General features: G+C 55.7%; 1 protein-coding gene across 3 annotated transcripts; it reads left to right on the forward strand.

The window, feature by feature from the left end:
* Nucleotides 1-19,009: 19,009 nt before the first annotated feature.
* On the forward strand, nucleotides 19,010-57,938 carry Aox4 (aldehyde oxidase 4). Of its 3 annotated transcripts, NM_001278780.1 has the most exon segments (35): nucleotides 19,017-19,107; nucleotides 21,449-21,506; nucleotides 25,187-25,283; nucleotides 27,649-27,757; nucleotides 29,943-30,069; nucleotides 30,762-30,823; nucleotides 32,392-32,481; nucleotides 32,925-33,005; nucleotides 33,482-33,626; nucleotides 33,836-33,928; nucleotides 34,306-34,457; nucleotides 35,343-35,436; nucleotides 36,347-36,456; nucleotides 37,694-37,878; nucleotides 39,079-39,241; nucleotides 41,005-41,097; nucleotides 41,730-41,899; nucleotides 42,265-42,379; nucleotides 42,782-42,904; nucleotides 43,605-43,701; nucleotides 44,617-44,741; nucleotides 45,697-45,830; nucleotides 46,407-46,494; nucleotides 46,741-46,827; nucleotides 47,000-47,191; nucleotides 47,894-48,121; nucleotides 50,975-51,070; nucleotides 52,183-52,311; nucleotides 53,213-53,287; nucleotides 53,861-53,913; nucleotides 54,123-54,237; nucleotides 54,324-54,389; nucleotides 55,391-55,576; nucleotides 56,738-56,917; nucleotides 57,708-57,938. In NM_001278780.1, coding segments are annotated over 35 exon segments (4,026 nt in total). In that variant the 5' UTR covers nucleotides 19,017-19,053; the 3' UTR covers nucleotides 57,762-57,938.
* The last annotated feature ends 5,029 nt before the right edge of the window (nucleotides 57,939-62,967 follow it).

Genomic DNA, 62,967 nt, shown 5'->3' on the forward strand with positions numbered 1-62,967 from the left:
TACTCTTTTGATGGGTGATAGGGAATTATTTTAAAAGTGTAAAGGATGTTTTCATGGCCAACAAATACAAAATATATGTTACAGAATTATCCTTTTAAATTTTAAGTTTTAAATCTCTTTGTGTTTATTTTGGTATTAGGTCCTAGACAAGCGCCTTGAGCACACTAAGCAATACGGTACCACCGAGCTACAGCCCACAAAAATACAGATGTGTGTGTGTCAACACATGTAGCTTAAAATTAAACAGAAGGTCGCTTGGGTAGGCAGCCAGGGACAGGCAACACTACTGTCCAGGTAGCACCAGAGCTCCACCTCGGGAGGGCTGGCCTTGCCCCTGTCTGGATGTGGAACTTAAACCCATGCGCCAAGGTGAAACCCGTCCATATCAGGCACTTCCCCTTCTCCCGCTGGCATCGAGGGCAGGCACAGAACACGGTTTCCTCACCCAGTTTCAGGTCTGAGATCCCCGCCATACGACCAAGGCCGAGCCTGCAGGACCCAGAGGTCAGCATGACTGATGCCATCAGAGAGGGTGACAGGAGCTGGAGACCAGACAAGCGTCACTGAACGGTAGCAGCACCACCTCTCCGTCCTCATACACACGCTGTCTCCGCGCCTGCGTTCGGCGTTTCTTCCGTGCCAGACCCTAACCCTGAGCCGATCTCCGTCAGGGACTCACTCTCTGAGGGCCCCGCTGTGGAGCCCGGGATGTTGGCCCACTAGGGTGGAGCCAAACACATGCAGAACACCTGGCCTGCAACTCGAGAGCAAGCTTGAGCCAGAGAACCTGCAGAGACCCTGGGAGACATGTGCGGGAATCCCTCACACGACACAGCGGGCCCGACTCTGACCAGCGGAGGTGTGGAAGGAGGCAGGAATGGCCCTTGTCCCCGTGCGGTTCCAGATTGGATACCAAAGATGTTTTATTATCACGTAATTTCCAGAAATGCCTGAATCTGAAAAAAAAATCCCAAGAACTTATAACAAGAAATCTGTCGATGCTGGTTTTAGAAAATCTGTTAGCTTAGTGTCACTAAAGTTGGTATACCACCCCCCCCCCACTGCTAAATTTGACTGGCTTAAAAAAAAAAAAAAAAATCTGTTAGCAACTCCAGATTGGGTAGATGTGTTTGTTTTCCCCAGGGAGCCAGGGTGCTGGGTTCATAATTGCTGATACCAAAAGTCCTCCGAGGAAAATAGCACCACCCTAACTTTCCTGGAGTACTGCTCATCTCATCACACTTTGTGCAACCCGTAAGCACCCCTTCAAAGCACCCCTGCCCTGCACACCTGTGTTTGACCCTTTGATCTATAGTTGCTCTGTGCAAAAAGGGTTGATTTCCCTTCAGGGCTCCGCCCAGGGCTTTGGGACAGGCCCTGGTCCCTGTCCTGTCCATGGCTCTGCCTGGCAGGAGGCTTTGAGTCTGCACGGAAGGACAACAGCTGCAGGTTCAGACATGAGTGGACGCACTGCTGCATGAACCAGAAAGAGAAGGGGGCTGCCGGGGTCTTGGGTCCTCCTTGGTGCTGTCCTTGAAATGGCTCTCCTCTTTCTTGGAGGAAAAGCTGGCCCTGTGGGACCTTCCGACGGGTACAGTAGAATTGCTGGGTGGTGCAGTCCCAAGTAGTGGCCAGTGATTGTTATTACTGTCTTTGAATTCCCCAAAGAGTGGACTTTACCTTGGGAGTGTAGAACAGCTGGAAGCTGCAGTGAGTGTTTTAAATCAGTGTCACTAAAATCAGGCAAGAACAGAGCCTCAAGAGGTATTGTTAGTAGGACCTAAGAATGGAGTTTTAGGACTGAGCGGAGTTTTGTAGGACTGAATCAGAAGAAAAAGCACGTGGAAATCTCTCTGCTGGGAGCACCGGGCTCCTGGGCTAAGGGCAGAGCCCTGCCCATGCCTCTCGGTCCTCACCCCCTCCATGGGTGGCCAAGGGCCCTGAGGCCAAGCCGGGAGTCTGCTGCGTGGTCTGTTGTTGGCACCACTCGCTAGCGGGTGACCTGGGAACGGCACGGGGCTGCACTGAAAGCAACCACTGCTCTGGAGACCTGAGCTAGTCTGGCTCATGTAACCACTCACCAGTCCAGGACAGGGCGACCAAGTATTGCATTTTTAAATTTACTTTGTAAGACAATATAACAGGAAGTATAAAAATGACAATTTTATCAAGTTTTTCAATACAAGAATGAACTGTTTGAAATGACCCCTGCCAAGCAGCGCTCAGGTGGCACTGGGGAAGGCTGTAAGTGGGTAACATTCAAGTTGACATCTGCTCGTTTACTCACCACGTGCACAGCTGCTGAGCTCCCTCCACCCAGGCTCTTAGAGTACTGTCCGCACCCCCAGAACCCACCCAACCGGATCTCTGGCTCAGCCCCACCTGCGCTCACCCCAGGGGAGGCAGCTGAGGCCTCAAGCTTGGGAAGCCTGTGCCAAGGCAGGGTTCTACAGGGGACGCCGATCTCGCCATCCCATCCCGTCCTATCCCATCCAAGCACAGTCTGGGATGCCCAGAGTGGGAGCGTCTCCTTCACGCTCCGCCCAGCGCCCTAGTTTAGAGAGATTATCAAAATGCACCAGTCAGTAGGGCTTCCCAGTGGAGACACCTTTGTTGCTTTGCTTGTCTTTATTTAAATAATATATGCTTGCTTTTATAATAATACTCTAATGATATAAAAAGCTTTAAGAAGAATGTTAGCCCCTAGAACCCCAATGAAGGAAACTGCTGTCCAGGCTTGCTGGCACCTGGCCCCTCTGCCTGTGCTGTGTGACAGTCTGTGATTTTCCACAGCTGGGGTCACAGATGCAGGTGGCTGGGAAGGGTTTTCTCTTTTGTTCTTCTCATTAAGCAGGCAAGGGGCCGTCACCTCATCCTGCTCCCATCATCCAGCTGCAGCCCAGCGGCCAGGTGACCTCATGCAGGGCCTGGGGTCCTCCTTCCACGTCTTTCTGTGTGACAGCAGCATCCCTCTCGTCTCTGCTTCCTGTCTTCCTCTCTTGCCCCCAAACAAGTCAGGGAAATGACTTAAACTGAGCCAAGTGACGCTGTGGCTGCTCCAGGAGCGTGGTTGGAAGAAACCTCCCTGCTTCCCTGGAACCCCGCCTGCTGGGTCCCCTGAGGGTCCCCTCAGCCACCAGGTGCCTGCTCTGAATCAGGAAATCGAAGACCCAGGGGCTTCCACCGGTGCCGGCAGGTTGCTCCTGCATCCAAGAGTCAACGAGGCAGGGACCTGCGTCTCCAGTTCCCACCGTGGGTCCCTCGCCCAGTGCGGGCACAGCGTGGCCCGCCCCATGGGGTGGTGGTGAGTTAATGAGGTGATTCACGTGCAGATGTTCTCCAGGTCCACAGAGTTAGCAGGGTGTTGTGCAGGGGTCCTTCCTTGGGGGCAGGGGCCCTCGCTCATTTCCCCAGGGTAATGAGGGACAGAGAAGGGGCGGGGCTTATTCCTCCATTACAGGGACCCATCTCAGGCTCTGTCTACCAGAGGGTAGCTGGGGGAACCGTGGGGTGCTTCCTTCTGGACTTGTCACACTCTGCTACAGGAACAGAGACCACGGAAGGGTTGGGGCCTGGCTCTAGTGGGACCTCCCAGCACTCTCAGTGACACAAACAGCCCATCTGTCCCCTTCTCACGCTCTCCCTACAGGAAAGGGGGCTGGGGAAGGGTTGGGGGTTCATCTAGAACGTGACCCAGGCTGCAAGCCCTGCAGCCCTCTCTGGGTGATGGGAGGACAGGGCTCTGTGCTATGTCTTTGCAAGGCTTCCCTCTCCCCACTACAGTTCCTTTGGCCCCTTCCATGTGACTGTAGGGGGCTTCCTGTCCCTTGGCACTGGTCAGGTTGGGGGTAGAGAGACACATTCACCACTTTAAAGATTTCTTTAAACAAGCGTTGATCTGCAGATATCAATTCAGCCATGGTTACAAAATCTCCTCCTCACTTTTACAACACAGCCAGCTCCTAGGAGCAGGCTCCCTCCTCCTGGCCAGGTCCATCCTGCCACTCTGCAGTGCACTGAGGTGTCCCTGCCTCACAGACTCCTTGCAAGCTGCCTCCCAAGATGGCGCCCAACACAGCGCCCTCTGTGACCACTGCCACGGAGAGGTTAGCGGAGGGGCGACATGGCCACCTCCCACTGCCTCCCCAAGGCCTCCTCCAGCCTGGAGAGTTTGTCAGAACCTCTCCCCTGTGAGCACCAGAGGAGAGGCACAGCACCCACTGGTGTCTATGCCGCCCAGGGCAGGGCCAGCAGAGCCTTGTGGGTGGCACAGGGTGGATCCCCCCTCAGTACATCTGAGAACACCCAAGGGTGGCGGCAGGGCCTCTTCCCAGAGCAGCAGCAGCACACAGGTGAGGACCCTGAAGCCTGGACTCCATGTCTGCCTGGACAGCTGTGACAGCCTCCTCTGCAGGGCACTGCTGCCACAGACACCCTCTCTGCGAGACAGACAGACACCTTCTCTTGAGGGACAGACAGATGCCCTCTCTGCAGGACAGACACCCTCTCTGCGGGACAGACACCCGCTCTGCGGGACAGAGCCCGACATCTGTGGAGCCCAGAGGCCTGGTGTCCGGTGGTGGGTGGATGGGCTGAAGCTGATGCCAAGGCCAGTCGCTTTCACAGTGCTGCTGATTCTGTTCACGGCATAAAGGCCGAGAGGTTCTGCTGGACTCAGTCCTGGGCAGCTGGCTCCGAAACGGAGGCGGCCAGAAGGGTGTGTGGCACGAAGTGGAAAGCAGAGCAGGGACAGCATCTGAGAGGACCCTGGTCCCCCAAGGCCCTGCCTCCACAGGCCACCCGGACACGTGGAGCACACTCTCCAGGACCCCAGGAGGACGCCACTTAGCCGGCATCGCATTACCAGTCAGTGTGAGGATGGTGTCCATGCCAAGACATCAGAGTACAGGGCACTATTGATAACAATGTAGACATGGCATGTGAAGGGGTGGGGTCACCAAGAGATGGCAGCTTCCCATCACCCAGGGGGTCCCCAGGCCACTTGAACATGAGAAGCAGCAGAGCCCTGGATCCAGGCCTCGGACTCCAAACTGCTGCTACCATCCCCGAGCCACGCCACCTGGCTCTGCGCTGGCCACACTCACCAGGCCAATCGGTGGTGGCTTTGGGAAAATCCAGAACAACACTGGCATGGGCAAGAGGGCAGCACAGCACAGCTGGGCGAGGCAGCAGTGTCTGCCTCCCGCCCGGCCTCCCTCTGCCTCCTCTCTCACTCCACATCACGGGCTGACCGCAGTTCCGACACCAGGTGTCTTGTGGGGCCCTGCCGGGCACATGGTGGCACTGGGAAGCCCCGGCTCCTGACCTTGGTACTACATGCTCCTTCCACGCGTGCAGAAGCCTCGCCAGGCCCTTGTGGACACCTGTGCCCATCAGCCCTGCAGAGTGCCCGGGGAGCCTGGTGGAGGCACCTGCCCTGGATGCACTACGGGCTTTAGGGGGCTCCAGCCTGCATTTCAAGTTCCCAGAGGACACCTGTGCCCCTGGGCTGCCCCCTAACGAGCAAGAGAGCAGAAGACAAACTGCCCAGCAATGCGCCTGGCCACCAGCTCCTCCTGGGCATCAGCTCCTCCTGGGCACCAGCTCCTCCTGGCCACCAGCTCCTCCTGGGCATCAGCTCCTCCTGGGCACCAGCTCCTCCTGGCCACCAGGTCCTCCTGGCCACCAGCTCCTCCTGGCCACCAGCTCCTCCTGGGCATCAGCTCCTCCTGGGCACCAGCTCCTCCTGGCCACCAGCTCCTCCTGGACATCAGCTCCTCCTGGCCACCAGCTCCTCCTGGGCATCAGCTCCTCCTGGGCATCAGCTCCTCCTGGCCACCAGCTCCTCCTGGGCATCAGCTCCTCCCGGGCATCAGCTCCTCCTGGCCACCAGCTCCTCCTGGGCATCAGCTCCTCCCGGGCATCAGCTCCTCCCGGGCATCAGCTCCTCCCGGGCATCAGCTCCTCCTGGCCACCAGCTCCTCCTGGGCATCAGCTCCTCCTGGGCATCAGCTCCTCCTGACCTCAGCTCCTCCTGGGCATCAGCTCCTCCTGGGCATCAGCTCCTCCTGGCCACCAGCTCCTCCTGGGCATCAGCTCCTCCTGACCACAGCTCCTCCTGGCCACCAGCTCCTCCTGGGCATCAGCTCCTCCTGGCCATCGGCTCATGGTGTACTTATTTTACAATGTCTACTTAAATTTCTGATTGTAAATTACCTTTAAAGACCAGAGCTGGGTGAATGATTTGGGGATGACAATGCACAATCTATGTACCATTGTTACCCCCTGATAGACGTCTTTAATATTTGTTAAATTTTTTCTCCTCCTCCTCTTCTTCCTCCTCCTTCTCCTTCTTCTTATTCTTCCTCTTTCTTTTTATTTATTAATAAAATGGATTTGAAAAAAAGATCAGAGCTATGAAAAATTTCATTCTCTAAAGGTCTGCTATTTTTTAACTATTTTATAAGAAGCACTAAGTAATCTCTTATTTCTTTGCCATGGCCAGCAGGAAACACAAAGTTAATGTTTCTGCTTCATTTCACTCTTATTTTATGGAAATCCCTACCCTTTTACTGATTTTATTTCATTCCTTGGTTCTCGTCTGTCATTCTTATAATGATGTGATTATTACACTTGTACCTGCTGTGAACCGTTTGTGCAAATGACCTCATTAAATGTCCTCTTAAGTGAAACTGAAATATTTATGTACAGCACAGACCTCTGTGAGTTACGTTCGCAGCAGGTGAAAGAGACCCTCCTTGTGAGGAGCCCTGCCACTCTCGAGAATGACCACTGCTCAACCAGTTCTGGGTCCCCGAGGAAATTTTAAAACTCTTTTTTAGATTTTGAAATAATCCTAGATTTACAGAAAAGTTGGCAACACAGAACAAGAATTTCATTTTCACCAATGGGTGATAACTTATGAACATCAATATGTATTTCCTAGTGTAAGTTATCTACTTTGATGCTTGATCATACAGACAGCCGACGAGGACCAGGACAGAGAAAGAGCCAGAGAAGCCTGGAACAGTGACTTGAGCCAGACAGGCGGAGAACAGGAGGCTCCACTGGCCGCATCTGGTCACCACATGTTGCTTTTTGCTCTGAGACTGGTTCGCCTGCAGTGAGATCTTGATTACTCTTCCTAGGACATTTGTATTTGGCTGTATTTCAAGCCCTCTGCAACGCTGACTGAGATGTGAAGTCAAGATGTCACCAGAAAGCCCTCTCTACCCTTGCAGTCCTGCCAGATGCAGAGCGAAAACCCTAACAACTGAAGAGGGAATGTGACCCAGAGCTTCCCTGGCCCTCAGTCCCTGCGGCCAGCCGAGTCTCCATGGTCATCAGAGCCCACGTGGCCATCCCACTCATCCAACAGACAGGTCAGAACCAGGACTTTCTCTAAAAGGACCAAGATTCTGGGCATGGGGTGAGGACCTGGTCCTGCACTGCAGCCATCCCCGCCCCACGCGCCCATCTCAGGTCAGTCCCCCCCACCCCAACCTGGGAGAGGTGGGCGGAGCACCCGCCACTCAGCTGACCTCTGACCTTCGACCTTCCTGTCTGCTTTCTCCAGAGCTCGCCAGGCCCCCACACTCCTCCTCTGCCTGACTGCTAACAGAGGTACTCGGCAAAACACCGCGCATCTTTTCAAATGTGTTGTCAGAATTGGCTTCTGAATGCGAGAGAAGTTGTTATACTCAGAAGATATTGCAGTGTGTGCACATGGTCCACGTAGAGCACCAACACCTTAGGGTTTTACGTGCATGGACCCATGTGTGCAGGTGTGTGTAACTTCATGGATGAAGCGCGTGGCCGGAGGAGGGCTGCGGGGGGGGGGGGGGGAGACGAGGGAAGGAAGGCGGGAGGACGTGGAGTTTACAGAGAAAGGAAGTCTTGCTTGTTGGACACGACAGGTCAGCAACCTCACTGTGACCGATTGTTTCTCAGGAGCAGCTGTGTCCAGGCATCTAGGCTTACAATTTTAAGGAATAAACAACTAGAGTTTTGTAACTGATAAAATCCTTGACTATGAGGAGCCGCACAATGCAAGAACGCTGTTCCAAAGTGAGGGTGATTTCAAAATCATGCAGAAAGTGACTGCCATGGGCAGGGAGGCTTGATGGTGCCTGCTGACAGGAGGACACCTACGCCATGTCACTGAGAAACAGAGTCCCCTGGGAGAGTGCCTGGGGCAGTGCCTGACCGCACTGCAGATACCACGCTAATCTCAGCACAGAGCACCGGGGAGCAGAGGTCACCGTCCGCCTGGCATGCGTCACACACACAGGTTCCCCACCACCGATCTGTCATGGGGACGGGGAGGAAGAGGCAAAGAAGGACAAGAGGTTGGAGACAAAGGTGCACGCGTGGCTGGTCTTACTCGCAGTCACCTCGGCTGCTTGGAGGCCTCCCCAGGACTCAGTCAGGAGGCCTGGGTAGGAGCCAGCGTGCATCTTGTCTGGAGGACGGTCCTGGAGAGTCCTGGGGAGGGCATGTCTGGCTGACTTAGAAAGGAGCAGCAGGGCGTTGCACTCTTGGAAGCCAGGGATCAGGGACAAGCCAGGGAGACTGAGGCAGCACGAGCACCTTCCAGGCTCCATCACAGCTGGAAGATGTCACCATCACCCTGGAGGATCTGGGGGTAGCCAGCAGGTGGCAGGTTAAAAAAAATACTGGTTTGCTTTTGGACACTAGGACATCTGTTCCTGAGCCTCGTCCGGGAACGTTTGTTAACGCCTGCAATGCATAGGTTGCCGCGTTCCACAGCCTTGCTTTGGGTCCCTGTCCTCAAGTGCCAGCAAGCATACAGGATGAAGGAGTGACCCCTACATGACACAAAGGGGTGACCCCTATATGACAAAGGCTTGACCGGAGGCACTGCAGGGCCTTTCTGGGGATGATGGGCTGCAGTGACACCTGGACGCCTGGGTTTGTCCCACACAGAGAAGTCTGCTCGCCCTTCATCACTCTGAGATGTGTAAGGCGAGGAGCTGTCCCTTGCTGGTGCCCGACCTCACAAGTATTTAGATGCGGTGGCACTGGAGTGAAGGACGGCTGTCTATGGACACGGTCTCGCCGCCCCCCAGTGAGCAAGGGCAGCCCTTGGGGAAATGCTGAGGTGGGAGGAGGAGGCTGCCGGGCAATCTCCGCCCCAGGGCAAGTTTCATGGAGTTCAGCTTTCTGTTGAGCAAAGTAGTTTCACTGCCAGACACAAACTGGGTTTGAGCACCCACTGTGAGACAGGAGGGCTCCTTTCACAACCAGGAAATTAAAATTAACTGCCAATGCTCCGCTGGCACTGGCGAGGTTTTTGTATGGTGAAACCCGTTGCTGCTTTGTGTAACGCCCTAATCACAGGATGTGGGGTCACCTAGTCCAGGACTGTCACCTCTCCCACCAGGATGAGGAGAAGACCCTTCCCTGCCACTATCAACAGCAGTGCTGGCCTGCTGAGGTTGGTACCAAGGGCATCTCTCTTCCACGGGTCTCTAAGTTCAGCTCCCAACTGACCCATTGCTCACTGGGTCTGGTGTCCACTCTGGGTTGGTCTCCAAGGCCAGTTCAGCTTTGACATCCATGCTCCCGGACCCGGGCAGCTGTTGTAGACATCTGGCAGCCAGAAAATAAACAGCATCGCAAACAGGACGTTTGACGATGAGGACCTCCCACTCTGGACCCTCCCTGGGCAGATGCTCATATTCAGGGAGGGGTCTGGACTGAATGCACGTTGGCACAGGTGGGCTGGCCTGGGCTCGCTGGTGAGGACAAAAAGCTTGGAAGTCAATGCCGATTAGCTGGAGTCGGTGGCTCTGCTGAGCTGTGATGGGCAAGGTAGTCTTGAGGCCCTGTGGTTACCAAGCACCTGGTTTCCGGGGAGAAAGTCCGGAAGGTGCACAGGGCAGGGGCACCTCTGCAGTTGAGTTGCAGCCGGAACAGACTGTGGCCAGCGGGAGGGTGGCAAGGGCCTCCAAGTTCAAGGACCTGATGCCACCCAGCAGGCAGCTACCGGCCTCTGCTCCCCGCCACTTACCCGGGGTGCAGCGCAGTGCCGAGCAGCGCAACCTCCCTGCTCACTCCAGCCACTCTGCTGCCTTTCGAGGAAGGGAGAAGCGCTGGTGTGGCCAAGGCCACAGAGGGAGGGACGGGGCCACCTCACTGGGTTCCTGCCCTGGAGCGCTGGGCCGCATGGGAGGCCTGCCCCTGGCCCCATCACAGCCTGCAGTCACTGTCTAAGCAGCGCGCCCAGCCAGGGCTCGGGGTCAGCTCCCTGCAGCACACTGACCTCCCTGTGCCACGGCCCAGGCCTGTTACAGAGAGGCCTGGGAGTCCTGGAAACCTGCTCACAGTTTATTTCCCAGGCAGCAGGGCTCTGAAGGTCCCATAAGGCGACTCAGGACTTCTGAGCAAGGAGCAGCAGGGGCTGTGAGCGCTGATATGCTCCCAATACCAGCAGCCGGTGGGGAGTCAGAGACGGCACCAGCGCAGTCCAAATAGGCACTGGACGGCGGCACAGGGACCAGCCGCTGGCTGTGTCACCTGGTGACATCAGGGTGGCCTGCAGAGCTGCGCTTTTTGCCAATGTGTGATTTCTGTCAGAATTGGAGAACCCCAGAATCAACAGAACCCCAGGCTGACTGGCTCCACATGCAACCAGTAAGAGCGGAGCAAGAGAGAAAGACGCGCTTGAGGGAGGAGGCTTGGTGTGTCGGGGAGAGGGTCATGCTTTATGATTTGTGAGGTGTTAGCGAGCATCCTCACCCCGCAAAAATGCAGGGCCAGCGGCAGAGCCAGGCCCAGGTCCACCACAGCCACGGCCTACGCTTGGCTGCCAGCTGCTGGCTGCCTCGTGTTGGTCACCAGAGACCCTCACCCCACAGCGCTGACCACAGCCTGGCTGACAGGGGAGTACCAACCCTCGAAGCTCAGAAAAAGGAGCTTTGATGTTTACATTTTGAGTGGTTTGTAATAAAATGGAAAAAGCACTGAACTAGGTCTCTCCTGCATCAGTGTTGGTTTGGTCCTGTGCAAGATGGTTCTCAGCCTCAGGGTGACGTTTTCTTCCCAGAGAGGACTGAGGGGGCAGGGGAGGAGGGGAGAGAGAAGGACAGAGTGGGGAGGGGGAGACTGCGTCCCTGCAGCGCTTTCTTTCAGTACCAGGAGCCAGAGCATCAGGTGGACCAACCTCCGGCCTAGAGGCATCAGGGCGAGCACTCACCACCGTACTGGACACAGCCTGCTCGGCTTCCCCAGCAGGCCTCTTCAGGGTTCACTCATGCCGTATCTCTATTAAAAGCACAGCACAACTGGGGAGTCAAAGTGCAGACAGCTCCAAGCACAGGGCCGCAGCAGCCAGGAGTCAGCTTCTGCAGTGACAGGGCCACACGCCCACGACAAGCTCAGCACAGGGGGCAGCAAAGGGGAGCAATGGCCATTCTGCAGTCTGGACAGCAGAGCTGGCACCTGAGTCAGTCTGTCCTCTACCACTGCCCAAGGGTGGCCACGGGACAGTGTCGGGCTAACAGGGTGCATGCGGCTCCCCAGTTGCCCTGTGCTTTTAAAAGAGGTATGAGCTCACCCAGCACTGGGCAGGCAGGATCCTTGGATGTGGTGACAGCAGCACAGGAGGACGGGGCAACCCTGGGCCTAACCCTCCACTAGCTACCCGCCGGCTCCCCTGCCAGGCACCCCAACGGCGCTTGGCTCACTGCACTGGCTGCAGCACAGCTGATCTCAGGGTGCAGATGAGCTCAGAGTGCAGGACGGGGACAGTGCATGGCACAACAGAGGACACATGACGGTATCCAGGCTAATGTTGACACCCACTTCTTCAGGGGGCCCCTGAAGCCCCACCCACCCCCACTGGCTTCCTGCAGCACTGCACCATGGTTTTGGCACTCGGCCCCCCGCTGGCCCAGCTTGCCTCCCCCAGGGAACTGTCACATGTCCCCCACACCCTTTAGCACCCCTAGAGCAACAGAACCCTGGAGGTGTCTGTGTGCATATGGACTACATGTGTGCATGTTTGCCCAGCATGTGGGCAGCGCAGGTGTGCACCTCTGCACACACATGCTTTTGCTTCCATTCAGAGGGAATCCGAGGGAGCCGGCTCCTCAGGAAGTGGGCCATCGGTCTGGAGGCTCAGTGGGGCTCCTATCCCTTCCCCTGGGGAGTCTCAGCTCTTCGGGCTTCAGTGACCTGTATCACTGATTCGCTCCTCCACCAGTCGGCCTCAGCCACAGCTGGATGCCATTCAATGGCTGGTGCCATGGCCAGGCTGGGCTGGGGACATTTGGCATGTGGCCGCCCCTTGACCTGAGAGGCCCCTCTGCCCTCTATCCCCTGCTGCACCTTCTCGCCCCTCGGGGTCAGCACACGTCAGGTCCATGTGGCGCTGTCTTAGTCCTCCTGTGTGTCCGCCCCGTCTCTGAGTTCTCCCCACTCAGATGGGACTCCTTTGAAGGCCATGGCATCCTGGTCACTGACGGGGCTGTGCTGGCGGAGCAGTGTCTTCAGCACAGTGACCAGATGTGGCAGGGATCGCTAGCCTCTCAGGCTCTGAGGCACAGGGTGGGGTGCACCCAACACAGGAGACAGGCCAGGTACTGACAAGCTTGGATTTCACCTAGAGCCAACAGCAGCACCACCCACTGTGCTGTGAATTGTCCTCGGAACCTCAGCCGTGTGGCTCCACCCATGAGGCCTGTGAGGCTCCACACCCACCAGGCACCGAGGCCAAGTGCCAGGCAGCAGCCAACACTGTGTCCCCACCCCAGCCACGGTGCTCGCTAGGCCCAGGAAGGACAGACCCAGGCGGCACAGAGCGCACAGCCCCTTGGCCTGCTCTGCCATGCAAATAGCAGCGCCCACCTTCCTTCCCTCCCGTGGGCTGGGCTCCTCCTGCACTGCCCCACCCGCCTGTCCTGTGGCTGTCACTGCAGCCTGGGGTTGGGAGCAGCTCCAGGGGGGCACTGGGCCTCCAGCGCCTGATTAATCACCATGCTCTCCATTTTGGGAAAGCTATTAAAGCCTGTTTTGTTTTCTTTTCTTTTTTTTTTTTTTTTTTTTTTTTTTTTTTGGTACCGGGGATCGAACTCATGACTGCCTGCTTGCAAGGCAGACGCTTATGCCGCTGAGCTAAATCCCAATTCAGAGTAAGAAAGACAATTCCTGGCCGGGGCCACCTGGGTGTGTCCCACAGGGGCGGGTGAGGTGAGCAGAGGGATAAATAGATTAAATGTCTTTTTAAAAGGAACTATTTTGCTGCTAACTGTGTGAATAGTTTTAACTGTTTTTCTATTTTTAAACCACATTCTTTCATCAGTTTTCTGAGTCTCTGTTTGAGATCTGGAAAGTTGATTCAGAATGCTGCGCAACCTTGATCCACGCTGGCTGTCCAGTGTTTGGAGCTCAAGAACACAAGTGGATTTTCTGATGGATTTATCTGAAATATTTAGAAAGCCAAGGGCAATTCTAAAGTTTTCCTCTATCACAGTTACAAATTATCTTGTAACCCCCAACTATACATCCAAGTAGGGCTGTTTCTGGAACATGAACAATGGTATTTAATGCAATATGACTAACAGGGTTTTTGCAATTCCCGTGTGATTCCTCTGTGCTGATTAGACCATAACGCTCCAATTCTGAGGAAAAGTGAAAAAACAGGAAGGATTTTGTGGTTCTTTGTTGAAATTTGTAAAGTACATTACTTAAAATGCTATGTCTAAATATGTCTTTGCTGGGCTGTTACCATCACCTGCATTAAATATGCGGGGTGTGCTGCCACCTGTGAGCCCTGGCAACCCCGAAACAGACCCTCTCCCGCTCAGGGCGGGTGTGCTGGCCAATCACTCAGTGTGCGCTGCAAGCCCTCGTGCTCAACGAGAGGCGAGAGAAGCTGCCACTGCCTGATGCACGGTGGAAGCAGCGGAAACCCCACGCCAGCGTGGAGACGTTCGCACTGTAGTGTCCGTGAAGCTTCAGCCTCGTTCTGTTCTTGAATTTCTCCCGAGTCTGCTCAAAACCAAAATGGTTGTATTTAACCATTAACCTGTGTTAGGCAGGAACCAGCCACATAGCTGCGGTCCACATACAGGGTTCAGAAAGCGTGAACCCTCTCTGTGCTGGGTGTTGGACCCACACACAAGGTCCTCCGGTCTGCAGTGCCCTCGCATAGCCATGCAAACAGAGCAGTGCCCAGTCACACATCTCTGTCCACAGCGCCTCTCAGGACACTCAGTGCCCAAAACCCTTCTGGGACTCCTGGTTCCCTCTTGCCTCTCCTTTTGGGGCACCCCAGCCCCGACAGCTGTGAAATCCCATGCCAGAGGGAGGAGCATGTAGTGTTGGCCCTGTGGCAAGGCTCGCTTGGGGCTGCAGAGCAGGAGGGACAGTCTGTGACTGGCCTCTGCCTCCCCGCCAGCACCTGCATTCCCCAGGGCTGTGCGGCTTCAGGGACCCATTCGCTGGGGTGCAGGTCCCTGAAGGCAGGGATGGGCGCATGCAGCAGCCAGGCAGAGTGAGACCCTCGACCCGAGGTGAGGAGCCTCGGGCCCAAGAGTCTCTGGGCTTAGGATGAAGCACTGCTGAGGCCGCACGGGCACCAGGGACCCCACCAGAGCGGACAGCAGGCAGTGCCACAGGAGGCGGCGGGGCAGGGTGACCGCGAGCTTAGGCCCAGGGCTGCCCTCGGCGGGGGCTGCCCTGTCCCCTCGGTCCTCTGTGCCGGCTTTGGCTATTTTCCATGGACGTGCAGTTGTCCACTCCCTGTTCTTAGTCAAATTTTATTTGACTTCTCTCATTTTTTTCCAAGTCAGATATTTATATTATTAGACTTTCAAAGCAACGTGGGGTCTTGTTTATACTGCAGCCCTTGCCCATTTGCCAACCAGGCTTTATGTGATGCAGAGACACATGTTATTCATCTATCCATAATTTCTTTTCATTTTTTTTCTCCTAGATACCTTTAAGTTGAAAGCAGTTATTTTATTTGAAACCATTCTAGTTTTAAACATTAAAGGTATGAAATCTCACCCTGACTCTGGCTTCAGTCACATCGCATAGTCTTTTCACCATTGTTTATTTTCTTACAGTCTGTATTTTCCATTTTTATTCCTTTTTTTAAGCCTGAGCATCTAGAATTTTAAAACTTGCCTATGGTTGTATGTCTTTTGTTTGCTCATTATCATCAATTTCCAGCGTGATTGCACCGTGATCACAAAGGACTGTTTAAGGAAAAACAAAGAGAAGCTGATGTAAGGAAAGAAGCCTAAGCGTGAGACATGACACTGAAAAGTGAAGAAAAATAACAGAAGCAAGGCACAGATAGGAAAAAGTGAGACAAAAAGACCCAGTGGCTGCCCAGGGCCAAAGCCGGGCCCACAGCCCTGGCCGGCAGCTGACCTGGCCGGCTGCTGAGCACACCAAGAACACCCACTGCACCTGGTGGGGACAGCCAGAAATGCCCAAGTGTTCTGCCCTGATGGTTTAACTGTTGGGCAGATAGCTTAGTGGCTTCTCTCATGGCTGAGATACAGCCCTGATAGCCACCAGTTAAAGGAGGACAGGTTCGTTTTCACTCAGTCTGTGGAGGTCTCTGTCCACAGCTGGGTGATGTGGCAGAGGGAAACAGTCCATGGCAGGGCAGGCAGGAGGCAGCAAGCTGCCACCCTTTATTCCCCTCATATTCTGTCCAGGCTAACAGCCTATTGACTGGTGCCACCCACCCACAGTGGGGCTTCCCATTACCCACACCTAGAATAACGCAAAATCAATCAGAGGATTAATCCAATCGTCACACCCTTAATCCACATTCACACACCCTAGATCCAGCCACCTCCCAAAAGCTCTAGGTATGAGTGCATGGGGCCATGGGGGGACATCTGTATACGAGCCATAACGTCTAGAGCCCGAATCCTAATTCCCTGGGTCGTTCCTGGGTTTTTTATTTTCTTGGTGAATTTAATTATTTTCATCTCTTCTGTTAAGTTGGAGGAAGGTGTTTCAATGCAAAAACTGTGAGACGCTGCCTCCCTGGAATTGAGCTTTGTTCACACTCATTTCTGATTTCCCACAGTCACCAGTGCGGGGCCTACAATAACTCCAGTGTCCTCAGCCTGTCGCCTCCAGCCACTCACAGCCGTGTGCATCCTCACTGAGCGCCCCAGCCCGTCCCACTCACAGTCACTTCCTCACAGGAGGAAGTCCACATCCCCAGCCCACCACAGGCCCACCCTGCCCAGGTTGCTGGGACCAGGGGCTCCCTGAGGTCACAGCTCATGCCCAGAAGTGCTGGCAAAGGTCACAGCTTCCTGGAGAAGCATGGGGATGCTGGAGCCAGGCTGCCAGGCTGTGAGCCTCGTCTCTGTGATGACCTAAATGAGCCCCCTCAGCTCTCCACACTTGGGTTTTCTGATCTGCAAGTGGGGCTGTAACAGTGCCTGCCTTGGTGATTTGCTTCTAGATAAAACGAACCCACACCCAGACCGTGCCCAGCATGGAACAGCCCTCTGTGAGAGTTAACAGGCCTGTCCTGCCCAGCAGCAGGGACTCAGGCATGTGACATGTTGGGCATCCCCAAGATGGCGGCCGGGGTCTGTTTTCGCATCATGGATCATTACCCAGGCACCCGAGAGGCGCACACCTCAGAGAGCACAGACTCTAGGCTCTCACGCATTCCTGTCTCAAGGAGTGACGCAGGGATCTGGAGTGTGCCCAGCCGGTTCCCGGAAGCCCAGGCTGACAGCGCAGTGCTGGGGCAAAGAGGCAGGAAGTGGGTCCCTGGTGTGACCTGGGACACTCTCATCCCCTGGGATCTCCCCCCACATTCTCTCCTTCCTGCTGCCCTGGTGCCGGCACATCCCAGCCACCCCTCGACTTCCCGCAAACCACATGTCTGCCAACAGAGCCAGCCCAGGGCTGGACCCCGGATGGACCTGGAAACGTGGCGGATACCTGTCCCAGCCTTTCCCAGGCTGCAGTGACCCCCTGCAACAGGACCCTCTCAACTCTGCAAGGGCAGTGTCTTCCCCATCCAGGAAGAGAGGCCCGTACGTCCCGAGCCACACAAAGCACGGCGGAATCCCTCGGGGAGGACAGGTCCCGCCTCTCCTCCAGCGCCTGGGCTCTCATCCCCACCCCAAAGGTACATGCACGCACTGTTCCCCGGCCTGTCCTGCCCGGCAGCGGGGATTCAGCCGTGTACATGTCAGGCACCCCTAAGACGACGGCCGGGGTCATTACCCAGCATCTGCTTTCTTGCGGTCAGGTTGCTCCTTAGTGGATCAGACCAGAGCCTGACTTCCTCACCTGCTTTCAGAGACAAATCATTTGCAGGTGCTTGGCATCTAGAGATGTGGAGCCCGACTAACAGTGCTGCTTGGGAGTGGGGATCTCCAGGATTCGTGGATTTGTCTATTGGACAAAAGTCCAGGCCGAGTGTGAGGGCTCGCAGCACATTCTTAAGCCTCCTGGGAATGTAAGATTGAGGAGACACAAGGAATGCAAAGCAGTGGGGTCTCAGGCGACATCAACTGTCTAGAAGCTGCAAGTGTTTTTAAACACACAGTGGCTTCAGAATCACTCTCTCTCAAGGTCACAGTTTCCTTGTATCCTTTCTTCTGTCCTCATTTCTTCTAACTTACCAGTCCTACTACTAAAAATTCCTTTCCTTGTTTTTCTGGTGAACTCCTATTCATCCTTCAAAACGCTGTTCAGCGCTCAGAAGAGACGAGGCTGGGAACTACCCAGACAGAGGAAGGAGAGTGCTACCCACTGGCTATGGGGAAGGGGGGGCTAAAGGAAGGTGGACCTGGAACCTCTGAGGTGGCACCTGCCCCAATCCTAGGCCCTCAAGTGTCTCAGATAGCAAGGAGCACCACTGGATAGCTGCACTGCATGGTCCTCCTCGGTGTCTCAGACATCTGCACTTTAGGACCCCAGCGCTGGTCCTCTCCTTCTCTCCTCTCTCCCCATCTCTGTCCCTCCCTCTCCTCCCCCTCCTTCTGCTGCTCCCCCTCTGCACCTGCAGAATACTTCCCCACCTCCCCAGCCCCTTCTGAGTGCCCCTTCTCACGGCCTGTCCCGCCCTCCTCCCTTCTCCCAATCCCTGGGACCCCTTTCTGGCCCACTGACTCCTCCCTGGCCCTGGGCAGCACAGGAAGGAGCTGTCTGCTCTGGGACAGGGCATCTCTCAGCAGGCACCCAAGGCTTCATGAGCCCAGCCCCGCCCCGGCTCGAGCAGCAGGTGTCTGAGGCAGAACCCACAGACGGCGTCTCTGTTCTGAGTCACCATCTCTGGCAGCCACCTTGGGCTTTGGGAAGAACAGATCTGATCAGCAAGATCGGGGCTGCCCGGCACTACCAAATGGCCGCCTGGCCAGCCCTGTGGCCCAGCTGTCCAAGCCTGCCTGGCCGTGCATGCTCTGACCATCTGCACTGCCCTGAGCACGCACTGGGGCCTCCTGATGGGCTGGGGCGCCTGCTCCCCATGCAGCCTCCTTGGGCCCCCCTCCACCCACTCTGCCACAGACACATCGGGAAAGCGCAGACCTCAGCTGAGGGGACCCCATTGCTGAATGTTTTGCCTCCAAATACTAGGGACAATCTTGAGTAAGTGGCACAAATCTCTCTGTGCCTCAGTTTCCCTCCCGTACAGGAGGCTGAATGAGGCTTGTGTGGACCTACGGATCAATACAATTTGGAGTCTCTGGACCTTATCAGAAAATTAACAAGTGAGTGCAAAGGTGAAGGAAACTGCCTGGCAGGTTGTCACGCCAGCCATGAGCCCTGGTTACACGGGACCTCCCTGTGCCCTGAACACAGAGTACCCTGGCCACGGAGGGAGTGACAGCCCAATGGGGGCCGAGTTCCCAGTCCTGACAGTTTGCTTTGCTTCCTGGTCTGGGCTTCAAAGGGCACAGCCAGAGGTGATTGGCCGCGTCGGGAGAGAGGGCGGAGCTCGGCTAGGAGCTGCTATAAACCCTGCTTCGCCGCTGGGGCTCCACTCGATCTGACCTGCCCAGGACACAGTCTCCCGTGAGGTTCTCTGCCAAGATGCCATCCCTCTCCGGTTCTGACGAGCTGATATTTTTTGTGAATGGGAAAAAGGTAAGTTTATGATGTGATTCGTGGGATTTTCATACAGTCATTACATGAATTTTCCTAAAAGCCAACCTATCCCTCACCATGATGCCACTTCTTATCTTATTCTCTCTCTCTCTCTCTCTCTGTCTCTCTCTGTCTCTGTCTCTCTGTCTCTGTCTCTCTGTCTCTGTCTCTGTCTCTCTGTCTCTGTCTCTGTCTCTCTCTCTCTCTCTCTCTGTCATATGTAAGGATATGAACTTGACCGTGAATCTTTAGTTCAAGTTTGGTGCCACATTATCAAAACAGGGGACCTCTGCTTGCTTAATTTTGTTTTTGAATCTGTAGGGGAAATTCTCTTCTCTCTTGTGGTTTCCTTGTAGACCGCACTGTGCTGGTGTAGATGCAGGATTCTCTGAAAGAGCCAGGGACCGTGTCCCAGTGCTCACACCTCTGCAGTGTGACTTGTTAGAACATCAGCTGATCCAATTCTCTCTTGGTGCTGAATGTCATTTTGCTATGGGTTACAGGAGACCTTGTTCGAGGCTTGTTAAGTTTCGCACACACCCATGCTCAGCAGAGGTCAGGGACATCGTCCAGGGTGCTGTCAGTGCAGCAGGTCCCCCTCTGACCCACTCAGCCTGGTCCAGCTGCATCAGGTTCATTCTGCTACAAGGACAGCGAGTTCTGACTTCAGAATCAGGACCCAGGGTGATACCAGCATCCTCCCTGCATGGGGAGGTGAAGTCACCTGAGCTTTGCAGCAGTGATGCTGGTGACATGGATGTTGGCGGGTAGCGAAGAATCCTCGGATGATTTTGCTTTGCCTCTCTAAGCCTCCTGCCCGCAGCACAGCTGTGGGTGACTCTGTCCCCTACAGAGGAGAGGCCACTGTGGTCCAGCCCCAGTTCTGCTCCGAGGAGGACCCCCCACTAGCAGCTTCCCAGGCTGAGGAAAGACACTGCAAAGCCATGTCAGGAAGCGACTGTTGCAGGCTTTGCTCCTCAGGCCTCAGCCGCACTGAAGCCACTGTCCTTCCTGGAGGAGAAACAGCTTCCCTGGGCAGAGCCCGGCCACTCTGGCCTTGGACAGGGGCAGCACAACAGACAGAGTGGGAGGGGAAATGCAGGGAAGCTGGGGTTTGGCCAGAGTGGTCACCAGGGTGGACTGTCCCCGAGTGGGCATGGCCTCGCTGCCCGGCCTTGTCCACCAGCAGATCTTCTGACAGGTGGAGCCATCAGTCCCTCTCCAGTCTCCCCTCTTGAAATTGGAGTCCATATTTTGAGGTTTTCAGCTCTTTTTGTTTTATAAATTTCTAGGACAAATACAGATGACAAAAGAGAGACAGAACTCTGTTAGGCCTGACTATAGGTGCTGGTTTAGGGTTTTGTTCCTTTGTTTCCTTCCTGCGGTGCTGGGGCTCTGGTGTGCCAGGCAAGCATTGGGCCGTGGAGCCCACCCAGCCCTGACATGTGGACAGCAGTGGTGACGGCCGACCCCTCTCCTGACTCGGGTGTGGGTCCATGATGTCCAGGCACTCACTGCCCCTGGGAAGCTCGTCTTCCACAGCTCAGCACTGTGCATTTCAAACCTGTGGCTTCCTCCAGAGTCCGGCCGTGGTGTTGCCTCTCACCATCGCCGGCCCTGCCCTGCTCGTCCCCCCTAGGAATGATCCCATGGCCACGCATGGGTCCACAGTGTGCAGCACAGCATCGCCCTGAGCTTTGCCTCAGTGGCATCTACATCCTCGGTCCTGTGCTGAGGTGCCGAGCTACAGCTCTGGGTCATGGCTCCTCAGGGTGTGGAGGGGCTGGAAGGGTTGGGGGGCAGCCAGCCAAGAGATGCTGGGCTGGCGGCTGCACTCCCGGGACAGGTCAAACGCAGCCTGTCTATCCGTGAGAGGTGACCCTGCCCTCTGCTACTGGCCAGCTTCCTTCCAATTCCATCCCTCATCCTGCCCCGCTGTCCCGGGGTAACCCGGCTGTGTCCCTGCAGGGCCAGAAGGCAGAGGCTGTAACTCTGGGCACGGGGTGGGCGCAGAGCTCCCAGCCGCCTGCTTTCCCTCCCTCCCTCCCTCCCCGCTCTGGGCCTCCCATCCGACCCGACCCGACCCGGGGCAGGGTGAGTTAACAGCAGCGGGGCTCGTTTCACCGCTGGCTGGCTGTGGTGTGGGGCACCAGTGTGAATAATCACCACAGATACTGGAAATCAGGACAGTGAAACAGCGATTCCCTGGTCTCCTGAAGTTCTGGCTCCAGGCTGTAGGAAGCCTTCCGCCTTGGGTTCTCTTGGTACAGTCGGCCCTGTCTGAGGCCCTCTGAACACTGCAGCTGCAGGGTCCCCCTCCCGCCCACCCCGTTCTCCTTAGGTGGTGGTAAAGAAGCCCGATCCCGAGGTCACCCTGCTCTTCTACTTGCGGAGAGAACGTATCCTTTTTTTTCACTGTGATCACCAGCAACAGGGTGGCCAAAAGTGACCATGTTAGGAGTGACCCAGGAGGCCACCTGCTGGAGGATAAACAAGAGACTTCCTGTCCACTGCAGGGCGGTTAGAGCCGGACAGAGCATCTTCTCATCCATGCTTTGCTGTGTTTTCCAACTGAACACAACCAAAGGAGTGCACTCACTCTGAGAAGCCTTCACGGCTTTGAAACCTGTGCCCACTCTGGTGCCAGCTCCAGGTTCAGGGCCTCAGGGGCAACGCTGCCAGCTCTGGGTCCTGCACTGAGTTGTCCACACCCTGGCACAACCCTTATCAGAATACATAGGGTCATCCAGAGACCTCCACTGCCACAGTGGAGGTCTGGTTTAGGGTTTTGTTCCTTTGTTTCCTTCCTGCGGTGCTGGGGCTCTGGTGCTGTCCGCATGGTCAGGGCTGGGTGGGCTCCGCGGCCCAATGCTTGCACGCTCCCCACTCTCAGCGTTGGCCTTGACACCTGCTGCTCCAAGACTAGTCAGCTGCAGAGGCCAGTGCTGGAGAGGGTGTGGCAGTGGTCACACTGCAGAGGCATGGACGCCAGCAGAGAGGACACATGTGTGCTCTTCCCAGCACCCTGTGCATCTGTGGTTATTTGGTTAAAACCACCTTACTGAGCGTGTGCAAACTGCCAGGTGTGTGCTGGGAACCAGGGCCCTGGGGCACTAGACGGCCTCACCTGGCCCCTCTCAGTCGCCTGCCTTAATAGTGCTTCCAAATCCCCACACACTTGCTTTATCTGGCTGTGCCAAGATGAAGAAATCCACCTACACTAAAAGCAAAAGTGTGGAGCCCTACATTAGCATGGCCAGGCCCAGCCTTGGGCAGTGGCCACGATTCTGGGCTAATGAGGCACCACTGGGCTGGACTTTTGGTGAAAGCCACCACTCTAGAATGGGGGTGGTGTTATTTGTCACTCGTTTCTCATGGGGGCTCAGACAATGCCACTACAGGAATGGGTGTGGGCTCCTACCTGACCCCCCACCTGCCTCACTGTCACCAGACTGGCCTGGGCCAGTGTTCGAGGGCGCAGTTATCCCCTCAAATTGCATCTTCCACGTGGTATCAGTCCCAGGCTCCTGGACACCCCAGTTTTCTGCTGACTTGGCTCAGGCTTGCATACGAGGAACAGGGTGTGTCTGGAGACATCCCCGTCTGCCTTCCAGCCACCCACAGTCAGGGACCTGAGGAGGCCCATGGTCTCCCACTGGGCACTGCACCCTCAGAGGGAGGCCAGGGATCTGCCACTCTTCCCACAGTGACTCCTGAGAGCTTAAGCAATGTGACTCGGAGACCAGATAACGGAGACCAGATAATGTGGCAGAGTGAATGCACTGCTGCTGCCAGAGGCCGGCAGGATGGCTCCAAGTGCTACTTAATCTCCCTGAGATCCTGGCTCAGGGGCAAAGCCAGGGATGTCTCTGACACACCCGAATGTTTGTCTTTGCCTAATCTCCATGTGGCCCTGCCTCACCTGCAGATCCTACCATTCTTATGCTATTGCCTAACAAATCCTGTTGCACCCAGCCTCCACCCGTACCTAGTGAGGGGGAAGTGTGATGGGCACCATGTTGCAGCCAGGGAGGGGCACTCAGAGCAGACAGGGAAGACAGGAGGCCAGGGCTAAGCGGTCCTCAGAGCAAACCGAGGTTTGGGGCCAGTCAGCAGCACAGGCAGGGGCAAAGAACAGTGCTTTGGGTGAACTGAAAGAATTTGGTCTTGACTGGACAGCTGAAGGTGGGGATGGGAGGACGTGACAGGAAATGAAGGCAATACCAGGCATGACTCTAATGTCACAGTGCCTGGGTACTGGCTGCCCCGTGGTCTCAAGGAAACTTCCAGATAGGACCCTGAGAAAGCTCAGCTATGTAAGGAACCAAAACCTAAACTTTAATGTACTGTGTTCAACCAGAGTAAAGGTTACTGTATTTCACAAATGAAAATGCGATGCACACAATTAAATTTGAATTTAAATGCACAGGATATATTTACACTAAAACAGCATCCACTATTTATCTGAAGTTCAACTATAACTGAGAATCCTAGTTTTTATGTGACAACTCTACTTAAAAATGAGCCTTGAGCCGGGCATGTGGCTCACACCTGTAATCCCATTACTCGGGAGGCTGAGGTGGGAGGATCGTTGCAAGTTCGAGACCAGCCTGGGCTACAGAGTGAGCTCAAGGCCAGCCTGAACTGCATAGCGAGACGCAGGTCTCAAAAAGACCAAAAAAAAACCAAAATGAGCCTTGGATGAGTTATTGCACAAAAGGCCCTGTCCCGATCATGGGGCGCTGCCCGGGGGACAGTGGAGGTTTTATACTGTGTCCAGGTCAACCTCGAAACACATGCAGGGAGCTGTCCTCAGCACCGACCCTGTGAACAGAGACTGTCCACAGCCAGAAGGAAGCTAGCTCCCTCACTCAGAAGTGACAGGATGTCACAGGCAGGGACCAAGGCTGCCTTCCACACCCAAGTCAGTGGAGCACCAGAGGGTCGCCCCACAGTACTCAGGCAGTCGGACCCCTGGCATGGCCCAACTGACTCAGACTGGGGGCTGTGGCGTGTGTGCAGCCCTTCTGGGCTCCACAGAGAATGCAGCTCTCCCTTAGGGACCAGGAGCATTCTGACTCTGCCTCGCCTTTTGTCAGGCATCAATTGTCAAGATGGGAATTAGCCTCAACCTCAGCCTCTGCCTCCACCCAAGCTGGTATCCAGCTCCACCCATAAAATCCTCTTAAGTTGCACCCAGAAAATCACCCAAGCAAATTGCAGTCAACTCTTAGATGCAGTTCCAAGAAAATCTGAGGTGGAGGATTTGCATATATTTGTCCTCCCTTTGTGAAAATATGCAAATATTGGAAAAAGCAATTGCAGGCTTGCTGGCTCTGGCAGCACAGGTACCTGATTCATGTTTGCCAATTCCATGAATGGTGAGAGCTTTGCACCAGAGAAAACTCCAGTCTCACAGGCGATTATTTTTCTAAGTCCTCCACTGCCCACTATGGTGGGATTCCTTGGGGTTCGGCCTCATCGCCCACAAGGGTGCACACCTGGCCCAAGCAATGTGAGGCTTCTCTTTCCCCCACAGGGGAATCTCCAGGCAGCTTCCTGTGGATGCTAATGGCTTTGAGGTGCTGCCTCCGCTGCCAGAACGCCATCCTATGAGCACTCTGCAATCTGAAGCTTTGTCATGAGAAATGCTTCCAGACCTGAGGCTTTCAGATGAGCAAAGGTGTCTCTGAGGAGCTCTCCTCCTTCCTCCATGGGCCCGTTTCTTTTTATCAGTCCATGTTTGCAGTCCGTAATGATCACACCCAGTGGGAGTGGGTGCAGGTGCACATCAAAGCTTCATTCTTCCCCTTCCTCTCGTGCCTCCCTCTTGGTCTCCTTCCCATTTGCAAAAGTTACCACTATTTCCTATCATTTACCTTCTCGCTTGCTCTTTAGTGTTTGGGTTTCTCATATAAGACAAGCCGTGTGCTATCTAAACCCGTGTCTGATTTATTTCACTTATGCACACATTTATAAACAAAACCTAAGTAAGAAACAATGCCAGCGTGGTACCAGTCCAGGACTCAGTGTCCCTGCTCCGGTGCCCAGGCCCCTTTCCTTGACTCTACCTCTCCAGTTCATCTCACTGGCACGAAGTTTGCCTGCGGAGAAGGCGGATGCGGCGCCTGCACCGTCATGGTGTCCAGGTACAGCGCCTCAAGCAAGCAGATCCGGTATCCTTTGTGAGGCAGCCCGAGTGTGGCGCTGTGGGACTGGCCCTCCTCCCACCCCCCAGGCAGCTAACTCACTGCACTGCCTCTTGCGGAGGGCGCCCAGCCTCCCTGGGCCGCTGCTCTCAGAGCCGAGGCTCCAAGGCCGGTCAGGAGACAGGGGCTCACAGACAAGAGTGAGCGTCCTGGGTGTTCAGACCTCTGCCTGATGGGGCTGTGCTGCTGCGCCAGCCTCGTCCTGGGATCGCAAACCTCCCGCTGGTCAAGTGTGCAGGCAGAGAGGGTGTCCACGCACCCCAAGGTTTTGCGTGGGTGACAGTGATGCAGGTGTCCACTGGGGGCTTGGACGAGGAGGAGCAGCGAAGGAGCAGCCAGCAAGACGTCTAGGGACGTAGCATCTGGGGTAACTGTAGGCACCTAGATGCCCACTGGGCACCCGGAAGACACTCGCCAGCGAAGAGCCCTATCCAGAGCCATCCTTCATTAGTGGCTCAGACATGGCCAGTCAAACAGCAGCTGCTGCCATTTACCAGGCACTGTGGAACGGAGCTTACCTATGATCACGTTCGCCTTGTCCAGGGCCTTCAGATAGCAGCATTTTAAAAAGAGGAAGTTGAAGGAAACATTTTAACAAGCAGTTGGCCTCCAAGGCAGGTTTTCAGTCCAGGACACCAGGAAGACAACAGGAATGCAGCCCAGCCGTTTGGCTGCTTGCTTCCCATGGGACAAGAGGCAAGGGAGAGACAGGGAAAACCGCGAGCGTTTTATTTGGAACTTAACAGGGGCGGAGCTAAAGGGGCGGGCGGAATGACGTATTGACAGCTGATAGGAGGAACCTGTGCTCATGCGCAAAAGCGGGAGGTTTAACTGGCCTGTTTGTGAAAAGAACACAAGGGGGCGCTATCTAGCGCCAGAGGAACCCCATACATGAGGAAAAATCTATAATCCTGGGTGAGAGGTGGGGTACCCAGTGTCCTGGTTACTCTTCTCTTGTGGCTGAGACAAAATACCTGAAGGGAAGATTTATTAGCTCAGAGTTTCTGGCGGTCTCAGTCTACCCTCTGCTGGCTCCAAGGCGGGTGGCCTGGCGAGGGGCAGCAGTTCATGGGGGCTGCAATGGACACCAGCAGCAAGTGGAGCAAAAGAGCAAAAGTCGGGGAGAGCAAATCTGATTTCCTCCCTTACACCCCCAGGGTGGGTGCAGCATCATACCAGCTCAGGCTGAGGATATTTGCAAACTAAGGACCTGGCCCCTCGCTGAGTCTTTTGGTCAAACTGACACTGGACAGCACCCCAGAGAGAGAGCAGCAAGCCCTCTGCACCTGGATGCAGAGCTGCTGAGTTACTAGTTAAGCTTCTAGACTTCTCAAGGGGACACGACGGATCATCCATCACAGGCGTAGGGGACAGCAAGACAGGCAGGAACCTCAGGGAGCGTCTATTCAGGAAGCACTCAAGGTCCACGAGTTTACTAGCACAACACTGGGCAGGGGCAGGGACAGTGGGTCACTCCCACGGTCAGCAGAAGGGTAGGGCTGGGTTTGGGGCCCAGCTGGCACCGAGAGCCCGGAGGCGAGGGCACTTTTGGCAAAGCTTGACTAAGGGAATAGCGCCAGGAGAGATGTGGACTTTCAGCGTGTTTCGTTTTGATTACAGCAAAGGCTTGACTTGTTGCTAAGTGCAAGAGAATAGAGGGGACCACAAGTAGGAAGGAAGGCCGTAGTGAGGCTCCTCGGAGGGGGACCCTGTGGAGACAGCAGGACAGGGGTGCAGCGGGGAGCAGGAGACTGCAGGGGGAGTCGGATGCTGCCAGGCAGGTTTCTGAGTCTCTCCGTCCAGGACAAGACATGGGGTAAGGGTCCGGAAGGCGACAAGCTGGGCCACATCACCACAGAGACAGGAGCGGAAGCCGAGAGGAGGGCTCGGAAGGAGGGAGAGAGCAGAGGGAGATGAGCAGAGCAGAGATGGGGTGCAGCCCTCGCCAGGCTTGGCCAGTGCTGACAGCCCAGCTCTGCCAGGAGGCTCCCAGTACTGAGGCAAGGGGATGAGAACATCTGCATTTTAAAGCGTCCACAGTCGGGAGCGTACACTATGGGCTTCCCTCAAGCCAGTGTGTCATCTGTGGGCTTCCTGCCTGGGGTACATGAGGACGAGTGCCCTCAAGAGCCCCACTGGAGGGCTTCACGGTCCTTTCCCACCCCCCACCATTCAGACCAAACCCATGGAAGGCCTTCCTTGGGCTCAGCGTGTGGTCGGAGTTTCCAGCCTGCACTGTGCTATTGGGGACTTGAAGCTCTGGGACTGACGTGGTTCCCTGAGTCACCTGCTGCTCCAGGTTCAGAGTGTTCCCTTGACACGGTCCCCACAGCCATTATCCAGTGACTGCATGCCTGGTGCCCATCTGCTCACTGCATGGGGCAGCCGTCACCACGGTAGAAGGCGTGGGCAGCATCAGAACCAGGGTCCACCCAGTGCAGGTAAGAGCAGGCGCAGCTGGAGTCATGTGCATGTGTGGCCCCATGTCCTGAGGGATCCCAGTGGACACCAGCTTTCGCGTCCTTCCCTGTGCTTTTAAGTTGTCCCAAGTCTCACAGCTAAGGAGCTTTGCAGAGATCTTTCCAAGAATCTTTCATTGACCGTAATGTGTCATGAATCCAAGAGATCCTCCCAGCCCAACACAGTTCTAAAAGAAAAGTCCAGGCTGACCAGAGAAGAAGAGGTGGACAGAAGATACTAGCTCACCCCCTGCACCTTGAAATCACTGAGCCCTGACAGGGAAGCCAGCTGTGCAGGCAGACTCTGCAAGTGCTCGTCCGAGGCTGATAGGTAGCCTGTACCGTGCCACACAAACGTGGCAGTAACACAGGCTCCTGAAGGTAAGAGGATGGGCAGTGCTGTCCTTCTCCAGAGCAGGCGCTTCTGCGGGTGTAGACAGTGTGTAGACAGCGCCTGCCTGCCCTCCCTACCCTGGAGGCCAAGGCCGGGATGTGGAGACTTGGCTGATGGATGTTTGCAAACAGGGCTTGTTTTCAGCCACCCACCGGATGGTTCTGTGTGCTCTCGAGGTGCAGCCTAATTACACAAGCACCACCTGCTACTGCCGGCAGAGCTTTCTCTCCAGCATGCCCTGGAGTCGCCCTCTGGGGCCCGTGAGAGTCAACAGCTGAGTCTGGGAATTTCAAATCCTCTGAAGACAGCGCTGACGAGGACTAAGCTAGGGTGTAGCTCAGGGGTGGTGCCTGGCCTCTCAGGTGCTAGCCCGGGTTTGGTCACCAGGGCCACAAAAATAAATGAGAGAAAGTACAAACTTTCAGTTACTGAAAGTCCTATCCCCGTGGTAGGAGAATCACATGTGATAGAGAGGTTGGGCTGTGAACCTGCGCTTCCCCCAAAGCCTGGGCGTGAACACTCGGCAAGCTCCTCCTGCCAAGTCTGAAGCCAGCCATGCGCTCTCCTGGGGCCCCAGAGCCTCTGGGTTCCGCAAGCCACAGATGGGGTCTTTGCCTCCACACGGGAGGTGCACCATGCGGAAATGTTTACTGCAAACCTGCACTTCGCCCTGAGCCAGCCTGTCCTGCCACAGGAGTGCGGGGGTCCCATGGAGTCCTGCTCCATCGGCGGCTTCTCCACGCCGGGTCTTTGTGGGGAGCAGACAGCGTAACTGGCACTTCCCACTCCTCGGTGTCATCGTACCTCGATGTGCTGAGTGTGTAAATTAAACTCACGGGCAGCCCACATGATAGGCGCCCTTATCTGGGCTCACAGATCACACAGGTTAGCCATCCAAAGCTGTTAGTGAGACCAGCACAGACGGTACTGGCCAGGGGCACTGCCAGGTGATTTGAACACATTCCTTTGCCAGTGCCATGACTGTCCTGACTTTAAAGACTAAGAAAAATCCCATGAACCACCTGGATACAGGTTCAGGAGCCATAGGAGGATCCCGAGCCCGAGAATAGCTCTGTCCTCACCTGCAGTTCTGCCCAGCAGGACAGAGGCAGTGGCTGGGTGACTCCAGCCACCAGGCCAGCGGCCAGCAGGCCACCTTGAGGGCAAAATAGCAGATCTGACCTCAAGAAATGCAGCCATGTCTCCCAGCAATATCTGTTTGCTCTCACTTCTGTGGTGCTGAATCTGTCACCTTGCCCTTCCCTCCCCTGTCCTGCCGAGCATTGCCCTGCCCTGTCCTGCCTGGCCCTGTCCTGCCCAGCATTGTCCTGCCCAGCATTGCCCTGCCCTGCATCACCCTGCCCTGCATCATCCTGCGCTGCATCGCCCTGCCCAGCATTGCCCTGCCCTGCATCATCCTGCGCTGCATCGCCCTGCCCAGCATTGCCCTGCCCAGCATTGTCCTGCCCTGCATTGTCCTGCCCTGCATCGCCCTGCCCAGCATCGCCCTGCCCTGCATTGCTCTGCCTAGCATTGTCCTGCCCTGCATTGTCCTGCCCAGCATTGTCCTGCCCAGCATTGTCCTGCCCTGCATCACCCTGCCCAGCATCGCCCTGCCCAGCATCGCCCTGCCCTGCATCGCCCTGTCCTGCATTGCCCTGTCTTCCTCTGCCCTTCCCCCCACACCCCCGTATTGCCCTGCTCCGCCTTGCTGGCACTCCAGCCAGGGAACTGAGAGATCTAAGGTGCCCACAGTGTACCCTCATCCCCCAGGAGAGGCTGGCCAAGTGCCATGGCACACAGTGCGGGTTCTGCAGCCCTGGCATGGTGATGTCCATCTACACGCTGCTGCGGAACCACCCAGACCCGACACCGGAGCAGGTCACTGAGGCACTAGGAGGTGAGCCCGGGCCCCAGGGACCCCAGGGGAGACCGTAGGAGAGAAGCTGAGGCACAAGTCCCACACTGGCCGCCTCCATTGTCTTCGCCCAAGTCTGCTCTAGCAAGCACTGGCTGGCTGGGGCCACGGGACGCTCAGAGTGGAGCAGCGGTGGTGTTGGGTGAACCCTTTCCTTCCCTGGAGGCCTGGGTCCCCCAAGCACCCTTACCGAGCATGGATGCTTGGACGGGTGGAAAAGCAAGAGTCGGCTTTGCAAACTCACTCACTAACATTACTACTAAAAGTAAGTTTTGCAAAGGAGAGAGACTTTCTCCAGGTCTATGCATCCTGGCTGGTTTGTAATTAAAGATCGAGGCGATCATCATTAACAGTTATCACTAACAACTTAATGAGCAATCATTCTTTTATAGCCAATAGCTACAAAATTGAAATTTACAAATACAATTTTCTGCCCCTAAAGGCATGTGAACAAATGTGGTTTTCCATAACAAACCTACATTGTTTCCTGGTCACTAGTTCTTGGGAGAAAGCTATTTACAAACCCTAGGAAGAGAAAATTTATCCAAAAAAGCATGTGGCTGGGCTTGGGAAACAAAAGTAATCTAATTATGAAAACCACTATTTCACTGAAAGCAATGCCGACAGGCAATGTGTCGGTGCCACTCCCCGAGTCTCTACCTCGTGTCACTCAGGTAACTTGTGCCGCTGCACTGGCTACCGACCTATTGTGGAAAGCGGGAAGACTTTCTGCGCGGTAAGTTTGAAAAACGAACACTCGGTCTGCTGGCTTAACACACTGGTGAACTTCCGGCATTCAATAATCTCTCAAGAACCCCCTGCAGACCTTCCAGGCTCTGAAAGCTTTGAGCTGTCCTTATTGGTATTTTTTAAAGTAAAGCTTTTATCATCGTCTGTCTGGTTGATGGCCTAAATCCAGCCCGACACTAAGGAACAGCAGAGTGCACGGCTTGATGACGGAGGCAGCACACAGAGCCGTGAGGCAGGCAGGAGAGAACCGGTGGGGCGCGGGGCGGAAACACATTGGAGCTGGACTCCAGCTCCAAGCTGGGTCCCGAGGCCGAGCCAGGCTGGAGCACCAAGTGCTGAGCACCGAGCACCAGGAGAGGACAGGAAGTTACAGTTGAGGGCAGATGGGCAGCGATGGAGGTCCTGCTGAGTCGCCCTGGGTTGTAGGGTTGGATGCAGAGCTGAGCGATCCCCACAGGGCTGGCTGAGGGCACAGGAGCGGCCGTGAGCCATGTTCAGAAGGGAGGAAGAGCCAACAGCAGTGCGGCTGTGCAGGCACCTACACAAGGGGACCACCAGGGTCGTGACCACAGACAGGGACGGGAGAGGGCGGTATCCTGGCCCCCTGAGCCTCAAGGAGCCAGGGCCACACAGGATAGGAGAGGCACAGCGCGGTTGGGGGTGTGTTCAGGAGGCAAATGTCAGAGATGCATGCCTTCCGAGCATCTCCACAAAATCCTGCCAGGGCCAGACTCTCACAGAGAAGATCAATGGACCTAACATGTTCACAGAGACACCAGAGTTTTTGGTTTGTTTTTGTGGCACTGGGTTTGAGCCAGATCTAGCACTGAGCTAACATCGCAGCCATTTTATTATCTGAGACTAGACTTGAACTTGCAATCTTTCTGCCTCAGCCTCCCAGGTAGTGGGGACTACATACAGGCTTGGGCCACTGCTCTGGCTTAATTTTATATAGTTTTATTGGCCAGAAACAACTCAAGGTACTCTTGTTCATTTCAAATACCATAAAATCTTTGAAAGGGTATATTTTGTGTCTGTATGAAAGAATTTCAAGAAGTTTCACCCACTAGAGGCTGGTTCCTTCCCCTTCCTGGGGTGGGGGGAACCTCTGTCTCTGTTGGATACCAGGCGGGAGGGGAGGGAATTCCACCGCTCCTGACCTTCGGACACAGAAGCCTCTCCCACCTCAGCCTGCCTCCTGGAGAAAATCCACACAGCAGTAGTGAGGGAGGACTGCTCCTGTGAGATCTGGGGCCATCCATGCGGGGCACAGCTCGTCACAGCTTAGTCCCTGTGTTCCCATCCCCACTTCACTGCCAGGGACCATGCTCCCGCTCCCCACCATGCTATTCCGAGTTAGAGGTGCCACCTTGCTCCCACTTGGATCCCTGTACCCCGGCACTGGTGGCTCCACGTCTTCCTGGGACCCGGCCTGAGCTCACGCGGAGCTGCTGCCCAGTGGAACACAACCAAGACCTCAGTGTGGTTTGGGGACAGGCAAAGGAACTAAAGAGTCTGCCAGGATCCCATCTGACTGACACCCATTGCCCCCAGAACCCCACTGTCTGCCAAGTGAAGCGGCCAGGAAGGTGCTGCCTGGAGCAGGAGGAGGAGGAGGCGGGCTCTGTGCACACCCGGGAGAAGGTGGGTACCAGGTTTTCCCCCACAAAACGCCTGCCTAAGTCCACATGTGTGCAAGTTTCCTGTTCTTGTGGATGAGTAAAGAGCACAATGACTGAATTCAGGTCATAAAAAGCCCAAAAGGCCTGCAAAATGAGGACCCCACAAGGCTGACCCCACCGATGCCTCCCTTGGAAGCGGGAGGGCCTCCCATCCAGAGCCAGGCAGCCAAAGGGGAAACTGAAAGAGAACAGCTTTTCTCCTGAGCCAGGGTGGAACCCTCCGGCAACCCAGGGGCCACCGCCAGAGCACACAGTCCGAGGAGGAAGCAAGCCCAGCAAACGTGCAGGGGACCAGGCGGGGGTCCCCAGCAGGAAACGCTCCGTGGGCGGCTGCACGGAGGACACCTCGGTCCTGCGCCCCGTAGGGCCTCTGAAGTAGCCTCTGTGTCTCTATCCACTCTGCAGATGTGCACCAAGCTGTACGACAAGGATGAATTCCAGCCGCTGGACCCGTCCCAGGAGCCCATCTTCCCCCCAGAGCTGATAGTAAGACCCTCCCTTGCCAGCAAGGGGAAGTTGTCCCCACCTCCTGGGGAGCAGGCCTGGTTTTTAGGGATGCATCAGCAGGCAGTGTGTACTGTCCACTCACTCCGTACCTGCTAAGGGGGTCCAGGGCTGCTTTTCGGGGATAATTTTACCTACAAGTGGGTTTTGTCCTACAAAAGACCCAACCCCAAAGCCAGGCCTCCACTGAGTCCCCTCAGGGAAGGACAAGGACCGGGCCCTGGCACTGCAGACCTTGACACTCTGTCCCATCTTCTGCCACCTGCACCCTCCCCAGGTGACAGCCAGCAGCGGTGACACTTGCCCTGTGGCTTGCCCTGTGCAGGACCCACAGAGTTGGGCCAATCCAAGGTGTCCAGCTTCCCCTTCCTCCTGGCCCAGCCATGATAGCACCTGCAGGCGGAACCCAGGCTGGGGCCAGAGCTCGCTGGAAAGCTCAGTGGTCTGCTTCTCCCCAGAGAATGGCCGAAGACCCCAACAAGAGGCGGCTGACGTTCCAGGGGGAGAGGACCACCTGGCTCGCCCCCGCGACCTTGCCAGACCTCCTGGAACTGAGAGCCGAGTTCCCCCAGGCCCCTCTCATCATGGGGAACACCACCGTGGGTAGGTGGCTCCCACACCCGAGGGGACCCGGCTTCTGCACCCCACACTCATCCCAAGCGCTGTCCACCGCTCGCCAGGACAGCTCAGCTATAAAGCGCTTTGCGGTTTCTCTTTGCGATCGCAGCTTCCCCTCCGATTGGTCTTCGCAGGGCCCTGTTGGCATCGTCAGCACCTTCTTGCTCTAATGCTGTAAATTCTTTCATGTTAAGGGCCCGACATTAAATTTAAAGGTGAATTCCACCCCGTCTTCGTCTCCCCGCTCGAGCTTCCAGAGCTCTGTGTGCTGAATTCCGAGGGTGACGGTGAGCATCCCCTGCCCTCCTTGTCAGTGCTCGGTGACAGCACCCCACTCCCGAGGCGCCAGGGGACCCAACACCGCACCCACCCACCCCCTGCTGAGTGCCACCCAATGTCCTTTGGGCTCAAGGTGCCACTAAGCCTTCGGGGCACAGGAGCCACCTCGGGAGACCAGAAGGGGAGGACAGACCTGAGGGCGGCAGCACTCCCTTCACACTCTGCCGTGCTCTCTGAGCTCCCCGTGTCGGTCCTCACCAATGCCCCGGGGCCTCACCGCACAGGGCCAGACGGCGCTCTCGGGATGAGGGGACGGGTGCACAAAGCCTCCCCTGCAGCCTCATCTGTGGGTGCCCCGTCAGCTCCCCCACACTCTCACTTTCAGGGGTGACCGTGGGCTCAGGACACAGCCTGGCGCAGCTGAGCGACGCCCTGCAGTCCATTGTTTCCCAGCAGCCGAGCGAGAGGACGGAGACCTGCCGCGCACTGCTGAACCACCTGCGGACACTGGCCGGGGTGCAGATCCGGAGCATGGCTGTGCGTGCGCCTGCAGGCAGATAAGACCAGGCCCTGGGCCAGCCCTGGCCCATCCACACACGCCAGAGCCCCAAGTCAGTGGGGAGCACAATGCAGCATGAGAACAGCATGCGTGTGAGCACATGCTGCATCCGTGATGTGTGTCCTCACCAAGGCTCTGCTGGGCTCTGCGGAGGCTCAGCCTAAGGCCGGTCCCTGTGGCTCACATGGCTTTTCTGTGTCCTCAGTCCACCCGGTGTGAGCCTGGGTCCCTCCTGGGTGAAGGTTTCAGAAGGGCTGGCTCAGGCCTCACTGTCCCACAGGATGCTGACCGGCAGGTTTGGGGTCCTCCTGCCATCCCTGGCCTCAAAACCTGCCATGCATTTTCCCATTTTGCCCCAGTGTCCCTCTCCTTAGTGCCAGCTTGTCCCCAAGTGACCCAGAAGGCCGTGGTTAGGCCTCACAGAGCCGCCTGCGCTGGAGGGTGAGGACCCCGGCGAGGCTGCAGGGCCGAGATCTGCCTGGACACAGCTGCACCTCCCCAGATGCACCCGGCTGCAGCGCCCACTTTCCTGTGTGGGTGGACACTGTCCCCCGCTGCCTGCACTCTCTCCCTCCCCAACCTGACGCCCCAGCCCCCAAACCCCTCCTCGATTTCCTCGAGGTCCACCTTCTTCAATAAGTGTGCCGACCAAAGGGCGCTGGACGCAGACTGACAGGAGACCTCCTGGCAGGGAGAGCACAGCCCCTGCTGAGTGTGGGAGCCTGGTCTGCACAGTGTCGGGATCGAAGTAGCAGCTCCAAACCCTGCCGGGTCTCCCACCAAGCCAAGAAGAGAATTAAAAGTTTACTCCTTATTTGTCCAGGAACTCAGTGTGGTTCCTAAGGCTGTCCCTTCCTGCTCAGACTTTAGGAGGCCACGTGGCGACCCGGGCGACGGTCTCTGACCTGAATCCCATCCTTGCGGCAGGAAAGACAACCATCCACCTAGTGTCCAAGGGTGAGAGCGGGCTGCAGGTCTGCGGGGTGGGAGATGGCTGAGGAGCCCAGGCCCGGCTGTCCATGCCCAGAGGGGCTGATCTTTAAGCTCACACAGTGTACTGTACCCGAGTATTTTTCTTAAAACTGACCAACTGATAAGTAGCATCAAAGCAGCCGAGGAAGAACATGAAGGAGCATCTCTCTCCAGCTTCCAGTGCTCTGGAGGACATCACGCTCTAATTCATGCAGACGGGTTCTTTCTCACAGGACTTCGCACATTAAACTATGTGGAGTAGCCGGGCTGTCACTCCCTCTCTGTCTGCAAAGACAGTTGAGCTTCGTGGAGGGAAATGAAAGCGATGCGTATTATTTCAAAGGCTGCTGATGGTCGAGTTTGCACATTTTTAAAGGGTCACCCTCACAAGAGACTGTGACAAGCCATTTAGGGAAAGGGCCGTGTGGACACTTGTGGCCTTTGTCCCTGTGTAATTCTAACGGGAGAGCAGTGCCCACAGGCCCAGCTCAGCCCCAGCCCCACTCTGGCCTTCGGAAAGGTCTTCGTTGTCTCTGGACCCCGATTTTACCATCTGTGAAGTGCATGCACTGCAGTCGGTTACTTCCTTACACCCCACATCAGTGCACGGCGTAGCACACGGACAGGCACCAGCCACGGCTCCGCACTCCTGGGGTGCTCGTGGTTATGCACCGGGTGCCTGGTCACGGCGGATCTGTGACGCCCGGCACACACTTGCCATCCCATCTCCCACTCCCACTCAGGGCCAGTGCGGCAGAGGCAGCACACTCCACCCACGTCCCACAGGCCAGGCTGAGCTCCTGGGAGTAGATGTGGCCGGGCGGCCAGGGCTATGGACAGCGCCTTGTGCCCTCCCCCTGGTGTCTCCCGGGGCTCACCCCTCTCTTCCCCACAGAAGGGGAGCGGCAGATCCCTCTGGACGGCGCCTTCCTCGAGGGGTCCCCCGGGGCCGGCTTGAGGCCCGGAGAGATTGTGCTGTCCGTTTTCATCCCTTACTCCTCTCAGGTGAGCCCCAGCCCTGCCCAGCCTGGCACCACTGCCCAGCAGGAGCCCGAGCCGAGGTGGGTGGGGGCACCACAGTGTGGCCCCGGCTGCACAAGGGAGCTGTGAAATGAGGTGTCTGGTGTGGCCTTCGTGTGGAGAGATGAATCTGATCTGGGCTGCACTCAGCACCTCTGTTAATTACTGCTCAGTTCTTGCTTTGGGTTTTAAAATGCATTGAAAACAGAATGGCCCCATGGGCCCCCGAGTCCCCAAGGAAAAGCCTCACGAGAGGGGAACCTCGACTTCCCATGAATGTGCCCCTTAGCCAAGATAGGGAGCATTTGTAGCCCACGGCAGCTCCAGAGAGTTCTGATACACTGAAAGTATATTAGCATAAAATGCTTCCCAGTCACCCTATCACGAATCACGATCAGCAAACAGTTTAATTATGGGTTCATTAGCCCCAGGCCATTCCACTGTGCAGGGCTAAGCCTGGAAGGCTCGCCAGAGTTAATAAAGGCCAGGGGTGGTGGCTTGCACCGATGATCTCAGCCACTCAGGAGGCTGAGGCAGGAGGACTGCAAGTTCACATCCTACCCAAAATAATTTGTAGAAACACTGCTGGGGGTGCCGCTCAGTGCAGAGACCTGGGCTCAATCCCGACTGCTAACCCCCACGGAAAGCTCCTGTAAGGAGTGTGTAGGATGTTAGCAGAGGGACCCCTTCGAAGGCTTACTGTGAGGTCCAGTAAGATGGAGAGTATTCAAGAGGAGGGTCCAGTGGGAAGAGTGAGAAGCGGCCGGCCAGAGGACTGGGCAACGAGCGTGGTGTACAAATGGCCGTGTGTCCCCAATGTGTGGTCTCCGGACTGTCTTCCTTGAGGAGGCTTGTGCTGGACAGGCAGGGTTGACATCCAATCTCTCCGGTCCCCGTGACACTGGCCACACAGGACACCCGGCCCAGGACCGCACCAGCGACCACACCATGCCCCGTATTCAGGCACAGCCCAGGGGACCTTGGTTCTCAGCAAGGACCGTAACCACAGGGAAAGGACCAGAGCTCCAGGCCCGGGGGCGTGGGGCAGCCCCTGCTCCCCAGCCTGTGCAGCCAGCCTCTCCTGTTGGTGATGCTGCGGCCTGCAGACAGGCACCAGTCAGGGCCCAGCAGCACCCGCCCACCCGGGGTGGCTCCCTTCCCCCTCCTGTGTCCCAGGTAGTGCCCCACAGTGAGCACTAAGACCCGGTGTCTCCATCCCCAGTGGCAGTTTGTGTCAGGGCTCCGGCAGGCCCAACGGCAAGAGAACGCCATGGCCATCGTCAACGCGGGCATGAGCGTGCGGCTGGAGGACGGCAGCAGCACCATCCGGGACCTGCAGGTGTTCTACGGCGGCATCGGCCCCACCGTGCTCTCGGCGAGCCGCACCTGCGGGCAGCTGGTCGGCAGGTGGGGCTCTGGCAGGGCTGGGACACCAAGGATGGAAATGGTATTGCCGGTTTCTGGTTTAAATATGCACTCATCTAGAAAATGTGAGGTCTGCAGGGGGCAGCACAGGAAGTGCAAGCTACCCAAGGGCCATCCTTCCAGGCGAGGACTCCTGCCTGCAGGCTTCTGCGGTAAGGTTAATGCACAGTAACAGGCCTGGCGAGACACCAGCTCAGAATAACGCGCAAAGTTAGTAAAGACCTCTGACGCAGGGTCGAAAGACATCTAAAAATTTCCTTGAGCCACACACACAAATACAATTAAATCAAACGCTTAAATGGTCTTTCTGTAACTCCCACAGTTTCCAGCACTTGGAAAGTAAATTTTTGAAATTCTTCTAACTAGGCCGAGTGTGGTGGTGCACACCGAGAATCTCAAAACTTGGAAGGCTGAGGCAGGAGGATCTCTGCGAGTTCAAAGATAGCCTGGGCTACATAGAGAGAACGTGTAGCAGCAGAAAGAGAAAGACACAGAGAGAGAGAGAGAGAGAGAGAGAGAGAGAGAGAGAGAGAGAGAGAGAGGAAGGGAGAAGAGAAAAAGAGAAAAAAAATCTTTCACTAGTGCTTGCACAATTATTTTATTAACCTATTGTTTTCATCGTTAATAGCTAAAATTTATGACAGATTTTTTTCTCAAATACTAAAATAAATGTATACTTCCAAAATAGTGATGTGGGAACCTTCAGTTAGGAAATATTTTACAAGAGCCTTTAATAATTTGGCCGATCACCGAATTCCCACATCATTTTTCACTCAAGTGGGTGGAGGCAGATGGAGGCTCCACTCGAGGAGGAGGAACAGTAAGAAAGGGGAGGGGTCCGTGGGGGGCCTGGGCTCCCTGCCATGGCCAGCATCTGTGGGAGGGCAGCTCTGTGGCTGGACCAGAGCCCCGAGGCTCGCCCTGCGCAGGCAGGGTTTGTTCGAGCACACAGTCTGAGCATGGAGGCTGTGTGCATCGCGGCCTTGAGGTCGGAAGGGGAGGGCTGAGCAGCTCGCAGGAGAGAGGCGCGGAGGCAGCCTGGCCTCTAGCACGGCTCTCACGGTGCCTGACCCGGCCTGGACACCCCCAGGAATCCCTTCGAAGGCAACGGCTCTGGGCCTCTCTCCCCTCACGCCACTCGGGAGGGCCTCGGCCCCTTGCAGCTCTCTGTCCTCTCCCCAGGCAGTGGGATGACCAGATGCTGGGGGAGGCCTGCCGTGGGATCCTGGATGAGCTCCGCCTGCCCCCCGGGGCCAAAGGTGGCCAGGTGGAGTTCCGGCACACCCTGATGCTCAGCCTGCTCTTCAAATTCTACCTGAGGGTGCAGCGGGCACTGAGCAAACTGGTGAGTGGCTCGCGGGACTGTGAGTGGGCACAGGCCCAGCTCCACCCAGTGGGGATGAGATGGCACCCTGCCAGGGCCCGCTCACCTGGGGACAGAGCTAGGACCAACAGGAGCCCGGCCAGCGGCAGAGAGAAGCCTCAGATAGTCAGTCATGACGCACTGTCCGCTCCTGAACTTTCTCACTAAACTGATACTGCAGTACCTAGAAAATGTGAACAAAGCCAGAAGAGAGGTAGATTGTTCTTCATCCCACAACTGCATTCAGTCACCATCTGCACTTCCCAAGCCCTGTGTTACAATGGGGGCGTCTTCCCGGTAGGGGGCGTCTTCCCGCCTGGTCCAGCCACATCGGCCTCCAGGCCCGCGGGGCGTGGCTTGCATAGCACCTGCATACCAGTATTTGAGCCATTCTTAATTTTCAGACATTTATTTCCAGTGTTTCTGTTAATTACTTTCCTTATCCACCAGAGTTTAAAACCACCTTCCCAGCAGGGTCCTTGCCTGAGGCTCCCCTGGTGAACCGCAAAGGGACCAGCTTAGCAAATGATCAGCCCTCTAAGGTCTGAGAGCTTTGCTGTGTTAGTTCAGCTGGTTCTTTTTATTATTTAATTAACATTACTCATGATTGGAATCATGATTCATATAGTCTAGTATTATTTATATAATATACTCAGCATATAGATATATAATTGTGTGTCTAATATATAATCTATTAAATGTTTTATTTTATGCCTCTTACTATTGTATATTCTCTTGTGTATCACATACTCTCTCATCACAGAAGAATTAAAACTACAGAGAACCTAAAATTTGTTAAATCAACTGTAGTCTGATAATCTTACCTTAACCATTATTAACATTTTGGAATATTTACTTTTTTTTTTGTACCGGGGATCGAACTCATGACTGCCTGCTTACAAGGCAGGCGCTTATGCTGCTGAGCTAAATGCCCGGCCCAGAATATTTACTTTTATGTTTTCCTATTTTTTCCACAAAATAAGAATCACAGTGTACATAAGTTTTTGAAACTCTTCTTTCACCTATTTTGAAGTATCTTTTTTCAATGTCAGTGAGCAGATTCTACAAAGTCTTTTGCATGGTTGCAGATATTGTGTCTGTACCATGATTTGTTTGGCCATCTTCCCTATTGTTCAACATTTACTTTAATTCAGCCACAAATAATCTGCAATTGAGCACCCTTGTAAATAAGTATTTGCAGGTCCCCAATTCCTGCTTCGGGATTTATGACTGGAAGATCGGCCTGAACTGTCCGTGTGGAAGTGGATACATTTCCACTCGTTTGAAAGGAGGCCTCCACTTCCTGGGGATAAGGCATACCCTCCTTCCTTCCTTCCTTGCTTCCTTCCTTCCTTCCTTCCTTCCTTTAGCTTTTTGTTTTGTTTGGGGGAGGGGTTGTCTTTGTTTTCTGAGACAGCATCTCACTATGTAATGCAGACTTATCCTTGAACTCACTATGTAGCCCAAGCTGGCCTTGAGCTCCAGGCAGTCCTCCTGCCTCAGCTGGGATTACATGTGTGCACCACCACATCTGGCTTCATGTATACTTCTGTGTGTACATAATGCCTGTACTGGTATTCTTCAAACCACTGCTGCTACTCTAGAGAACTTGAAGCTTGGGGCTTTCTCTCAACAGAACTGCAGACTTCAATCTTGAAGACTAGATTGGATAGAGGTATTTGGACATATTTTTCCAAGCAACTAGCTTATTGTAAAAATCCAGTGTGAAATCTTCTTCTCTCCAGGATCCCCAGAAGTTTCCCGATATCCCAGAGGAGTACACCAGCGCCCTGGAAGAGTTCCCCATAGGAACGCCCCAAGGCACACAGATATTCCGGGTGGGTGCATCTGTGCCTCCAGCCGGGCGCCCAGCCCTGCTGCTTCCCACTCCTGTGTGCTGATTGCCTCTAAGGACAGAAGGTGGAGGGTGTGCCTGCCATCACCCCAGGTTGCTTCTCTCTGGGTGACACCAATCGGGAGCTGCCTGTCCCTTCTCAGCTGTTTTCACTTTATCATCCTGTAGTTCCTCCTTGGCTTGGCTTATGTCTGTCCTTTTCAACAGTATCTGTCTTCTGTTGGCAGAAAGGGGTTGGATTTTGACCAAAATCTAGCCTTGACTACAGCACTCAATGGACACTTTTAACGTGGACCCACAGACACAGAGCTACCCAGCCTAAACCACCACAGGGACCCTTTTAGAGAGTGGGTATCTAAACTGCACCCCAAGACCCACTTACTCACCGCCAAGTGCCTACGCTGCAATTAAACCTGTGGGTTTTAGTTTAGAGAAACAACTGTCGTGCAGTGCTCAGCTCTGGGATGAGTTTGCCCAGCGCCCACTGCAGTGTGCACGCACAGGCTCACCATCGCTGGCCTACAGCGTCTCCTGACTCTCGGGAAGCCACTTGTACGGGACCAGTTTTCAGGGCAGGAAACCCTGGTGTGAAATAACTCGCTCTGTGCGTTGCAGTGTGTGGACCCCCACCAGCCCCCACAGGACCCAGTCGGGCACCCAGTCATGCACCAGGCAGGCCTCAAGCACGCCACCGGGGAAGCAGCCTTTGTGGACGACTTGCCCCTCGTGAGCCAGGAGCTCTTCCTTGCCGTGGTCACCAGCACCAGGGCTCATGCCAAGATCATGTAAGGAGACAAAGGGTCCACAGGGCTGCTCCAAGGGTCTCAGTCTCACGGTCAAGCTGTGTAAGTGCTCTGTTTAGAAGCTGCACCCACCTGCTCCTCAGCACACACGTGTGTGGACGTGTAGACCCTCAATAGGAATCACAGCTCCTCTTAGGGTGAGGGCCTCACTTTATACACACAGCCACAAAGAACCAGTGGCCCAGAGTGAGATACTCAGGTCTGCAGCACGGGCCAGGCTCTGAGAGATCGGTTCCACGCCCGCTGCAGCTTGTGGGTGGAGGAGGCCCTCTCCCAGCCCCCAAGCTCACCTCCCATGACCCAGACCCACGACCGCTGACCACCACCTCTTTGGGTTTCCCTCCTAGATCCATCGACACTGGGGAAGCCCTGGCGCTCCCAGGTGTGGTCGCAGTGATAACAGCGGAGGACGTTCCAGGGGAAAACAACCACCAAGGAGAGATTTTCTATGCGCAGAGAGAGGTGGGTGGCTGGGAGGCGGCGTGAGTCCTGCTGTGTGGCGACACCTCTGCCTCCTGCTGGGATCCGGGGACCCCAAGCTCATGATCCTCCACACTGCTCCTAAGTTGTGGCTCCGTCTGAGGTCCGATGAAGCCCTAGGACCCCTGAGGAAGGTTCTAGACCGCATTACAGCCGTGGGCCCCAACGGTGGCAGATCTGTGTCAACTGCGTCTCGTGTCCTGCTGGAGGTGGGGTGTAAGGAGGAGGTCGTCACACCAGTGACTGAGCTCCACATGTCTTCCTGGCCCAGTCCACACAGGCCCGTTCTCAGTGTGTTCTCGTGGGCAGGACATTCACTTCCTTCTGACCACAGAGCCAGGGCACCACGTGTTCCGCTCCTCAGCAGTCTGCGGCCTCCCCCAGGTGGTCTGCGTGGGTCAGATTGTGTGCACCGTGGCTGCCGACACCTACGCCCATGCCCGGGAGGCAGCCCAGAAAGTGAAGGTGGAGTACGAGGACATCGAGCCCAGGATCATCACCATCGAGGTGCCCAGCGCCGGCAGCCCGGGGCACGATGGGGCAGGGCTGTGGTGGCCGGCGGGGGGACGCGTGGACAGACAGGTGCATGAGGAGGAGGACGAGGCCTCCTCTGCGTCCTCTCCAGCCCGCCCCAGCCACCCAGTCCCTCCCTGCTCTGCCCTCCACGCCCTCAGCCCTGCTTCTCACCCCCTCACGGCCCGTCTTCATCCCTTCACCCTCAGAGCGACCTCGGCCATCGCCCGCCACCCTCGCTCTCGAGCCACAGGGCCTCAGGCCTCCTCTCCTTACCGGGTCCCTGGGTTCCCACCCAAGGCCACTCTGCGCAGCACGGCACAGGGCCCCTTCCCAGCCCGGCCTCTGCTGCCTCCTGGTGGAAACCCTGCTGCCCCACCGGACAGGGGCCTCCTCCTGTGGACTCACTCGTGCCTTGCCTGCAGGTGGCTCAGGCTCCCTTCCGGTGGCCAGCACAAGTTGTTCATGAGCGCCCAGGCCTGGCAGCCTCCAACTCCTCACCCTCTGCTCAGCCTGTCCCCTCCCCGCAGGAATGGCAGCTTTTGCTCCCCCGCGCCCTCACCTACCGGCTCCGTGGTCCAGTGTATGGAGCCCACAGCAGGGGCCGCACAGCGTCTTGTGGGAATGAATGCCTTCTTAGCAGGCAACAAACGAGCCTGATTAATTTGTTTCGGCTGTTTGCTCTCCTCTGCAGCAAGCCCTGGAGCACAGTTCCTTTCTTTCTCCTGAGAGGAAGATTGAGCAAGGGAATGTGGAGCAGGCCTTCAAACACGTGGACCAGGTCATCGAAGGTGAGGGCAGCACCTGGCGGGAGGAACCGGGGCTGATGGCGGGTTCCAGACGTCTGCTCCGGGGGCAGGTGAAACTTGGGCAGCATCCGTAGCCCAGTGTGGTTGTTCACCAACAGCTGAAAAGAGCAAGTGTGCTACGAGGTGGGTTTCCGTAGCCATAGAAACCCAAGTGGTCCCACGCACGGCAAGCATCTTCGCACCACAGAGCTTCGCCCAGCCAGCCTGGCCCCTCCAGCCATGTGGGTTCATCTGGCCGGCTAAATTCCCACTAGGGTGGATCTCACAGTGCAGCCTTTCCACGCCCGTCCCTTCACAGTGTGTGGAAGGGCTGGCCGTCCACGCGTCTCCTAGACCGCAGCCCTACCGTGGTTCAGTGGTGCCCACTGAGCACCTCTCCCTCCTGCTGATGTGGGTGGACACTCAGGTCTGGCACTGTTCCGAACAAAGTTTCTGTACACACCATGATGTTTGTCCTTTAGTGAACATGTGGCACTTCTTTCTGATGAAGGGACGAACTGTTGAATATTAGCATACTTATATGCCTAGCTTGAATAGTTTTACCAAATATTTTAAAATAATTGTACGGTTTGTATGAATATATGTGAGTTGTCAAATTAAGGGAGTTCCTATGATATTGTTAGTCTTTTAGTTTTATCTAATCTGATAGGTGTTATCTTGGTTCCTTTCTCATGGCTGAGACACAAATTCCAACATCCACAACTGTAAGGAGGAGAGGGTAATTTTAGCTCACACTCTACAGAGCATTCGGTTCACAGTTGGCTGGCTCCACGGGGGGCCGCATGGTAGAAAACAGTCCATGGCAGGGCAGACAGGAAGCAGGAGGGAGTCTTCACCAGGGTCCTGCCCTCTGTGCCCTTCCCTGCGGGCACCACTGAGTGCCACTTGTGTCCCCAGGAGAGGTACACGTGGAGGGCCAGGAGCACTTCTACATGGAGACGCAGACCATCCTGGCTGTGCCAAGAGCAGAGGACAAGGAGATGGTGCTGCATCTGGGCACCCAGTTTCCCACCCACGTGCAGGTAACAGCTTGGGAGAGAGGTCAGGGATGGGTGCTGCACCTGCACCCCAGGGTGGGGGGTGCCGCCTTCAAAGGGACCTGGGACAACATCAACACCCACGTGTGGGCCAGGTCCCTCTCCTGTAAGGACCAGTATGCTGCTCGGCCTCGGGCAGGGCCCATGTTGTCTCCTGGCTCTGGGCTCCCTGGTAGAGGGTACAACCCAGCAGCCCTGCCCTGCAGGCGCCCCCAGGGTGCTGGGCTTGGATCCCACTAGCCACCACCCAGAGCCCAGAGCAACAGCTCCCTGGAGACATGAGCCAAAGTTGCCAAGACCAGGTGAGGGCACAGAAGGTGACAAGATGCCACATCACACCCCCCAGAGCCCTGGAACCAACAGCAAATGACAGCCACATGGCCAAAGATAGACAGAAGCTGGGCCTCTGGACCTGGCTGAGGGTGGGGAATGTGGCACAGGCGAGGCTCCTCAGCATATACCGAAGGTGCCCAGTACCACAGCAGTTCCTCAACCAAGCCTCTGCCAGGAGACAGGAAGGCCATCCACTGAAGACCTCTACACAGCGCTCACAACAGCGTCACTCAGAAGAGCTGCGGGTAGAGATGGGCCCATCGACTGCAGAACAGACAGACGGAGGCTGGCACATCCCTGCAGAGGAATATTACCCAGCCATGAACAGCAGTGCACACACAGCCACAGAAATTATCTTGAAAACAATTACAAGTAGAAATTTTAGGCCACCTGTTGCACAATTCCTTTTCCTTGAAATATCCAGAGTAGAGTCTAGCCCAGGACTAGGAGGCAGCAGGATGAGGGGGCTGCCTAATGGGTGCGCGGTTTCTTCGGGTTGCCAGGAATGTTCTAAGACAGGCCCCTGGAGATGCCTGCACCGCAGGGTACAAAGCCCTGTGTGCAGAGGGCGGTGTGGGGAGAACTCAGCTCCTCGGTTCTTCCACAGGAGTTTGTGGCCACAGCTCTAAACGTCCCAAGGAACAGAATCGCCTGTCACATGCGGAGAGCTGGAGGAGCGTTTGGGGGCAAGGTGACCAAGCCTGCTCTGCTGGGAGCTGTTGCAGCAGTGGCCGCCAAGAAGTAAGAGTTGGCTCCTCGGGCTGCCTCAGGGCCCAGACAGGGCAACCCAAGGCCCTGCCCGCCGGGCAGCGCTCGCTCCGCCTCCCCCCTGACAGGACGAGTATGACTGGCCTCAGGCCACAGCTCGTGCACAGGGACCCCACAGGCAGCAGGCACGTGCTGGGACGGTCCAAGGGAAACAGCATCTTTGGGACAGACTGCAGAGCAGAGGGGAGGGCAGGGCTCAAGCTTTCCGCCCCACATCCCTGGCAGGAAGTCTGAATGTCTCCTTTACAACGGCAAAGGGAATGCACAAGACCAAATCCTACTCTGTAATTCTACGCTTCACTGCAAATTGATTGTAACTCTCCAGTGTAGTATAAACAAGAAGGGGGGATCATTCATGGGAACATAGGACATTCAGGCGTGATTGAGCAGAAAATGTGGTGCTGATTTCAGTTCCCCTCCGCCTGGGGTGTTATGTAAGCTTTGTTATCGCTCTGCGGAGAACAGAGCAGCTGATCACCTCAGTCACCCACCCCACCCCACATTCCTGCGGTTCATGGTGATCCCCAATCAAGAGCACTTTCCCTGCAGGACTGGCCGCCCCATCCGGTTCGTCCTGGAGCGTGGCGATGACATGCTGATCACTGCTGGCCGCCACCCGCTCCTTGGAAGATACAAGGTGCGTGAGAAGGATGCCTGGCAGGTGCCTGGTGGCCGTGCTATGGGGCTGACCATGGTGAAGACAGTACTGGGTCCCCATCTCTCCAAGGACAGCTGGGTGCTGCCTAAAACTCCCTTTCCCCTGTTCCCGTGGGGACCATCACGTCAGACCAAAGACACAGCCAAGCGTGGCTCCACACCTGTGGCCACGTGAGGCAGCTGGGGAGGGCCGTGGGAAAGCTGGCGCCCTGCACTGCTTCCACAGGTTGGGTTCATGAAGAGCGGGCTGATCAAAGCCGTGGACCTGGAGTTCTACATCAATGGCGGCTGCACACCAGACGAGTCCCAGCTGGTGAGTGAGACGCATCCTTCCCACACTCCTGTAGGCACAGCCCGGAGATCCACTTACATGGGGTTTCTTTACAGATCAGCAAATGGCTGTGAAGGCTCAGCCTGAAATAAAGTTCCGTTAAGTGGTTTTGAGTCCAACGGGCATGACATTGCATTGCTTTGCTCCTGTGCAGGTGATCGAGTACGTCGTGCTGAAATCAGAAAACGCGTATTACATCCCTAACTTCCGGTGCCGGGGCAGGGCTTGCAAAACAAATCTCCCGTCCAACACGGCCTTCCGGGGCTTCGGCTTCCCCCAGGCCACCGTGGTGGTGGAGGCATACGTGACTGCAGTGGCATCTCACTGTGACCTGCTCCCCGAAGAGGTGAATGCTCAGGCCACAGAGGAAAACCACAGGGCCAGCCAAGTGCAACGGGAGCCCAGTGTGGGCTCCGAGAAAGCACTGTCCTGGCCGCCGCCTTGGGCTACCGTAGGAAGTGGGCCATGCAGGAGGCTGAAGACAGTAATGTGGTTCTCACTTTTCCATGGGTTCAAAGCTCTGCTTCTGGAACCCTCTGGTCCCGGCGGCCTAGCTGCCATGTCCCGTGGTCCTCAGCAGGAAGGCTTGAGGTCTGAGCCCCCAGCTCCAAGGCCAGCCAGGGCCCGGCAAGGGCACCCTGAGGTCTCAGGCAGTGGCAAGGCCTGAGCCACTGAGCCAATCCCTGAGTTCATGAAATCCCCAAGACTCAGAAACAGGGGACTGGTGATTTCTGTGTGCCAGCTCTGAGCCCCGGCTCGAGATGCTGCCGGGCTGTACCGCGCGAGACTAGGGTCTTACTGCTGCCCCCAGGACAGGCGGTCCTTATGCAACCTGAGAGACACCCAAGTCTAGAGCCAGAAGCACCTGAACCTGGGAAGAGGTTCCCAAGGCTGCTGATGTTATCAGTGCTCGTTTTGCCTGTGGACCCTGCACCTGCACCCCTGTGCTCACCTAACAGCTGTCTGCTTGGAAGGATTTCCGCGTCACATCTGCTTCCTGTGCAGATCAGATCCGCCTGGGAACCTGCTGCCTTTGCTCATCTTTCAGGTGAGAGAAATGAACATGTACAAGAGGCCGAGCCAGACGGCCTACAGGCAGAGGTTCGACCCCGAGCCCCTGCGGAGGTGCTGGAAAGACTGCCTGGAGCATTCGTCCTTCCACGCCAGGAAGCGGGCTGCCGAGGACTTCAACAGGCAGAGCCGCTGGAAGAAGAGGGGGCTCGCCGTGATCCCCATGAAGTATACCATTGGCGTCCCCGTAGCCTACTACCACCAGGTGAGGGCTGTGTGTCACCTGCAGGTGCAGAGGGGCTGGTTGGGTGACAGCAGCACACAGAGCTGGACCAGAGGATGGTAAATGGTGAGGTCCTGCCCAGGAGACCAGCCACAGGGACAGGGGCCAAACCCAGCGCGGGGCGTGGTGGCTGGGGCTGGGGCACCCACCTGGCAACAGCGGCAGGCCCTCTGAAGACAGAGCACCGGGTCACGGAGAGCCTTGTCTCGATGGAGCTGTGGCGGCCTCCGTGTAGCCTCCCATCACCAGTCTCTCCTGCGCTCGGCCGCCAATTCCTTTGGTTTCGTTTCTCCCCCACTGACCTCTGAATTCACGTCGGGGAAGAAATCAGCCCCCACCCTGAGAGCAAGGGGCTGTGCCCCGCAGGAGCCCAGTCAGGGAGCCCAAACCAAGGCCCACAGTCAGCGGCTACTCACTTGCTGTGATGCTATTTGCCACAGATCTCGAGCCCCTCAGAGCTCTGTGCACCTGTGAAACACAGATTTGCAAAGTGAACTCAGTCCTGCAAGCAATGGCAGCTCAGAGAACCAACCCCAACAGCGACTGAGCGGGGGGCTGGTGCCTCACCCCGTCCTGATTCCCACATGCACCAGCCCTGCGTGCAGGACGGAGCGATCCCGGCTGTGGGGAGTAGGCACATGGACAGGAGGCCACGTGATGCTTCCCACCACCCTTCGTCTCCCCAGCTCCCCTCCATCTCTTGGTCCCTTCCCTTTTGCAGAAAGACCTGAGCCCCCATTTTCTATTATGTTACTTTGCTGCTTACAATTTGGGGTTCTCAGGTAGGAGAAACCATGTGATACTGATGACATAGGCTTGGGTGTCTGGTTTGTGTCACGTAACATTATGGTCTCAGGGTGCACCCGTTTCCTCACACATGCCCAGGATGATCCCTCTTTGCAGCAGACTAGTGCTCCATTGTGCATGAACATATTTTCTTAATCCGGCTATCAGTAGGTGATACACAGGCTGCTTCCAAGATTTGGCTGTTACGAGCCGTGCCGCTATACACATGGGTGTGCGTGGATCACTGTAAAATGGTGTCTTTAAGTCTTCGGGGAAGACACGTGGAAGTGGAACTTCTAGCCTTAGGTTTCTGAGGAATCCCGCACTGGCCTCTGCAGCGATGGGATTATAGACCTCTCCTAGCTTCTCCCTCAATCTTGAAAGATAGTTTTCAGGGTACATTAGTCTGGGTTGGAAGATGTTTTCTTTCAGAAGTTGAAACCCTTCACCCCAGCTTTAGGGATTCTGTCCATATGTCAGACTGCTGGGATGCTGACTACGACGTGTCATGGAGAAGCTGTTTTCTGATGTGGCTGTTTGGGGTTCCATAAACGTTGGCCCTCTGGGTGTCCAGTTCTTCCCCCATACTTGGAAAGTTTTCTGCCATTATTTCTGTAAACAGGTTTTTATGTCATAGGCGCTTTTTCACTAATTCCGTTTATCTCGGCTTAGACTTCTCCGCATCCACGTCTCAGGCTCTCGTGTTGCCGAGGCGTCTCTGGGAGCGCGATCTCCCACATGGGCCCCATCTCTAGTTCCGACACTGGCCCCTTCCTTTCCATGCTTTTGATAGTTTTATCACATGGCTTTCTGCTTGGTATCTTTCGTGGACGCTACTTCTCCACTAAAGTGACTGTTCATGCTTTTCATCGCTTCTCGCCAGTGTCTTCGTGAGCTCACTGATCATTTTATTGAGTTTGCTGTCTGTTTAGTGAGATCATCTTCGAGCTTCTCGAGCTCCTTACCGACCTGTTTCCTCTTTTGTCTCTCTTTATGCACTTTGTACAGCCCAGTTGTTCAGGTGTTGATTTCCTCCCCGTGGATGTCCCCTGGCTCAGCTATGGGAGTTGGGAGGTTTTAGAGGTATTTTGCTGGCTTGTTTTTTCATTGTGTGCGCGCACACGCGCAATGAGGGTTGCAGTCACTGCTAGAGGGAAGACTCGCTAATGTGGAGATCTCGTAGTTAGTGCCTGCTTTCTACCGAGGCATTCTGGGCCTGGCCAACCCTCGGCCCTTGCCTTGTCTCTTCAGTATGGAGACAGGGCCACAGGGGTGGCTGCATGTGTCCTGGGACTGCTCTAAAGAAGAAGCCCAGTAACTTTCAGAGCCATGCACCCCAGCCTGCTGCCCACTGCAGCCTGGGCACCAAGCTCTGTGCACACTGGGTGGCCCCTCCCATGGGAACAGCCTCCCCCAGGGAAGGACATGGTGGGTCTGAAGAGCTGGCCTGGCCCCTGACAACACGGGGCTCACATCGAGGGTTGTGGATCCTCACCCCTACCGTACCACCCACTGGGCAGCCCATCTGGCCAAGTCTTCTCCCTAGACCTGTAGTGCACTCATGAAGATCCCAAACCAGCCAGTCATCGGAATCAGCTGGGAGCTTCAAACCTGAGTTCCTGGGCTCCACCCCCATCAGACCCTGAATCAGAATTTCTAGGCTGGGCCCCGGCCTCAACACCATGCCCTGAACCATCAAGGGATCTCAAATTCTCCCCGTTCCTCTAACAAACAGAAGTGTGCCTGGAAATGGACTTGAGGTTCCCTTAGCTTTAAATTAATGTCCACTTGTGGGGAGGGAAGAACCAAGTACTGTGCAGGTGGGGGCTTTGGAAGGTGGGTCTTCAAGACACCCACAAAGAGCCCCCTCCTGGGCCGCCTAGGTCAGGGTGTCCTGTCTGCAGCCACCAGTGCTGGCTTTCTTCTCCAGAACAGGAAAAGGAGAGGCTTGGCCCGTGAGCGATGGTTCCTCCAGGACACTAAGCTCACCTCCCAGCAGTGTGCAGCCACGGGCCTTCCCAGACTGGTCACAAAGCTCTTCCCTCCCAGGCGGCGGCTCTGGTCCACATCTACCTAGACGGCTCTGTCCTGCTGACTCACGGCGGCTGTGAACTGGGACAAGGCCTGCACACCAAAATGATGCAGGTGAGGCAGGGGCGCCCCGCTCTCCGAGGGAGGAACACAGCTCCTGCTGTCCAACACGCTTTCCTAGTGATCAGGAGAAACCCCCTCGCTAAATGTGCAGGTGGGCTGCAAGGCTTATCCTGGATCCAGGAAGACAGGAATGCTGGGGAGGGCTAAGGAAAGCAGGTCCAGAACAGAGGAAGCACCCACTTTCTTCCGTGTGCGAAGGCCCAGCACCTAGGTCTTCTGAAAACATATTCTAGTTTTCAAGGATAAAATACTTGGCACTTTATGGCTACTGCTCAGAGCAGTAACGGCGTAATGTGTCCATCCAGATCCTCAGGGCGACAAGTTGTGCTTAACCAATGAAAAGTCACGCTCTCGGTGCATAACCCACTCAGGAGCAGGCTTTGCTGCAGAGCTGACCATCATGTGATACTTAGGTGTGTATCTCACACTGTTGAAAAACTGAGGGATTATTGCAACAGGAAAATGTCTCCTCTTTAAAGGCAAAATAGGAATTTTTTTAATATGATATTTGAATCAAAAATGTGTATGTGAGCCAGGCATGGTGGTGCAGAACTGTAATCCCAGCATTAGGGAGGCTGAGGCAGGAGGATTGCCTGAATTACATATTGAGACCCTATCTCAGAAAGATACACACACACAAGTATGTGAAACAAAGCCTCTCTCTCAATCAGAAATAGAAGATTCTTTGTGGAAGGAATATTATTTAATAATAGAGTTCTTGGAATTAGGAAATCAAAAATCCACAGGGCCTTTCTAAATATATCGTGACTCTTTACAACCAAACCCCATGAAGGAGAAATGCCCAGCTAAGTCACTGGAAAACAAGATGAAGATAAACATAAAGCAGAGCCCGGGTCCCAAGGCAGCCACGCTGCCCGCAGCGCCCCTGGCAATAGCAGGCAGGGGTGGGGTGGGGGTGGGGAGACCACACACACACACACACACACACACACACACACACACACACACATGGGGAAGAGGCAGGTCTTCCACAGTGCTGCCTGCATGTCAGGACAGTCGAGCTTCATACTCAATTCCTTGGAGAACAGGAGGTCCTCACTCAGCAGGGGCTTGTGGCTGACAGTCACTCCGTTACCCGGCAGGTGGCCAGCCGGGAGCTGGGCATCCCCACATCCTACATCCACCTCTCTGAAACCAGCACCGTGACGGTGCCCAATGCCGTCTTCACCGCGGGCTCCATGGGCACAGACATCAACGGGAAGGCCGTGCAGGTAACACTCCCGCCTCTCAACGCTCAGAAAGGTGGAGACCCAGGGAGGGCTGGTGTGGGCCTCCAACCCAGGTGGTCCCAGTCAACCAGCTCTGTCCTGCCCCGCCCCATGGGGGAAGCGCAAAAGCTGTCCCTCTGGCATCCCCTTATGTCAGGAAGAGAATCCTGTCCTTGTTCCACACGCTCCAGCAGTGCAGGGTGTCCCAGCTTAGTCCTGCAGTGAGCCTGGGCCAGGTGACCACCCTCCCCAGGAATCTGCCCCCTTCTGCAAAACCAGCGACACAGCCCCACCCACATCACAGGACTGGGAGGGGACGTGGGTCAGACAAAAAGTCCACTTCCATCCCCTCAAGGTCTGGCGGCTTCTCCCTCCCCCGCTGCTTCCCACCACCCAGCTTCCCGGGAGTTCAGACCACTGAGTCTGAGGAGACTGCGCAAGGTCACACTTGCTGGTGTCCTCGTGACCCCTTCCTCATAGACACCTCTGACTGGGCAAGGGCTCTGCGGCCTGTGGAGGCCGGGGACGCAGGAGGCGGGGAGGGATGAAGGGTGCTGGTGTGGACAGCTGGTGAATGCACATAGGAATGGTGCCATTTTCAGGTGGGCCTGGCAGTGTACACCTCCAGTCCCAGCAAGTCAGGAAACTGAGGCAGGAGGGTTGCAAGTTTAAGGCCACCCTGAGTAACGGGGCTGGGGATGCAGCTCTGTGGTACAGCGCCTCAAATTCAGCTGCAGTACAGGAAAAGACCCCCTACTCCCTGTGCCCTTTATTTCTTTTCCTTTTTTTTTGGTATGGGGGATCGAACCCTTGACCTTGCACTTACCAGGCAGGCGCTTACACCACTGAGCTAAATCCCCAACCCCCTTTTATTTCTGATGTCATTTCAAATATTCATTTCCAGAATGCCTGCCAAACCCTCATGGCCCGTCTTCAGCCTGTCATCAGGAGGAACCCTAAAGGGAAGTGGGAGGAGTGGGTGAGTGTCCCCCGGGGCCGGGCCGGGGGATGAGCGTTTCCACGCCTTTCCAAAGGGCAGAGGAGGCATCTGCGGGCAGAGGCCCCGAGGGCTGCTCCCAGGGCAGGGACCAGGCCAGCCGTGCCAGGGGTGACAGCAGCCCAGACCAGAGGCCACGCTGATTTTCACAGTCAGTGTGGCAGTCGCCACCACCATGCTCCTCCTCTTCATCATCATCATCATCATCACTGCCCAGCCCTGCGTCCGCTCTCACATCCTGCACCAAGACAGGCAGTGACATCTGTGTGCCCTCCCAGGCGTGACTTTTTCCTCATCTACCTTTCCAGTGTCCATCCCACCCACACGCTCAGTGCACACAAGTGTGAGTTCCCCACCCCCGTGTTAGGAGCCAAGAGATGTGAAAAGCAGCAGTTGTTCATGGCTCGGCTAGCAGCCACCACGAGCCCTCTCAGCCCAGTGTCCCCACAGCGTCCAGCTCCCAGGAGGCCGATGCAGGTGCCAGCTACAGCCGCGCAGAGACAGTCTCTGCCTTCCCGAAACTCCGGTTTCCTGGTAACAAATTATCTCTTTCAGATCAAAAAGGCTTTCGAGGAATCCATCAGCCTCTCGGCCACCGGATATTTCAGGTGAATCCGCTCACATGACGCTGTTGTACCTGGGCAGGGAAGATGTGGGCAGGGTCCCGCATCCAAGGGTCTGGGCTGGCAAGGACGAGGGGCACAGCAGGGGTGAACCCTCATGGAGACACTGCCTTCAGCTCCACCATGAGTCCCCACCTGGTGGTCAGGGCACACAAGCAACAGCGGGGGGCCCCACCTTCACCCTGTCTCTGCAGAGGCTTCCAGACCAACATGGACTGGGACAAGGAGCGCGGGGACGCGTTCCCCTACTACGTGTATGGAGCGGCCTGCGCCGAGGTGGATGTCGACTGCCTCTCGGGAGCACACAAGGTGCAGCGTCCGCGTGTGACCCCATCGCGCACCCAAGGCCTCTCACAGCTGGTCCTGGCCAGTGACCCTGCCTCCTCTTCACGCAGCTCCTGAGGGCAGACATCTTCATGGACGCCGCCTTCAGCATCAATCCCGCGGTGGACATTGGGCAGGTGGGTGATTCCAGAACCTTCCCTCCCTGGGACCCAGTCAGTGCCGCTGGGCAGCCAGGCACCCAGGTGTTCACACCAGCACCTATTACACATGCGTGCGCACACATGCACACGTACACAAGTGCACGCAATCCTGGAGGCTGTAGAAATTAACTCCTTGCAGTTGTACCCTAATTTAGAGTTAAGCCCATCCCATTTGCGAGGCCGCTCTGCCTTTTTCTGGCCTTCTCAGCACAAGGCCTGGTCCACCCCACACCTGCCAGCTGGCAGGGATGGGGTCCAGGGCTGAGACAGGGTCCCTAGTCCTCGACCAGCAATCTGGAGCTCAAAAGGCTGTACTGGCGTACCCCAGCAGACAGTGGCTTCTGCCTGGCAGTCACCTCCCTCCTGTACCCACCTGTCCCCAGAGGGATCAGCTTCATCCTACCCTGACCAGTCCTCATCCAACCAACTGTGTCACTGTCTCTTGAGCCACAGACCTCGATCTCCCCGAGGTGGGGGTCCCTGCGTGCCCCAGGCCTAGATCCACACCGTCACAGCCCTGCTGGATGGGACTTGGAGTCCACCTCAAATGGACCCTAAATCCATAAGGCCGAGAGTGGCGTCAGCCCAGGCTCACCTCCCACCTCCCCGCCACTCCTGGCTGACCCTGCCTCTCCCTCGCTGATGAGCAAGGCAGCGCACCAGGACCAAGAGAACCCTCCCCACTCTCCCCAAAAACTCCATCAGAAGAGGAAGGGAACCAGTGATGTCAGACTGAATCCCTGGCCCGAGAGCTTTTCCTTTAGGGACAAGTGCTGTCATTTTCTAAGTTAACACTTAAATTTGCTTACTTTATTCTGACACTTGAAGTCGCAATAAACTAAGCAGGGATTCCCTTCCCACGTTTGTGAAGTCCAGGCAGACACCTCTTCAGAGGGCCTCTCCCGGGACTGCCGCGCAGTGGTCTGGAAATAAACTGGGGGTGGCGCATGCCTGGAATAGCAACCTGTCTGTTGCAGATCGAGGGGGCCTTTGTCCAGGGAATGGGGCTGTACACCACGGAAGAACTGAAATACTCCCCGAAAGGAAAACTGCGTTCTCAGGGCACGAATGACTATAAGATCCCCACAGTCACGGAGATACCAGAAGAGTTCCACGTCACCCTCGTGCACTCCCGAAACCCCGTGGCCATCTATTCCTCCAAGGTAAGCATGGGCGTCCTCATCCATGTCCAGGGCTATGTCTCAGCCACTTTTGTTGCTGCTGGAACAAAATCCCTGCAACCCTAAAGGTCCATCCGAGAGGTCTGTCAACTCAGGTTTTAGAATTCCAGTCCTTGTGTGCCCGTCGGATCCAAGGAGGGGCAGGCAGACGGACCTGGCGGAGGACGGCAAACCCCACCTGGCGGCAGCAGGGCCAGAAGGGGCAGCCTGGAGGGAGATGGACACTCCAGGCCATGCCAAGTGACGCTCCAGCCAAGCCCCAGCTGACAGCTGGCACCTACACCACCCCAGGCCAGGCCCCTTCCACACCCCGTGGCCCTGGGCTCCCTTTGAAGCCTGAACTGCAGTCAGCTGCAGTAGTACCAAGCACAGGCAGGGCAGCTGGAGCAACGTGGACTCAGTGCTCAGCTCCCAGAATCCGGGAGTCCAGACGGTGACCAGCAGTGCTGGGCTCCTGAGGCCTCCTGGGCAGGCACACAGGCAGCCGTACCTTCCCCGGCTCCTGGGGTGCCCTGTTCTCTGTGGATCCACCAGCCATGCCGACTCCATGTCCCAGGTGACCCCTGTCACAGGGTGGCCTCTGTACATAAGACCCCACCGCACAGTTGCTCTGGGAGGTGCCACAGATCAGCACTCTGCACAGGAGTCCTGGAGGCGCCGGGCGCCGGCTTCCTCCAGCTGCAGACCCCAGAGGAGAAGGGAAAGGAAGGCGGGTTTGCGCCCGAAACCCCTGACCAGGAGCCCCTGCAGGTCCTCACCCCTCACGAGACGAGAGGCAGGGAGAGGATGAGCTGAGGCCTCCGTCACCAAGGCCCAGGCCACCGGGAGCAACATTGCTGCCTCCTCTTCCCCAGCCAGGCCCCATGGGAGGTGGCGACAGCCCAAGGGCTGCAAGGACTAGGGCGTGGGGTTCTCTGCAGGGGGACTCAGCTCAGCCACTCAGGGTGACGGAGCCGGAGGAGACAGTGTGTGTCTGTGTGAGTGTGAGAGCACCCGTGGGTGGGTGTATCTGTGTGAGGGCTACATCAGTGTATCTGTGTATTTCTGTGTATGAGAGCAGTTGTGCCAATGCCCTTTCCTGTGAGTGTACCTGAGTGTGTGTTTCCCCATCAACCTTGTATCTCTGGCCCATGTGTCTGCCAGGGACTGGGCGAGGCAGGGATGTTCCTGGGCTCCTCGGTGATATCTGCCATCTGGGACGCGGTGGCCGCTGCCCGCAAAGAGAGGAAGGGGGCCGAGAGTGTCCCTGAGACCTTGGCCGTGCGCAGCCCAGCCACCCCCGAGTGGATCCGCATGGCCTGTGTGGATCAGTTCACTGACATGGTAAGGTTCCCCTGAGCCTGCCCCCCAGCCTCCCATGAGCCCCGAGAAGCAAGGGAACCTCCCCATCCCCATCCCACAAGGGGTTCCACGATTTCGGACCCCGGAGAAATCATGCTGAGAGGACTGCTGGCAAGCAGATGTGGAAAGCTGCTTCCTCCAGCATTTTAAGAAAACGTAGTTGACAGACCGTGGGGGGTTTCTCATCTTTGTTTTGGTTATTTGAGACAGGGTCTCACTACGTAGTCCAGGCTGGCCTGGAACTTGCAGAAGTCCTCCTGCCTCAGCCTCCCAAGTACTGGGATTCCAAGGGCACATCACTCGGCAGCTTCACATGCCATTCTGATGACCTCATAACCAAATCACGTCTACCACACATCTAATCTGGTTAATCACGCTAACCAAAAAGTCTCGTTAGTATACTGACAGTGATAACTTAAATGGAAATAGCAGGCCAAAGACAGCCTCACACAGAAGATGCCCCTCTGCGAGCGGCTCCTGGCCAGCTCGGGCAACAGTGTGATTATGGCTCACTCCAGCCCTGGTCGCCTCGGGTGAAGCTCATTCGGCCTCCTCCCCGCTTGGCCTCCAGCTCCAAAGCCCAAAGGAGCAAAGGTTCACTTGCAGAGAGATTTGTAACTAAAGGGGAACGAATGAAAGCCACGCAAGTCTGACAAGAGTGAAATGCCATCAGCTTGTTTTTCTCTAAAAGCCTGATTTGGCTGTGAACTGTAACATTTCTCGCACGGTAACATGTCTCGATGACCACCCTCCTACCCTTGATCTCTTCCAGATTCCCAGGGACGACCCCTCCACATTCACCCCTTGGTCCATCTGCGTGTCTTAATCCTGTTTCTGAAAATGAAGACACAAGGTTGACTTCCAACTCTCAAACCAGAGTAGATGTGTTGATTCCCTTGGCAAGGAAGATTCCAGCAGTTTTAATCATCTTTTGTGATTATGGTTACTGCAAATCCCCCCAAAGCTGTAGTGAGCTGGTAATAAAACCTCAATCCACAGTGTCTACGAGCCCCATGATGTAAATGCTCTGGCACGGGAGAGGCCCCAGGTAAGGGAGAAGCGTGCTGCCCTGTCTACACCACCACACGCCCAACCTGGGCTGAGGCTTGGCTACCAGGGCCTATCCTCCAGGGCTTTGGGCAGGAACATCGTGTGGTCCCCAGGCAGGGCTCCTGAGGTCACTGGGCAATGGATCCCAAGGAACGGATCAAGGCTTGCCCAGGACTGCGAGGTGCACTCCAGAGTCCCCGAGCGGCCCGGTAGCCCCTCATCCCTGCTTCCCCGGGCTCTGTGCCCCCTGCCACATGCCTGTTGTTGCTTGATGCTGCCAGCACTCAGCAACACAACACAGCCTCGCCTGGGGGTCAGACTGTGCACCAGGTAAACCTCCTGTCTGCACAAAGCACCAGGCCCAGGCTGCGTCCAGCTGCCCCCGCTGGTCCCATACTCCACAGCCCCTGCCTCGGAGCCAGAGGGGACCTCACATCCTCTCAGCCGGGTGTGCCTTGGCTCACAGCTGAAGGGGAAGCCAGGCCTTCTTCCCTTGGCCCTCAAAGTGGCATGGAGTCCTCAGGTCCTACGTGGTCCTCTCCTGCCGCACTGTCGCTTCTGCAGTCTCACAGCAGTGGCTGGGGAGTCCTGGCGAGGACTGCAGGCTGTGACCTGCACACATACACATTGTGCAGGGAGGATCCGTGCAACACCTGTTCTGCTGTGAGACCAGAGCAGATTAGAAGGGAAGGCTGGCGGAGAAAACATGGGTCCTTCCACAGACCAGTCGCAGCAGCCGGGGTCTGCCTCGGCACACGATGGGCGGGTACGTGTGTTTAAATTCACCCAATATTCTGCATCCTAACCCACACACTCTCACTGTGTTACAGAAGAGCCAATATCAAACCGAATGGAAGAGTTTGCAGGAGCAGTTACAACACCATTGTTTATTACGCTAGCGGAACCTCAGTTCCAAATCATCAGCACCGAGGCAGTTTTGGGTTCAGTTTAAATGCAGTCTGCAAGCAGGAAGTACGAGGCATTGCACAATTGGTTACATGGACGGAATTAAGTCACATACTGTCAGGTGGACAAACTCTAAACACATTTGCTTAAAAGGAATTGTTTATCTTAACAAGAGCATCCCGGGGACGAGGGGAGGGGTCAAGCCAAGCAGGCAGAGATGAAGTAGCCTTGACTGGGTTACTTCGACCAAAATCCTTGAAGCCAGCTAGAAGCAGTATATTTTCTTAAGAGAAACATAGCTGAGAATAGTCAAATTGGTCCAGCGCAGCACCAGAAGAAAAGCAGCTGGACCCGGATGGTCCGACTGAAGCTGACAGGCCAGCTCCAGGGACAGGCAGGGGCATGGTTCCACGCCTCTGATGGCCAGCTTTACTATGCAATGCCTGTAAGTTTGCTCTCCTGTAAGGGTGCCTTCACACCATAAATGGGCCCCAACAACCATGGCAGAACTTAGAAAGTTCTTCCAGTGGCAGGGAAGAACTTAGAAAGCCAACACACAGAGGGTCACAAGGGCTGGGTTACAGCCCTGGCACCATGAGACTCAGATGATAATTAAGTAGGAGGCCAGCGACAGACCAGAAACTGATGCAGAGCGTCCACCCGCCACAGGCCACCCCATCCGGAACCTCAACGGTCGCCTGTCACATCTGAGCTGAGACCAGGCTGCAGGATGCAGCCTGACCCGGGTGAGGAGTCGGGTGCGGCAGCCGCACCCCTCTTCTGGGGACACGTGGTGACTTCTGTTTGCCTGGATTTTGTTCCATGAGCAGAGGGCAGGACGGGGCTTGAATGTGTTTTTGAACTACTGTGAGTGGAAATTTTTCCACTTCCATTTCTGTCTACCTATTGAGATAACAGCAACAACTATTGATTTTTCAATATTTCTGCCACATCGATCACTAGATTGTTTCCTTCTCCACCAATGTTTATAATAATCCATTTTCTCACTTTTTAATTATTTTACTACATCTGTTACAATCTCCTCGGCAATGTTACAGAACAATACAGAAAGGGTAGCAAATTTTAAGCAAAGTCTCTTTTGTTTTCTGTTGAGGCAGAGTTTCATGATGCAGTTTGGGCTGGCCTTGAACTCACTATGTGGCCTACTCTGGCCTGACTCACACCGATCCTCCTGCCTCAGCCTCTTGAGCACTGGGATCCCAGGTGTGCAGCAGCACACCTGGCCAAAGTCTCTTTCACTTTGTCTAAGGTAATTCTGTTCTTGGTTTTCCTAAGTAGTCTTATGTCACGAGTTCCTTCCTATGTTCTTTGACCTTCATATTTTAGGGACTGGCTGCTGAGTGGATTGTCCAATCACTCGTTGATTTGATCAGTTTGCCTTCTCTATTTTTTTTTTTTTTTAGTAAAAGGCGAAAGATTTATTTGATCTGAAGAAAAACCAGAGTATTACCTTCTTTATTTTTTAATGCCATGTCTCAGTTATTTTTCCCTCATTGCTGAGACAAAATACCTGGCACCCAAAATGAAGGAGGGGAAGGTATATTTAGCTCACAGTTTTTGGAGGTTTCAGTCCACACTCAGCTGGCTCCAAGACAGGGTGGTGTGGTTGAGGGGAGCCTTCATGGCGGCCACAAGCAACAAGAGTGAAAGGGCAAAAGAGGAGAATCTGGCCTCCTTCCCTCCCCTATGTCGTGTGCTGGTTCCCCACCCTTGGGCAGGGGCAGCGCTCACACCACCAAGCCCAGCGCTAGACCACAAACCAGTCACAAAGGCCAGACTCCGCTGCTCCATGACTGAATGGGGCCTTGGCGGGACGTAGACACAAACCATCATTCAATACACAGAGTTAGATTTTATGATGAGAGCGTTTCTGGTACTGAACTACCCTCCTGACGTGCTTTTCCCAAGTGCGAATCACCATGGCACCAGACAGCACCTCCCTTCAGCACTGATCCCCCATTCTTCTCGAAAATCCCAAAGCTGAACTTCCTGCCCCCAATCAGCTGTCAATACGTCATTCCGCCACCCCTTCAACTCCACCCAATTCCAAACAAAGCCCTAAGTTTTTCTTTGTTCCCTTCAGTGGGTGCTTGCGTCTCTTCAGCAGCTCTCCTGTGCCCACAATAAAGGCCTCTTTTTTTTCTTTCTCTGTTTTGTCTTTTGTGTCTCTTGAGGCAGAGGACCAAAAACTCGCTGGGTCAGAAACAATCCTTGCTTGGTATATCATCCCATGAAACACTGCTGGATTCTATTTTGCTATTATTTTACTTAGAATCTTTGCATTTATATTCACAAATGGAACTCACTGACAATTTTTTTCTATTGATATTAGGTTTGGTATTAAGGTTTTTATTAGATTTATAAGATGAATTGAGCAGAATTTCTACTTACATATGTCAGAGAGAATTTAAATAATATTGCCATTATTCTAATGATTACACAAAATTCATCTATAAATCCATGCACTTCTGGGTCTTCATCCAAAAGTGCTCTTCCACAGTGGGCAGCCTCACTGGGTGTTAGCTCTGTGGGCTGCTCCTCCCTGTAACAGTAGATATCTACGTTGAGGGTTTTCTTTTTTTTTTTTTTTTTAATCGGTACTGGGGTTTGAACTCACGACCGCCTGCTTGCAAGGCAGATGCTTATGCCGCTGAGCTAAATCCCCAGCCCCATGGTTAGGGTTTTCTGATCTGATCTGCCACCTAATACATAATAAGTATGCCATGTGTACTGCAGTATATCTTTTACTGTGCTGTCTCCCGTTTGATTATTTTTGCTGCTCTATCTGGAAGTTCATCGGTACTTTTCCTTATCCATCTGCATTTACCTGCACAAACATACACACACACACACACACACACACACACACACACACACACACACTTCTCCTCTGCTGTTTCCCCCACCATCAGCTGCCCTCCCCCAAAGCCCAGAAGTGACCAGCTGGCACCTGGGAGCCTGAGATTACCAAGCGCCCACCCGGGGATCCTGTCCTTCACTCCTCCCGCCTGGGAGGACTCCTGATCCCCTCCGCCGCTGTCTGGCCGCCCACCATGCCCTCAGCCCCTCGACTCCTGGCCGCGCCCTCTGGCATCTGCTTTGGCTGAGAGACCAGCTGCTGAGCCGTAAACACTTGCTCTCCCGGCCTCTGACCTTGGAGAGGCTGCCCTTGCCCTTGGAGCCAGGGGTAGTGTCAGGTGCCATCGGCTGGGTGTGCTTCACTCCCGGCCAGGGGCTGAGGACAGTGTCCATCTCAGAGCGCCCCGCTCAGTGCCACCTGCGGCTCAGCTTCTCGGTCCTCAAGCTTCACGGCTCCCTGTACTTAGTCCTGCAATGCCGGTGTTCACGTCTCCCTGGGCGCCGGCCTGTCTGTCCTCGCCTGCTCTCCAGTGTCTGTCTGTCTCTGCACAGTGCTTCCTTTGGGTACAGTGTAACGCCCTCGTGCTCAGCTGAGGCAGACACTGTCCCGCCACACTTCCTTACTGGCCTCGTCCTCGGTTCCCAGGGCCGCATGGCCAGCAGCATCTTCTCTCCCTCGAGGCCTGAGTCACAAGCCCACGGAGGGAGACGCCCACTCCCAGCAGCCCTGAGCAGAGTCTGCCTGTGTCCTCTGGCTTGCTGACTCGGGCGCGCTGGGCTTGTGCAGGCCTCGGCACTTGTCCCAGCTCCCGCTGCCATGCCCTCTGCTGTCCCTTGAGCTCCTCTCTTCAGATGACCCCAGAATTTCACCTTAACCCCATCAACCTGCAAAGGCCCAACCCCAGGGGAGAGCGGGACACTGGTGAGTGATCCCCACCCTCTGTGAGTGATGCCAGTTTAAATCCTGGCTGAGTGACCTGATCTACAACCTTGTCCCCAGGGCATAGGAGCAGGAAGCTTAGGGGAAGACCCTCCAGCCTCTTCATACTCCCTGGCCAGGCAAGAGGAGTGCAGCCATCGGGCCAGCAGATGCCCAGTAATAACACCCACCAGGGACCAAAGTCTCCTGGTATGCCAGATCCCTGGTCTCCAGAGTACCGGTGTCAGAACCCCCTTCTGCAGACCCAGGCCTGGAG

This window comes from Cavia porcellus, unplaced genomic scaffold (assembly GCF_034190915.1).
Source record: "Cavia porcellus strain 051 isolate PalLab524CR breed Dunkin Hartley unplaced genomic scaffold, mCavPor4.1 scaffold_12, whole genome shotgun sequence".
In the NCBI taxonomy this organism is placed as follows: domain Eukaryota; kingdom Metazoa; phylum Chordata; class Mammalia; order Rodentia; family Caviidae; genus Cavia; species Cavia porcellus.

What these genes read in the sequence shown, in the direction of transcription:
- Aox4 (XM_063258716.1), top strand. Translation starts at nt 19,054, where the DNA reads ATGCCATCCCTCTCCGGTTCTGACGAGCTGATATTTTTTGTGAATGGG. An exon ending in GGTCACTGAGGCACTAGGAG is followed by an intron (nt 30,070 to 30,761) that starts GTGAGCCCGGGC and finishes CGTGTCACTCAG; the next exon opens with GTAACTTGTGCCGCTGCACT. An exon ending in AAGGGAAGTGGGAGGAGTGG is followed by an intron (nt 53,288 to 53,860) that starts GTGAGTGTCCCC and finishes TATCTCTTTCAG; the next exon opens with ATCAAAAAGGCTTTCGAGGA.